The sequence below is a fragment of the Musca vetustissima genome, unplaced genomic scaffold (assembly GCF_032173495.1).
Source record: "Musca vetustissima isolate MV318-11 ecotype Yass unplaced genomic scaffold, APGP_CSIRO_Mvet_v1 utg7685, whole genome shotgun sequence".
Taxonomy (NCBI): domain Eukaryota; kingdom Metazoa; phylum Arthropoda; class Insecta; order Diptera; family Muscidae; genus Musca; species Musca vetustissima.
In genome coordinates this window covers 832,788-904,876 of record NW_026887687.1, presented here as the reverse complement: position 1 = coordinate 904,876, position 72,089 = coordinate 832,788, and the positions used below count along the sequence as shown (strand labels likewise).

Here is a 72,089-nt window from a genome sequence, read left to right as displayed (position 1 = left end):
TATTCATTTTTTTTTTAAAAAATTAATTTAAAAAAATTTCCAAAATGGATTTTTATGAATTATGCATTTTCTGAAAGTACACCTAGTGGGCTTTCAAATGCCGGGTTCCATATAGCGGTAACATTTTTAGATTTCGCACAATGGGCATCGATGATAACTTTTCAAATGTTAGTAATATCTATTTTTATTCAATAAAACCATGATTCATTTTTTCAGTTATAGCGGTTTTAAATAGCTTTTGGAATTGCCTTTCCGGGAGTACCAATATTTTGCCTGTTTTATTTATATTTATTGCTCAATTGGTCACTGAATTGTTATAAAAACGATTTTAACATCTGTTATACTGAACTGAAATCTGTTATACGTGTCTTTGCTAAATTTGGTGGATTGAGTCTTTGCTAGTTAAAATCGATTTTATCTTCACGCACATCTGGAAAAGACCCACGAAAAACACATCGACACTACCACCTATTTGTCGACTATAAAGCCGCATTCGACAGCCCTATCCGTTCAGAGGTGTTTAAAGCCATGTCTGCGTTCGGCATTCCTGCAAAATTAATACGGCTATGCAGGATAACTTTAAGTGGCACAAGCCCTTCAATACCGAAGATTCAGACAAGGTGACAGTTTGTCGTGTGATCTTTTTAACATCCTACTGGAAAAGGTCATACGAGACGCAAAGGTGAACAGAAATGGCACTCTGTACACCAAACAACATCAGTTACTCGCCTACGCCGATGACATCGATATAATGGGTCGAACATTGCGAGCGGTAACAGCCACCTGTGAACAAATTGAAAAGGAGTCTACCAATGTGGGTCTGGCAGTAAACGGCGAGAAGACCAAGCTGATGGTATCAACGCGCAAGACGTCCAGTAGACTCGGACCAACTGTGGAACATGAGAACTACAGCTTCGAGGTAGTCAAAGATTTTATATACCTTGGTACCGCCATAAATAAAACGAATAATATCAGTTTTGAAATTCGGAGAAGGATTGTGATGGCCAACAGATGCTACTATGGTCTAAGTAAGCAGTTTAGAAACAAGGCCACCTCTCGCCAGACCAAACTCACACTTTACAGGACGCTGATACTACCCGTGCTATTATATGGATCAGAAGCATGGGTACTTGCGCAAGCAGATGAGGCAGCGCTTGGGGTGTTTGAGAGAAAAATTCTCCGAAAGATCTACGGGCCGATCTGCGTCGACGGTGAATATCGGCGTCGAATGAACCACGAGCTCTACAATTTATACGCGGACATCGACATAGCCAGTCGTATTGAGCTGCAGCGACTACGGTGGCTAGGCCATGTTGTGCGGATGAATGAAGATGCCCCAGCTCAAAAGGCATATAAAAATGAGCCTACTGATGGTTCCCGTAGAAGGGGAAGGCCACGAATTAGATGGAAAGACCAAGTAGAAAACAACATCTTGGAACGTGGTCTTCCAAATTGGTGGACTTGCGCACAAGACCGACGCTCTTGGAAATCTTTTTTAAGCTCGGCTTATGGAACAACCATTCTGTAACAAGCCAGCTAAGTAAGTAAGTAAACACTCGAGGTTTGAATCATATTAGCAATCAAGTAGTGTTAGTATTCAATATTATTAACATTCATAGGTTAAAGAAGCCATTGACTTAATGACGGATACGAACGAATGATGCATGATGTCCCTTTGGTCTTTCCAGCATATCTATTAAATCATTGTGTGGGTACCAAAAGTAAGCAGTAATAATGATTATAAACAAATAACTAAATGCCAATGAAGATTATGTACTAATTAATGGGTATCGTCTTCGCCATCGTCATGTTCATTGATGACTCTTCATTGGTTTCTCATGCAATGTGTACCTTGTAAAAAATCCCCAAGAGATGTTTTAAGCGGTCCATCCGCTTGGACAATACAAAAAACGAAAAAAACCCACGATAATAATAAACTCCTCACCTTTTCTAAGTAAGTGTTGCCGTCATTAGTTGTCTTACCAATATTGATTTTTTTCGTTGTTCGCAAAATATCCAACTTTTGTTGGTCCATTCACTCACTGGCTGACTTTTTGGTTGACTTGACTGACTGTCGGTTGGCCCACCAGCCACCAGTAATAGAAACTTGTCTGGTGCATCATGCAACAATGTGCAAATGTTTGGCTGTATGAATGATGGCAGCGCCACCACCATCACCACCTATAGTCTTTTTGACAAAGTCCAGAAACAGAAAATGCTACACTTCATTTCGTTTCATTTCATTTTGGAATCCCAGCAATTGGTGGACTCTGTGACGTGATTGGTTTTATGTGTGAGTGTGTTTTGGGCCATTGTTAGTTTTGGTAAGATGGGTTAGCTGTTATTGCAATTTCAAATTTTATTGTTGTTGGGTTTTGTTATTAGCAATGTTTGCCAAAGGCGAAAATTATGCCACCAGCAACGTGGACTTTTGCAATAGGTAATAGTTAGCTTTTACTTGCAACGGATGCCTTGAAACACCAAAAAACAAAGCGAAATAAAGAAGACAATCTTGTTGGCCACAAGAAATGGCTTGGCAAGACTTACAAGGAGTTTTCTTTTGTCGAAAAAAAAAAACAAAACGTTTCTTTTCCTATATGGAAACAAAACCAAACTTGTGGTTACTTGGCCGTCGGTGTAACTGGTTGGTAGTGCGTTACTGCTACCCGATTTTGACATTTCCCAGTGACACAATGCCTAAAGGAGTCGAATGGCAACAAACATTGTATGTGTGCCAGGTTGTAACCTGGCATGGCATGGTCAAATGTATGAAAACATATCATTTCTTCTTTTTTTGTTTTGTAATTTTTTGGTTTTTTTGGGTAAGAGTCCGAATATATGAGAAGGATTGCGATGTCAGGAGGATAACGGGGAAAATGATTCCTTAATTGTGTATAATGTCGAAAAAGAGATATGTGTAATATTATTTACGATTATTTTCTATTAGTTGTGAAATAAATATACCATTATGTGTTGGGATTAGCCGCTTAACCCATTGCTGCCAGAAGTTTTGGATATATTCTAAAGAGAGATTTACAAAAATGTATACTGTAAGAATATAGAATTTTTTTTCTGATACAGTAACTTATGATGCACGAATCACTGATTCCCTTCCTCTTTAATTAGCTTTAGTTATTAGTGTATTGATAAACTCTCATTTTAAACATTAAATTGTAAGACATTAAAAAACTCACACTTTACTATTAATCGAGTTTTCAACTGCACCTTCCGTATGGAGCTATCGTTATAAGAAAGGTGGCGTATACGTGACGTCAACATTTATACGCAACCGTGCACAATAGAAAAATTATTTTCCATTTATAACATTCCAAAAAGTCATTTACATTTTTTTCTCATAATTTACAAATTTGTTCGGAAATATATTCTATTAGAATTTTTGAAATAGCATTGAAGCCCGCCGTATTTTCTCGATTCTCAAATAATTTACTGAAAACTGTTCAAAATTTGTTAATGTTAACATACAGAAATAAAATCTTCTAATAACATAAAAAGGCTAAATCGGCAAATTCCGTTGATTCAAAAAATATTCGTGTTCAACTTCAGACAGAAGAATAATTCGACAATTAAAAAATGGAATTGGCATTTAAATTTTAATATTTTTTTGTACTTATCTTGTGTGTCCTCCATTCTCTGCCCACAATGGTTTAATTTAACAAATTCTCATTTTCATTTTCAAAACAAATACACATAAAATCTACTTATTTTTTAAATCTTACATTACGGCGATGTGACACAAATTGCCACAACCACATATGGGTTAAAAAATGTTACGACTTTGGTAACAAATATTCAATGTTTGTCACTAAAAACGGTAATACCACCTCAGGATATTTATAGTTTTTAGGCACTTCATAAAACTCTCTTCGGTCGATTTTTTGTTTGTTTGTTTTTTCTTCGAACAAAAATTGTGTCATTTTAATGCTAAAATAAGAAATAAACATTTCGTATCTCTTAACTACTAACATACAATATGACATGAGGTTTTAGTGCCTACGAACTGATATTGTCACCATTGTAATTAACAAACAAATGGAATTTATACATCTGACAGGTTTTGCCATTTTTGGGGAGTTTTTACAAAATTAGTGGCAAATTGTGTTGTAATATAAGGAAATGCGATTTTTTTTAATTTTTTAGGGAAAAATATTAAACTGTCTAACGTTAATGTTGTAGAAATCTAAAAAAATATGAAGCAGCGATGCTGACCTTGTTAATTATATTTAGGTTTATTGACATTCCCTTATATCCCATTTGTAGCCTTGTTAGACATTTAGTTTTTTCGTGTCTAATTGAGTGAATACCAGGAACTGGACCTCATTGCTTAATCCAAAAATTTTTTCTGATTTTAAGTAACCCAAAACGGTCAATTAACCACATATAAGTCAGTCAACACAATCGAGACTACGGAAATTGTAACATAAATTCATGAGCTAAAGGAGTTATGCTCTCGAACTACAATTTCAGTCTAACAAGGTAAGTATGTCTGACAACTAGGCAATAACGCGGTCGCGATCTCAACAAATAAACCTCAAAATATGCAAACAAATATAACCAATCACGTTTTAAATGTTGAACGATGCAAATTAAGCGGCAGCGGCGTCTACTGCAACAAACAATAGCCGAAAAAAAGGCCAACATAAAAATCTCATTCACCCCTCTCCCTCTACAATAACAAAAGTCAGCGAACAAAACGCTAGGAAAAACAAACGAAAGCTCAACAAAAAAATGAAAAACTAGGAAAAATTAACATTAACTTTTGTCTTGAAACTGTTCGTAACCATTGACTTTGGTTCGAGTACTACAAGTAAATCAATGAGCGAGTTGCGCCTCAGTATGGATGGAGTGTTGCATTCAAAGCCACCAACCAATGTTGCAAAATTCAAGTGGCAAGTGTAAGAAATGTTAATGGCCCGAAAGATAAGACCGTGTTTTCAATAGATATTTTTTTGTGAGAACTAAATTATAGAAGTTCAAGAGAAAATATTTAGATAACGGCGGGACGAATTCTTCATATACACACTGGAGGCAGTCTTTGTAGTAGGAGTATTTTATATACGAATTGGATAGGGTCTTTATAAACTAGGGGAAGGGAGTTTTATGGACGAGCAGGAGGGAGTGTTATAAGCACGCAGATGAAGTCTTTATTGACATACTGGAATGAGTCTTTGTAGATAAGCAGCAGGGATCACGAGGGAGTTGCATAGACGTGCTCAAGGGAGTCTTTATAGACGAGCTGAAGGGAGTCTTTATAGACGAGCTGAAGGGAGTCTTTATAGACGAGCTGAAGGGAGTCTTTATAGACGAGCTGAAGGGAGTCTTTATAGACGAGCTGAAGGGAGTCTTTATAGACGAGCTGAAGGGAGTCTTTATAGACGAGCTGAAGGGAGTCTTTATAGACGAGCTGAAGGGAGTCTTTATAGACGAGCTGAAGGGAGTCTTTATAGACGAGCTCTTTATAGACGAGCTGAAGGGAGTCTTTATAGACGAGCTGAAGGGTGTCTTTATAGACGAGCTTAAGGGAGTCATTATAGACGAGCTGAAGGGAGTCTTTATAGACGAGCTGAAGGGAGTCTTTATAGACGAGCTGAAGGGAGTCTTTATAGACGAGCTGAAGGGAGTCTTTATAGACGAGCTGAAGGGAGTCTTTATAGACGAGCTGAAGGGAGTCTTTATAGACGAGCTGAAGGGAGTCTTTATAGACGAGCTGAAGGGAGTCTTTATAGACGAGCTGAAGGGAGTCATTATAGACGAGCTGAAGGGAGTCTTTATAGACGAGCTGAAGGGAGTCTTTATAGACGAGCTGAAGGGAGTCTTTATAGACGAGCTGAAGGGAGTCTTTATAGACGAGCTGAAGGGAGCATTTATATACGAGCTGTGGGAATTCTTAGAAGACGAACCGAAAGAAACCATTATAGAAGAACTGAAGATGTCTACATAGATTAGCTGAAGGGAGCCTTTATATACGAGCTTAATAGGAGAAAGAGTTTATAAAAAAGGCAGGAATATTTTTTTTATAAACGAGTAGGAGGTCTTGTTAATAGAGAGTATCTGTATACACTCTGTAAAGCAGAGAGGCCCGATGCACAATCTTAAGGGAGTCTCTACGGACTACATCGACTATTTATTTCCCCATAGAGTTTTCAGAACGGAAGACTTGCTTTGAAATTATTTGTGCTATAAAATATTACAGGCACACTGTGCATTTCAATTAAAAAATAAATCAACGATTTTTTATGGTAAAGCATGAAACCAGATACTACTCAAGTTTAACTAAAGTTCAGGGCGTTGTGGCGCAATAATAGCTATTGACTCTGAAAAGCACTGGGAAGCACTAACACCACCACAAAAAATCACAAGTAAAGAAAGGCGATCATATATATGGGAATACAAAAAAGGAAGTACTAGACAAATAATGGAAAGGGATTTCTTTCAGCTGGCAAAAAGGTAAAAGTTCAATATTGTCAAAGTTATGAAAATGATTAATAGCTACAAAGCCCCAACTATGAATTGAAGCCAATAAAAAACAGACAATTGCTATTTGTTAACATTCTAAAAATCTATGAACTTACCCTCTTTATTTTGATTTCCACAATGTGAATTACGAAACAGTAACTAGTGTTTAGTGTTTTACTTTCGATTTGAAACGTTATAGTTCAGCGAAGCGGTTCAATTGATGTTTTACACAACTGGCGCCGCAAACAAATACTTTGTATGAATTTACAAATTCTTAGAAAACACAAATTTGCATATGTGATGCGTTTGTTTATTTGTATGTGTGCGTGTGTGTGTGTTTGTTCCACAACAATAGTGAATTATTACCATTCGAGGCTATTATTTGTGTTCATCTACCGGTTTTGGGGTTTGCTACCCAAAGACGCGTTCTCGTAACTTACCACCACTCGCAAGTCGCTCATGAATTCAAGCAATGCAATATATTTTCATTGATCTCTCATTGATGCAATTGCCAAATTTATTTGGTATCTCAACAATTCTTGCCACAGAAATACTGAACTCGTGAAAACAAGCTGCACATATGTTTTTATTCTTTTTTTCTTTCAATTTCAATTTCAGATACTTGTGTTGATTGTTTTTCAAATTGTTTGTGTTTCGCGTGTTTGTGTGTGTTTCTATGATATTTTGTTCGGTTACACTTGGAAGAGGAACCTGTGAAGGAGAAACAAAAAACAAAAACCGCAAAAGGCTGTCGATTTGTCGATACTTGTTGTTTGTTGCACCGCACTTAAGACGCGCACTTTATTAAATGTTGCGTTACTTTTGCCCGCCAATGATGTTATGTTAACGTATGCCAAACTTAAAATGTTTCCAGTGAACGTTGAAATTTATGTGTAATACTCCAACAGTCGACCGAAATCTAACTTTGAAACTATTTTTTTTCTAAGATTTTTTCTGGTTGTTATTGTTTTTTTTTGGTGTGCTGCACAGTTCAGTTCTGTTTCCATTTTTTGTTTGTTTGCCACACAGAGAGCAGTGCCAAAAAACAGCAACAAAAAAGATCTAACAAACCTTTAAGAAGACACACAATGATTTTGATTCGGATGTTTTTTTGTGAGTTTCTCTACATTTGCTTCAATTTCAATAACAAAACAACGAACGAGCAATAGAACTTCTTTGAACAAATACATGCATAAATATTCATATCGTTTGTTGGAGGATTTTTTTTTGTAGTGCACTTTAGGGATGTCGATTTGAAGAAAAAACTACAAGGAATTACCAGAACAGAGAGCTAGGTTTCCTTTTAAAGAATTGAGAAGGAAAATTTACAGATGACCAGAAAATTTGAAGAAGTTTTTATAAACGAGTTGAAGGGAGTCTTTATAAACCAGAGAGAGAGGATATTCATAGACAAAGTGGAGAGAGATGAAATGAAGAGGCTCTTCATAGGAGGACATTTTATAGACGAGTTGAAAGGAGTATTTCTCAGAGTAGCTTATGGGAGTTTTTATAAACGAGTTGATGGGAGTCTATAAACCAGAGAGAAAGGGTATTCACAGACAAAGGAGGACATAAATGAGCTGGAGAGGCTCTTCATTGAGGATGAGGGCGTTTTTATAGACGAGCTGAAGGGAGTCGTTCTAATAGGAGCTGATGAGTGTCTTTATGGACGAACTAAAGTAAGTTCTTATAGACCACATGAAAAAAGTTCTATAGGCGAGGTAAAGTGAGTCTCTATAAGGGCGAACTGATGGGAGTCTTTATAAACGAGCAGTGGGACGGAGTTTCTTTTGACACACTGGTGGTAGTCTATATAGACAGTGGAAAGTACTTTTTAACATGCAGGATTGTGTTTTTGCAGGAGGCTTATCTGTGTCTTTATAGACGATTTGAAGGGGAGTTGAAGAAAGGTTTTATAGACGAGCTAAAGGGAGACTCTATAGGTGAGAGAGGTATTCATATAGAAAGAGTAGGGTGTTTCATTTTCTCTCAGAAAAGTGGTGGGAGTCTTTATAAACGACGAGCTGAATGGAGTATTTCTGAGACGAGTTGAAAGTAGTCATTCTCAATGAAGCTGATTTGTGTCTTTATCAATGAGTTGAAATGAGTCTTTATGGACGAATTGAAGAAAGGTTTTATAGACGAGCTAAAGGGAGTCTCTATAGGGGAGAGAGGTATTTATATAGAAGGAGTAGGATGTTTCATTTTCTCTCAGAAAAGTGATGGGAGTCTTTATAAAGAGTCTTTAAAGACATTCAAGAAGGAGAGAATTTTATAGTTTTTTTTTTTGATCTCTATAAACCAGCAGGAGGAAGTATTTATTATCGAACCGGAGGAAGTATTTATTATCGAATCTAATAAAGTCTTTATGGAAATATATATACGAGTATGAGGCAAAAATTAAAGAAGGACTAACTATGTATCTAAAAACGAAATGAAAAAGAAGGTAGTTTTGCCTTCCTATTGACAAATGGGGAGAAAATTGTATTTTAAAATCATACGTTTACAAAGAGTTTTTAAGAAGTTTATATTGTGTGGGAAAAATTTTTATTGTTAGAAGAGGCCCCTTCAGATCGTCTATATAATTTCCTTTCAACTCTTCTAGGGATGCCCTTATATATTTAGCTCGTCTATAGATATTCATTGCGGATTGTCTTTGGGATATTTTGCTCATATTCCTCCAAAGATAGAAGGGGCCATCCATTAGTAGGGAAGGTTTTCAATTCTTAGACAAGTTGTTTTTAATGTTGATCCGATCTTTTGCATAGCATATCTTTTGCATTATGGATAGAAGTAGTGGATGTTATTATTAATTGTTTTCTTTTTATAAAATGCACCTACAAGTTATACCACAATGACATCTCTTATGCTGCAAACAACAACATAATGGGATGTGACAATTGCAGCTATATCAACATCAAAGAAACAACAAAAACGACGACAACAACAACATACAAAAGCAGTGCAGCATAACATCTGCACCGTTTTTTATAATTTGAAGGTAATTCGTGCAATTTGTAACGTTCGGGTTCATTTAGTTTTTTTATATTCCTCATCTTTTGTGCGCGCAAACGCTGAACTCTGAATACCAAACAGACCAAAAATTAGAAGGGCTTTAACATTTTCAAAGTTTCAGACATATATGAGTGAGCTGGAAAATGGCTATATATGAAGTAAATTAATATTTATTTGTATTTGTTAAGCAGTTGTACGAATGCAAATGGTTGTGTGTGTTCTGCAGTTGTGGAATCGTGTAATGCTCATGTGTGATGCTATATATTTTAATGAAAATGTTCAAATAAAATTTGACTTTATTTTCTGTTTGTTGGTTTACAAAGAAAAAAATAAATGACAATATTCTTGACAAGCATGTGTGATGAAACGGATCTGTTGCAACTCGGCTAAAGTGTAACTCAAAAGCGAAACTCTTTTGGCGCGACAACACAACATGTTCACACCTTAAAAATTTACATTCGAAGTGGGTACTTCTCTTCTTAATAGATAGGCCACATTTATTCTTGTTCATCGTTTCAAATTAGTTCTGCATTTGTGATATTTGGATCATTTTAATTGAATGTTTGTTGGTTTACAAATATTCTGAAAATAAAAGTTTATGGTGGTCATAAACGAATTTGAAATTTGTTTAGCTAATTACCGGTTATATAAAATAAGATAAACTGTATAGGTTTTCAGAGATTCGCATAGACACGTTAAGGTTCCTTAATATGACATTTGATATTCTGAATGTAAACCTGAGACATATTAGAATATCTCCTTTTTCCTGTTTTTCATTTGATATCTAACACGAAGACATTTTGGTGTTTTACACAAAAATCCATATATGTTCTACACGAAGACCTTCCTGTTTCCTATAAGGACTATAAGGCGTCTTTAAATACATTCTGGTCTTATATACAAATTTTTTCAATTCTTCTATACAATTTCTTTAAGAAAATATTTTTTTTTAAATTCAATTGGTCTTGCGTAGGAAGACACTGTGATCGATTATAAGAAGACATTTTTGTCTTTTATAGGAAGACCCTTTTTCTTCCCTATTGCTCTTCTATAAGGTGGCTTTACATTATTCAGGTTTTCTGAAAGAGAAAATCCAGGTCTTCTATAAGAAACTCATCTGATTTTTTTCGATCTTTCCCACGCCACTCATTCCCGCCCCAGCCGACCGAGAGAGGACCTCCTCATAACGAGAGGAGCACGTACACCCTATACTCCGGACTATGGAGGGATGTGATATGTAGGAAAATTACCGGCTACAATTATTTTCAGCCGATCATGCATGTATTTAATACGAACAAGGCCAATACAACAAACAAATACATACGAAGGATTGCCTTTTTTATTGCATCTACAGAGTCGTAAAATGGTATACAATTATAAAGCTTATTATAAACCTCACATAGCACGAATCTTTAATCTTAGATAGCTCCGATTTTTTTCTAATAGAGGGCCTAGATTTCATTTTTGGATTTGAGAGACGTTTTGATTTTTATATAGGAACATATTCTGGTCTGGAAATCCTTGTGGCTTCTACTCCAAGTAGATTGTAATATAATCTATCGAATGATAGCACGGTGTGTATTATTATTTGGTTGATAATAATTTTTGTTCGATTGATCTGTTAAATATACATTAGGTCTTCTTTCATTTACCCTCCCCTTTGAACATAACCCTCCAAAAACCCATTACACTTTTCCAATTAACATCATTGTGGCTTCTTTTCATGTACAATTCTGGCTTTGTTACATTTCAGTTTCGTTGTAAACTTTTGAAATGTTGTTCGTGGTGGTGATGGTTGTGGTGTTAGGTTGTTAATGCTGTTGTTGTTGTTGCTCTAAAATAATTGAGTCTAAAGATATATATCTTTGCAACGTTTAGAAATTGAAACCCCAGCACAAACTAAAACATCACTACTTTACTATTGCTTTTCACAATAACATGACGATGCCGTCATGGCGACTACGACGATGACGTCGTCTGCGGCGAAGATGAAGATGGAAAACCCATAGAAAATAACACCCACAGTTTGGTAAGCATTGTTGTGGTTAAGAAGCTTAACAGCTTAACGGCGGAGGTGAGTAGAGAATTGTTTACAGCCAATCACCGTTGCATTGGCTTGCGTATAGTTCGCATACCGCCACAGGCAGTCCCACCATGGCAGAATTTATGATGTTGCACTGACAGAATGATAAGTGGCAGGTTGTAAACAAATCAAACAAACCATCAGCAAGATTTGTTTCTTGTTCACTTCGACGAGATTACACAGCGAAATAAATCGTGTGTAGCTCAAAATCCGTAAAAGCTAAATTGCATTCTCGTATTAATTAAAAACAACTACAAAAAAATCCGCATTAAAACTTGGCGTTGCTGGGTAGCCGACCACCCTTCCCCCTACACAGTATTAACAATTGTTTTCCTAACATATTTCAAAGATGATTCCATGTCAGAGTATAGAAGTCTAGTCCATGTAACATTTCTGACATTTCTAAACCAAAGAAGACAGATGCAGCGATAGGCATCTCTTGAATGAATTATGACAATTTTGAAAATTGTAACTAATTTTCAGGTCGCACGTGATTGAGTGGCTCCATTTAATAATCTGTGATAGACATCAATTGTGATCATGCTCACAAAGTAACTATATAGCCAAGATTATCCAAACATATGCGGAGTTAGATGTGGGTGTACAATGTCGTCAATTCGCTCACATTGAAAACAACGTCTAAAATAATTCTATAAGTTGCAAAAAACAAAAAAAAAGTAGGAAAATCTGAAAACATTGTTGGCACATTGCAGTCATTGTTGTGACTGCTTGGGAATTTAATCTTTTAAGACGGCTGTAAATATTAAACGACATATGTGATATGAAAAATCATATCTGTTATTTTTTTATTTATAAAATATTTTAAATTTATTTAAATCGATAAGCAATTGTAAATGTGAACAACATTAACAGGATGTTAAGTGACTGAGAAATAGTGATGGAGGTTGGAGAGAAAGAAATTGAAACAAAGGTGATCGAGTGAGAATGTTTCCACAGCACCGTGGTATCATAAACAATTTTAATCAACCGAATATTTTGAAATATAGAATTACATTGGTCTCAATTTTTAAATATTAAGTTTTTTTGTATATTTTTATAAGTGTTACGAGGGTTGCTGCATATATTTCTGGTCTAGTAATGATGTGAATATTATTCATGATTTATAGGCTTGTATATGCGCTCCAACCAATTACACAGTGGAACACAAAATATAATTACCCGAAAATTCCAACGGAGTATAAAAGAGGGGCTATACTATCAAACAACACTCAAACTGACATTAAAGTATTGAAAAAATCTGGGAATTAGCGGTATATAAGCTGGTCGAATCGAAAAATGTGAACAAATTCGAAAATAGGAACTACGCCGACATTAATTAGTTCACATTATCGAGAGTTCACTGTATTGCATGTTCACATTATCGAGAGTTCACTGTATATGGATTTTATGTATATAGTGTTTTTAGCTATATCTATACCAGAAAAGAGTAGAGTGATTGACTGACTACATCAAAGCCCCGACGAAACGGCTGAAGCTAGAATTTAAAAATTTTGGGTGAGAGTCACTCTTGGTCCAAAGGTGTATGTCTTGGTTTTTGGTAGGTAGAATAGATGTAGCAAAGGCTTTTTTTTGACATTGAAACTATAAGTATTTGTAAAATACTAAAATGTACTAAATTTAGTACAATTTTGTAGCATGTGATTGGATAGAGCTAAATCGGGGAATGCGAATTAAGGTTGAGAAATATGTTCGATTTAGGTTTTTGGTTTTGAAAGCGTCTACTTACGTATACGAAAAATACTAAACAGTACTAAATTTGGTACAATTTGAATATGAGGTTTTAGATGAATGGATGTATGGAATCCTGAAATGTTAATTATTATTATTATTACCGCAGGAGTGTTCGATTGTGTTCGGTAGGTAGTTTTGGAAATTTGTACTCATGTGTATGAAAAGTACTAAATGGTATTTGAAAAGTACTAAATTATATTTGGTACAATTTGGATTTGGATGGAACATTGAAATTTGGCAATAACATTACTGTTGGATGTAGGATTGAGGTATGTAGGTAGTTTTGGAAATTCGTATTTATGTGTACTAAATGGTAATAAATTTGGTACAATTTGAATTTTGAGTGAACCTATAGAGTTGAAATTTGGAGTTAGAATCATTGTTGGTGTGTATGAATTTTTTGTTATTCGTACTAATTTTGGTTTGCTGGAATCCTGGAATTGAGCTGGAATCCTGGAATTTGAAGTTAGGATCACTGTTGGGATGTAGGATTGGGCTATGTAGGAAATTTTGGAAATGCATACGGCTGTGTTCCAAACTGTGCTGAGTTTGATACAATTATATTTGTGTTTGATACAATTATATATCGGGATGGAATCCTAAAATTGGGAAATATGATTTCTATTGGATTTATAATAATGTGTACTAAATGGAACTAAATTTAACAAAATTATGATATGGACGAACCTCTTGAGCACGAATCATGAAATTTGGAATTAGTTTTGGAAATAAGCACTACAAGAGTACGAAAGGTAATAAATGGAATCAAAATTAGAATAGAGCTAGATTTGTGTTGCTGTCAAAATTGTTGAGATATGTAGGTAGTTTTGGAAATACGTACTATAAGAGAGGAGGGAAACTAAATGGTACTAAATTTTAATTATCAAATTTAATAAAAATCTTATAAATATTAAAACTTAGTTTAGGGTTAATACTGCATTTATTTCGGTGACTTTTTCCTCCTCCCAAATTTGAAGAATTCGACGAAAGGAAAAACACTTTCCTTAAGGAGGTAAAATTAAATTAAACTGGAGTTATATCAAAAAGCACGTTCAGGAACTTTTCGAAGATGGAAAACAAACTCCGGCATACATAATAATCTGAGGGGGACTTTAGAAGGGTTATTATTGATTGATAAATAAACGGTACATTTTTCGATCAGACCTCGTATAATAATTTGCAGTGAACTTGAGTACAAAAAGTACCTCAGAATGTAAATCTATAAATGGTTGATGTCTTACATATATATATATATTTTTTTGCTTTAGATTTTTGTTAATATTCAATAACAGAAACGCCCGTCAGTCCATTTGTGATATGGCATCATAGTTCTAAAATTCCCACCACCCACATTTCTAAAAGCAATTCATCGCATTTTGTTATTTTAAAATATAAAAATGTATTAATTAACATTATCAAAAAATAATGTGCAACAACCAGCATAATGCAAACATTGTGACAGGTGACATTAACATTATTAAATAAATTAAATACAAAAAATAAGCACTACAACAAAAAATAACATTATTTTCTAATTAGATTAATGAATAACATTAACCTTAACAATTAACCCCATTAATTGGTAACAAAATATTGAATTAATAAGGAATTTTTCTAATTAAAAAAAAAACAAACACTTTATTTAAAATTGATATATTAAAATTGATATAAGCTGCACTTATCAGAATTCTTCCAATGAAACATTTGTTTATTGTTTTATAATCTAACGATGCTTGAGTTAATATTTAAATGTTTTTCTGGGGGCATAACCATAACAATTGGACACTGCATTTATTCCGACCATAGTAATTGTGTGTGTGTGTTGGGGTCTGTTTTAATACCTTGTGTGTGTTATTATTAATTTATTATATCACTTGTACAATTTTAATTGCATTTTAAGAAAATTGTTGATTGTTGTAGTATATAACCACCTCGTTTGTGTGTTACATGTTGTTGTAATTGTTTTTATTTTTCTTTTCATTCGTTATTAATTGTTAACATTAAAAATGTGGTTATTGTTAAATGAGCATTGATTCGTTTCAGATGATTGAAAAAGGGTATTTTGCCATTATTGGTTTAATGAAATGTGCAATCAAAGCAAAGTTATAATTTAATTAAATCAAATCAAATGAAATGTTGTTACAACAACATGAAACAAGTCACGCTTCTCAAACATTATTGAAAATTATAATTTAAAAATTAATCAATGATTTCTAGTCCATAAATTAAAATGTCCAACGAATTGGAGATTACCTATAATCCTGTGCGTGTAGATGGTCTTTCTCCTAATGGCTGTCCTGGCAACTTTCAATTTCATGCATCTTTGATTACATACAACATTTGCAAATTAAATCTTGCACAAATCATTAAAAATATGTAATTTTTTCCATTAGTTTGTCTACCGATCGTCTTGTGAAATTTGTTTACCAACAAACGTTACTCAGACACACTTGTTCCATATTTAGGTCAGCGTGTTAAAACTCCTTTAACTTTCGTTTGCGAAAATTCAAAAACTAGAAACATCTCTTATATAATATCGTCTGTATGAGATTTGGCAAGAATACTGGAAAACGTTTTCGTTGTTTTTTTCTAGGCGATACGCATAAAATTCAAACCGAACAGATACACAGATATGCAAATGTTAACATAATCGCCCCACATGCAGCATAACAGTTGCAGACACCTAGTTCTTCTCCAGCGTTTTTCTTTACACCATCTACATATATTTTCTTCAATGAAATGAAAAACTTGATTGAAAAAAGCGCCAGCCTAAAATAAAAATTTATTGCATTTACACAAATTAGAGCAAAGAAATTAAAATCGTCTGTGCGTGTGTGTCTGGGGAGGGGAAAATTTTGGTGTGAAATTCCCAAACAGGTTGATGGGATTGGAAATTTGGCAAGATTGTGTTGTGATTAAGGTAAAAGCAAAAAATAGCTAATTTTGAAATGATCATATCCAATCGGGCTATTTCAAGTGACCACAGATAGGCTACCACGCATATCTCCTCGGTATGTGGCTGGCACACTTATGACACAAAGCAAACGTATTACCCGAAAAAAATTATTTTGTATGCTTTTAAGTAAACAACAACTGAACTATGTAAATGGACAGGAATTTTTGGTCAACTGTCAATTTTTGAAATCATCGTCGTCGATGTTATGTTGATTGGGAAAATAAAAACTATTTCAATTGCTAAATCGAATAAATTGCCACACATTTATGTTGAGCAGCAATTTACCACAGCAATTGAAGCAACAACATAATTTGTCAATGTTACTCAATGCATATTAAGATGAGATTAATGGTAACATAAAATGAATATTATTATGTATTATAATTATAATATTATATGTAATGATAACTAACTGATAAAGAAAGTACAGAAACTATTAGCGTGATAAATATTTTTTTTATTATTCAATTCAAAGTGTATTGTGCACAAATAACATTGAGTTCTGAAATTTGCTAGCGAGTTCTGAAAATTGTTTTGTGTTGGGAGTTTCGAAGGCTTCTTGGAAATTCTTACTGGATCGTTTGTTGTGTTTACTGTACTAACTTGTACTATATTCTAACTGATGTAGCAATGGAATGCAATTAGTATTGAGTGAACAAACAGATCTTTACAGCTTCAATGTTAGTCAGATAGTTGGGAATGCGTTTTTTATGTGTGATAGATTTGGAATTTTCCACTGTAAGGTACGAACATTTGTAAATGACAATACATCTGTTTAGATGTTTAGAATTGAGACTATATGGTTCTAAATTTAGTTCTGTACATTTGGGATTGATATGTGGTCTGCGGAAAAGGCCTGGATGTCAAGTCAGGCCTTTTCCGCAGATAATGCATAAATCCCACGTTTTGAGCCGATGTATAGCGGTTCCGAGTATTTACAAATAAACATGACCCCATTCTTGCATTAAAAGCTTTCGTTGAATTTGTCTCGTCTTCGAAGACCAACGCGGCCAATTACTGTTTTGTTTCGGGCATGGATACGTGATTCGTCCCTTGTGTTTTGAAGCTCAGAAGATCGCATTTTTTCACAAGGATCCCTCACGGCATGCTACATGACAATCTTGTCGTTTTTGGACGTCTCTCATGCTTTTCGTCTATGAGAGATCATCGACCAGAATTGAATTTATTAAACTGGTGCTTAATTGTCATAAACAAATTGTATGGATGAATTTCAATGTTTGTATGTCGTAGGATAACTACAAAAGTAGTGAAAAATATTCGCATGAAAATATATTCATTAATTAATTTATTTTTTTGTTAAATTTTCAAGTCACTGCCAACAATACAACATGTGGTCGTACGTCAAACCGTACTGAGTACCTTTATGCTAAATTATGTCAAATTTTCCAATGGAAATTACAGATGGCACCAGATGGGAGAAGATGAGGATATTTTTTACTCAACATTGCGGGGTAATTTGTAGATATTTTTTTTACTTCTTTACAGTACCACTTTCTGATTTGTTTACTTGTGATCGGTTAAATGAAGATTTGGGTTTTATCTCTGATTGAAGAGAGCCTTTGTCTTGTCCTCACGTGTGTTGTAATCACGATAGCGTCAAATTGAATTGAGATAAATTGAATTGAGATATATACAGTCAAGTGCGCTTATAACGAACACCGGTTATAACGAACTCCATTTGTAGCGAACACTTTTCCTGGTCCCAAAGTTTTGAGTCATATTTTACATACAAATATTTACTCTTATAGCGAACTACTGATACATATACCTTTTTTTATAAGGAACTATTTATAAGGAACTTGTTACACATATATGTAATTCTAACGTGGCAATCTCCACAAAATCTAGTTCTTACTCTAACACTGGCAACCTTTAAAAATGTCAACTGTAATGTCAGGATCATCAATGAGAAGCACCTTAATAATTATCAAAAAGGAAACAAAACCTACCAGTTTCTAACGGAATATATATGTTTCTGCTGAGCCTATGGTTTGCCTTACTTTGGATATAACAAACTTCTTCTATAACGATAATTTGCTTAGTCCCTACTAGTTCGCTATAACCGTACTTGACTGTAGTTGTGGTTTGTCAGCAGACAGATCAAGTTAGATAATGGGTTATATCGGTACATTTTTAGGAATAGCTCCCACTTAACGGTATCCACTACCAAAAAAATGTTCAATATTGGTAGAAGTCTTCGTGTAGTACATGACCAAGTCTTCGACAAGTCTTTTCGTGTAGGTCCCATATAACGGTTCCCCCTGATTTGGGCACGTTTTTCAACCGAAAGACCTGTAATTTTGCTACTTTTTCGCGTAGTCCCCATATAACCGTATTCCTCAATTTTCGATATTTTGGAGCATTTAAACAAGTTTTCCTATCAAATCTTCCCGCCCAAAATTATTGGTATTTGTCTGAATTTCTGGGTAGCTCCCATATAACAATACCCCCCACATTGTAATATCTTGAGGATTTTGAACACGTTTTATAACCAATTGAAGTAACCAATTTTGAGGGATATGTTCCATTTTATATCAACATAGTTAATTGATTTGGTTCGCATATTGGGCTTGTCCCCATTTAACCGAAGGCAGTGTATCTCGTTTTGCCCTGAGGACACCATTTGATAGCTAAAATTGTGATGTTGATACTGTTAATTTCAAGCTGAAATGAAAACAATCATTTTAGGAATTGTGAGCCTAGGGCTAAACGAAGCATCAGGTCCATGCCTACAAATATGATGACTTTATAACCACACGTTAACCACAAAAAAGCAATTTGTACAGCCTCTAATTTATCTCAACAATATCTCTATAAGTTTACAATTACAATTTGTTTGAGCTACATTACTTTCACAGAAAGTCCATCACGACGGCTTTTGTAATTTTCGAATTACTTATTATTTTGGCAATGTAAGCCAAGATTACTTTCTATAATCCCTTAATTGGCATGTATGAATTGTAGGCGTATGAAACAACAGTGTCCAACTGGTGGGTATCATAATAATTTCATTTATTTTTTTTAATTTTAATTTTTGAGTAATTGTCCATTAAATAAATTACCTTGATGGCGGCTGTCGTTGGTAGGCTTGTTATCTTATTCACATTTTGACAGCAAAGAAATTGGATATCACATCACATGTTATGTAAGGGAATTTTTTCAAATGGTGTTTTGGGTAAACATTTCAAAGTATTTCAAAAGTAAACACATTTATGAAACCTATTAATAAAACACATTATATATGTTGTAATGTTATAACTTAAGTGTAAATATGACTTATTCTAATGTCATGATCAATGACAGGAAAATTAAACAGGCTTTATTTCAAAACATACTTTGTATTCACTCCACATAAATTGTCTTATTGCTTTATTTGAAATCCATTTGAAATTTGTTCCCCCTGGGGCCCAACGGAAATATTTAACGTCTGACTTGACTCAAATTAATTCTTTGCAGACATTATCTAGATTTCCATGTCGTTGCGGTTCGATTTCAATCCTTGTGTCTCAAGTGTACACATTTGAGCAATTGTTGTTGCAACTGGAATTTAGTTTTTTTACTGTTGTTGTTCTTGTTTTGTACATGTTTATATGTTAATTAACATTACCTTTGTTTTAGTGTTTCGCTTTTTTGTTTGTTTCTTATGGCTAATGTGAATGAATTAAACAAGTTTGCAAGAATTTTAATTTCGATAAATCATTGTGTTTGGTGAATAATTGCAAGTTTTAGACATAATTATTGATTTTTCTTCCGCAGGGAGACCCTTATTTTATATCAGGTTTAGATTATTGTAGAGTGTGGTAAAGATTGAAGATATAAAATTAATTTAGCGATTAGTTGCTTTGCAATCATAATAATTAATATTTTAATTGAAAATTATTTTTCTATTTCAGGAGGGGGCTGCAAAAAATCCATAAAATTATAGTTTTAAGGTAAGTTTTAAAGCCAGATTATTGATCATTAATTTAACTTGAATTATTTCGTTTAATAAATTATTAAATATTTTATTTAATGTTATCTAAAAAAATCAATTACTAATTAAACAAATATATCAAACACTGAGTCTGCCACAATCTCACAACAAAAGATGACCGATGAGATTTTTTTGCCGCTCAAAGTGATACAACTAAAAGTGGTATCATTAAAATGCTGCCACCACGACACTCGGAAATGCGATAAATGTCAGTCAGTCAGTTACATGCCAATGACTGGAATGAGTCGTTTTATGGCGTTTGGTTTGATCGGTTATCGCAGTGTTTGGCACTCTGCTTATTTATGATGCTGCTAACCTTGAAAACCATTTAAGAATCTTGTCAGCTCTCAGGTAGCGTCTAACAGCTGATTGCTGGCCGCTGTTCACAACGAAATCAATTATAAAATTACAAACTTAAGCCAAAGTAATTACAAGAGGTTAACAGATCGGCATATCAGCATCAGAGATAAGTAGAAGATAATAAATATGTTTGCAACGCTGTTGTTACACTTGGCAGCTTCTATCAAAATCAAAATATTAATAAAACTATAAGATAATAACTGATTTTTATCACCTGCAGGGATTCTATCGGCTAAACACCATGCCAGCTATCTGGACTACCATTTTTAACACAACGTATCACGCATATAACAAGTCACAGATAGCCAGTCAGCCAGACAGTCAGCGACTTACATTGTTGTAAGTGCTGGTCATTAAATTATTTAGCCTTAATATATTTTGTGGTCAAGCCAGTGCAACAAATAAAGTGGTCAATTTTGTCAGCAAATATCGATGGCTGCAAGGCATATTTTCCATATATTTCATTTTAATTTAATGCTTTATTCTACAATAAATTATAAAATAGGGAAATTTACATAAATACGCTTTTAAGAAATTTCAATTGTAATTCCATTCCATGCAAATGTAAGAGGAGGGGGTGACAGTGTTAGGTGTAATTTAAAGTTATTATCCGATTTCATGAAGGTATCATTTAAATAATTGAAATGTATAATATTATATCATTGATAAAATAAAATGGATTTAGATAACCTATATTATATTGCAACACGATTATGCCCTCACGATTATGACACGGCTATGAACCATTTGATTCGATAGAAATATGTCTATGTTTTTAGGATACAAGCGTCTTTGGAAAAATTCTCCTCAGACAACTTGCAGACGACATAACTTTCGAAGGAAGTTAAAGGTTTTTCCAAACATAAATTAAGTTCGGAAATATTAAATATTATTCCCTTCCTCCTAGTACCTACTCCACAATATAGTCAACATTTTGCTGGGACGAAGTATGCAATTTTACCCAAATGTGGACAATATGTTTACCAAATTTATATCTTACCTATAAATGCCTCCATAAATGATTACCATTTTGAACATTTGTAAATCCACAGAGTAATATTTTTATATCTACCAAGCCTAGATCAAGTCCGAAGATAGAAGTTCTTAATTTTATTTCAAGCGAAGTCATTGAATGTACACCGTAATAAATCCGCATGCAATAAATCCAAATGTGGACAATATGTTTACCAAATTTATATCATACCTATAGATACCCCATAAAGGATTAGAATTTTGAAAATGTGTAAATCCACAGAGTAATTTTATATTTACCAAGCCTAGATTAAGTCCGAAGATAGAACTATGGGCCTACTCCTTTTGGGCCTACTCCGATTACCACATATTTACAGGTGCCTACTTCATAAATATCAATATTATCATAAATACGAAATGATTTTAACTTAAAGCAGACCCCCAATAGAATCCTCAGCCCTGATGAAAATATGATACAAAACTCAGTATAAATTTATTGACAGTATGGCAATAACCTATGATTTTATAAATAATTAGCTTCCACTCATTTCTCAACTCTACTATTTGCTGTTGTACTGTGTAAAATACTGAATCCGATACACGTTCTTTATGTTTCCCAACGCTGGCATTATTCATAGTATACTCTACTCTAAATCCGCTATTTCCGCATTAATCCATAAATTGTTATAACCTAATTTCGCATGGCTCTGTTAAGCCCTAATAGAGCAGATAACTAACTAACGATTGTAATATGCAAATAAGCAAAATATGACTTGGGGATTACCACATAAAATAATTACTAATCACAGCCGTACAATTTGTGATAACAAATATATTATATATTGTAGCCATTACTGACAGTAGCTCTGTTAATAAGCGGATCTTGGTAGATCATAATTCACAACAAAATATATGTTTACAATTAAGAAGCGGACAACGTCAGAGATGGTTCAGAAAAATTAACCAATCAGCGACTAGATTACGATGCTAACAACAATTATTGTAAACGCGCAGTCGTCTTAAATCAATTGTAAAGTTCGTTGCTTAAGTCTTTTGTTTAGAATATCTTAATATACAAGATCGCCTGAAGGTATTCTTTAAATTTTTGTTTTGGATAAAAGTTTTAGTTAAACCTGGATTTAAACCAAAACAGGTTTAACAGAAATATAATTCAATGTATATAAAATACAAGCTTTAAGCTTTTTAACACATTGTACTTGAAAGTTCATTAAAAGCTTCGCAAAATAAATGTTAACAGTGTACAGTTACAGTGTATTTTATTAACATCTTACATATCTACTGTCTTATCGTACCTAATTTTCTTTTAAAATGTTGTTTAGCTAAGTAAAAAGTTGCGTGAAAATAAGCAAACCGGCAAAAACACTTTTGGTAACAACAGACCATGAAAATGTAACAATGGCATAAATTTGCAACAATTAAAAGGAAGTTAGCCGCTTACTTTGTGGAAAAAGTCTTTTCTATGCAAATATTTGAGAGCAACGCAATAAAAATTAAATAAAGCAAATCGGTGTGTTCCGATGATATATATTTTGTTGTTCGTTATTTTGTTTTTATTTTTCGTTTTATTAGCTCTCTACATCTCATTTAACATTTAGCTCATTCAAATTTTCCTAATAGAGAAATAACTTGTAAATGATGTTATTATGCAACCCACATTCAGTGTGTTAATAAAAAATAGTGATGTGTTGTTAGAAAATTAAACTCATCTGAAGATAGCCATATGCTAAAACGATCAATATGCCTACAGTGTATTGCAAATTATGGCATCGATACAATATTTGCATTATTTTATAGATGTGCTGTAATTGGATTTTATTTTAATTTTTCTGCCACAATATTGTAACACATTTTATAGTTTGGATGCAAAAAATATATTTCTTTGTTGCTATAGACAACCTTGAATATGGGTTTGTTTACGAAATTCCGTATGAATAAGCAAATAATTTGTTACATTTTAAATCATAAATAATCAATTATTATTACATCGACGGTGCCTTTTTCTTTTTGAACTTGAGAAAATATTTCAATACACTCCACCAGAACATAAAATTGTCATTCCATTCTTAACATCTCGGAATTGAGCTATACGATAGAACATCTAAATTATCGGTGGTATTTAACGCAGAGACCGCAACGGTTATAAATAATATCAAAAAAATAAAAACTACATAAAAACATCCATTTTAATTATTTTTTTAAAGGAAAAATTAAACGTTGAATTTTTACTGTTAAAAATGATTTTTATTTTTTCCGTTAAAAATATAACTCATGTGAGTAGTTTCATTTTTTTGCGTAAATAAACACATGAAGTTTGGTACAAATTATATAACTTTTGACCTAATAGTCAGGAGGATGATTCACATGAAGTTTGGTACAAGTTATATAACTTTTGAACTAATAGTCAGGAGGATGATTCTTTAACTAATAACCTGGATTTCATACACTAAACTAAACTGTAACTTTTGTATATTAATTTTGAAAATTTTTACATACGTTACTACTACTCCTAGAACGTATTATTATGAGTTCTCATTGAGTAGCACATTTTCCTACCAAAAGTGATCAAAAATCAAAAATTACCTATTTCGGTTCACTTTTTTGGGAAGCCCTTATATGACGATACCCTCCAAATTACAGAATTATGGGCAACCCAATTGATAATTTGTTATTTAGAGTTCTTCTACCCAAATATGCAAATCGGTAGTCCCCGCATAAATGTACCATAATTATTCGATGTTTTGGGGATTTTGTTATTTCAACCAAATTGGCATTAATTAAATATTTTGAATTCTCATTCGTTAGCTAATCAACCTAAAATTATATTTTATTTAAATTTTAAGATTTTTAGGCAGTTTTGGCTAATTTTTCAACGAATTCCATATACTTAGTATTTTGAATTATCCTTGGGTAGCATATCTTCCGACCAAAATGTAAATATTGGTCTATTGACGTAGCCCCCACAGAACGGTACTCCTATTTGTTAGTATTTGTGACATGTTTTTCTACCGCCCAGTCATTTTCGGTATGTTTTCGAACCTGAGACTGTGATTTGGTGTTTCGTATTCTCCTGGCAGCAATTAACCATAGTATAACCCTTTGGTTGCCGTCCTGGCTGGATTGTCCAGTGTATTCAGCTAGTTTCACGTTAAAATGTAATTTACTTCGATTGCGTCAAATTTCGCTATAATTGCATTCTCTTGTATCGTAATTGTAATATTAAAACAATTATAAATATGTAGTCCCCTTTACATATCCCATACCGAAATCTCGCTTCAATAAAATTAATATCAGATTAAATGTCGTCCATCCCACCGACTACTTTTCTTGGTTCTTTTGGCCCGCTAAATATTGACCGATCATCACAAAATAAATCATATGATCTGGTCTCATTTACCCTGTAAAATATCTTGAGGTTCAGGTTATAGAGGTACCAGAAAAGTATAAATTTGTGGTCAATTAGATGTCCTTCGACAGAAAGGACATGAAAAATTTCACAGACAGACATACGAACATACATGGCTGGAACGATTTAGATCAAGTTGTGGTTAACGGTATACTTTAAAAATGGCTTAGGACCAATATTTCATACCGTTTATTAATTACAGAAATCTTGCTATTCCTTATGGGGATGAAAACACAGAAGGGCAATATTTCAACAGGTCGATTTTTTGTGTTATTACGTGACCATGAAAAAAACCTTTACATATTTGTTTGTGTCTTGCAGGTATAAAAAACATATCCTCTTTCTATTTCGAGTCCTTTTGGGGGTTTTGTCCTTCTAAATACCACCATAAAATATATTTCCAAAGGCCTGAAATGGAAATTAGTATGGAAATGAAAACTGTTACCCGATCCCTACTGTTACTGTTACCCTAAAATTGTTACGATCCAAATACTAACTTTATAACACCAATAAATTTCGTATAAATTATAGAACAGAGCCATTTTTGTAATATTTTCCATAATGAAATATAAAGTTATATACAGTTCGAAGTTGTTGTGACGCTTAGATATTGTTAATGTTCGGCAAATTTGCATATAATGTAGGTTATGCTTTTCAGAGTAAGAGAAAAGTATGGTCTTGTTACCCACGAAGTGAGGTACCAGCGAGATTTTCATGAAGTTTATATCTTTGCTTAATTAAATATAAACGGGTTTTGTAAAGAAGCTGTAAATAGCTTCTGGGGAGAATATCCCCAACAAAAAAGTAAGAGAACTGAAAGGGATCAGTGACGAAATCCGATCTATGGAAAATGTCATACTTTTTCCACTAATAAATATTTGTTTTTTATAAAACAACAAACTGGGATCACTCCTGATTATTTTGATATCCCAAATAACCCGCCAACACTACTGAATAAATATATTAGGCATACAACCTGAGCCTAGACGGAAGGCTCAGGTTCCCAATGATTAGAAAATCATATAAAAACGCTATATTGTATTCCCAAGGCCACTTATTTTATGTGCTATGAACCAATAGTCATTATCATTATCGTAATTCTGACCATTTCCACGAAAAATGCAAAAATACTGAATTAAATTATTACATTTTTTTCAAATAAAGGTTTACATCTGCAGTGTATATCCTTTATTTTCTCAATTTAAAAAGCTTATGTTTTTTCTGTGCCCTTCCCTACTATAAGTAAAACAGCTTGGCTTCCAATAAATGTAAATCGTATAAACAATTTCGTTTTATTTTATTTTTTAATTTGGTTTTCTTTGCAAAACTTAACAACTAAATTCGTTATATAATATAAAAGAAGTAAGAAGATTACAATGCAACTTAAATATTAATTCGAAAAAAATTTTTAAGAGAAAGTAGAAAGTGAAAATAAGTAAACTACATTTAATTATAAATTGTCGAATAATAATTTTTTTTATAATAAAATAAAATGTGAATACATAAAGGTTGAAGAAAGAAGAGCACTTGTACTAGTCATGGTTTAAAATGCCAGTGGGATGAGTAGGCGAATTAATAGTGGCCGGCATAATGCTGATGTTGATGTCCATAAGATCCATAATGGGGCACATATTCATATTGACCATTGCTGTAGTAGCCATCATCGTAGTCGTAGTGTATGGGTGCGGGAGCAACATATGATTTATGAACTGTAAATGGAAAACAAGCAAAAAGACAGAGATAAAGTGAATGGGGGAGGAATATTCAATTAGCTAATTGAGTTGTATTACAAATGTTTAACAAGGTTTTGAAAATATGACATGGTGGGAATTTTACTTACAGAACTCCCATGCCATGAAATCAAGCGTGGAGAACTATGACGGCTGTTGGTTGTGGTAGCATCAGCACCAACAACAACAGCAGATTTCATTGTTGTGTTTTTTTATTCGTTTGTGCTACCAAATGTGGAACTCTGCACTGTGACAAAATCTTTGCCACAGAAGTTATGATTATCATCCAAATTGGGGAGATACAAGTCAAATGTACCCGTACATGGGAGTATTGAAACATATAATTAAAACATTGAAATATGAAGGAGTCTCTGACAAATGAATCTCAATGTAATTGTTTGTAATTAAATTCAAAACGAAACGTCAACACTTGAGGCAGAGAACTGAGTCAGTTGTTTCTTGGTGTAGTGAATTATATTGTCCGCCGCTTCTTTGCAAAGTGAGGCATATTGTTTTTTGATTATATCTTCATGCATTGAATGCCAGCTTGCTCTGTGGGGTTTTTTGTGCCACACTTGCAGACACTATGACTAATCATTAGCGCATAATGAACTGAACATTGCTCCAGATTTTTCGGTTGCACAAATTGTGTTTTTTTGTTTTGTAGAAATATCTCACATGGTAATTATGTCACAATGTGTGTTGTTTTTTTACAGAAGCGTATCATCTTCAATGTTGTTTTACAGAATACCAGGGTTTTTTCTGGTATCATTGTTGTTTGGATTTTCTTTTTTTCTGTTTCCATTGATTTGCATAATTTAATGTCTAGCTTTGCAGTAAGAAGTATAATACGTAATACCTGCCAGCGTCATTAGGTGGTGGCATGTACACTTTTTTGTTTATTACTTTCAATTGAACGAATAGTAGCGAATAGCTACGGCACAATACAGCAGTGGGAATAAATTTTTCCCCACTTTATTATTTTAGAATTTAATTAACCTAGTTTTTAAAATATGGGAAAAATTATATACATAAGTTGATTGTGATTATATAAAAACAAAATAATAATAAAATGTAATTAAATGTCTGTTAATGCCTGTTTGAACAAATATTAAAATTGGCCAGTGGCCACTAAAATTAATTTATTAAGAAATTTATGAAAATATAAATTTTCATATAAACAGGACAAGGCTTTATAGCTTAAAATGCCAGTGGAACTGAACATTACCACCAAATAATTTGGACCGAAGATAGATCTGTGATAGATGATAAAAATTATAAAAACAGTTAAACAAAACTACTAGAAATTATTCTGGAAATTATAGCTAACTATTATGGGAGATGAGGGTAAAAAGGTGGAAACAACTGAAGAAAAAAAGTTCAGAACAACCAAAAATGCATGATTCAATATTACCAGGCGTCTTTCCAGCTTCATTATAAAATGAGTGGACTTTTTATCACCATACTTCATTTTACATATTATCAAATGCGTAATGCTTGCATATACTTCGAAAGCCTGCAAAAAGACGAGGCTGCCTTTATTCTCACGCTCTGCAAGGCAGATAAAATAGCACCTCGGACTTATTGGTCAATGACGCTCAGTAACACTGTGATAAAAAATGATATTCCTTATTATAAGCTGGAACACGAAATCAGTGAAAACGGCTCTACATCATGTAGGACTCCACATTGAAACATTTTCCGAAAGCAAATTGTACACAATAGTGCTTTGAATCGACATCGATGTGCTTTTAAACATTGTTTCAATGACATCGAAAAACTTTTCTAATCTAAGACGTTTTTCGAGTCAACCAGGAACCCAAGGACACCCAGCATATGGCTATGAAATATAAGGTTAAGCTGCAACCTACACTACATAACCATCAGGGGCAAAGTAGAACATAGCAAACCTTAAGGAGGGGTTTGTTATGCTAATGGTATAATAATACATATGGGGAATCTAAATCGGATTCGAATATCGCATATAACTAGACGAGGTCGAGGGACATTAACAGTATAATGTGTGATTATTTCCAATCAAAGTGCTCGCCATATAAACTAAAGTTAAATAGCTCGAAGTCATCCTCGACTGAAAACTTAAACGAAAATACGCCATCCAACCACTTATGTGCTGATAAGAAAACAGCTGACCTCAATCACAACCGAACACTGCTAAAATTCCCTCTGTAGTCACAATTATGGATCTCGTCTAGCATGAAGTATATGTACAACTATTAAACATGGGGGTGATTAACCTCTCCTCTTTTTGACTTAACATGTGCTACACTACGAAGCGATGCAGTATAGTCTACGGAGCAATATCCCGACTCTGGCAATATTCCGCGATATTTTTATCCTCGGGATCCTTTTGCAAATTTTAATATATCACTCACATCCTTTTTATCAGTACATCCTTAAGATCAGCAGAATTCATATCAGATTTAAGGTCAACATCTCTTTTGTACTCCCAATGTTTGTACATCGTGTCTTCCTAAAGAGAAAATATTCGCCATATTTGACCCGCTGTAAAATTTCGTGACCCTTATAAAATTTTGTGACTAAAAAAACTTACAAAAATTAATGATCCATTTGATATCAGAAATATCAATGTATCATTACCAACGTCGTCTTGGGGTAGACCAGAATCTACAATCAAATTCCTGGCGATCGATCCATAAATAATGAATCATAAAACAAACACCAGCATCACCATGTCCGATGAACACCATCACAGACGACCGAATTTGTAATGATTCTTATAATTTGATATTTTTGTAGAACACCTTTGAAAATTCTTTTATCCGCTTGTCATTGCGAATTTTTGGGATTGCAATGAGGCGATAAATCTTTAGAGTATGTATACAAAATTTTAGTTGATATTTTAATGTCTGGAAAGACAGCAGGTCATGCTAAAATAGAAATCTCTAATTTCAAACATTTTCCTAAAATTTATGATATTAGTGACTGAAAAGCACACTTCCTCCTAGTTTGCAAATATACAACAATCACTTTCCATTGTTTAATCGAACCTTAGGCCAATAAATTTATTCTACTTTTCATTTCCTTTAAAAACAATTAACATCGATTTATTCTACAAAAAACAACAAGAGACAACGCCAAATACAAAAACAGAAAATTGATTCGTAACAAAATTCTATTTTCAATAATCCAGATAATCTTCCGAATAATCATCATATTCTTCGTGGCGATCTTCCTCGGGTCGTAATTTCAGGCTCTGGCCATTAAAGTAGTTGGCATGGCGACGGAATAACTTCAACATACGATATGTGTCAATGCCTGCATCTGGGAAATGTTGTTGCGATGCATGTGAGTGTGTCAATGCAGTTCGTTTGTTTGTTCGGTTGGGTGTTGTGTGTGAAAATCGACGTTTGTCGGATATGGAAAAAAGAAGAGAGAAGAGAACAATACAAAACAATTATTTAATTGTTTGTTTGTTTGTTGTGTTATTTAGGAATATTTAACACACAATTTATTGTGTGTATGTTTTGCAAAAAACAAAGCCACTAAGGTGTTGTATAATATTTATTTGACGTGGGGGAGAGTGGCAGAGCGTGGTGGTTCTATGGTGGGGGTAGGGCAGACAATTTGTGTTAAGAGGGAAAAGGCAAAGTGACACCGCTGTTGTTGATTCTACAGCCAACTACTGTTTTTGTCAGCAACTAACTACAAACGTTGATAGATTATTATTGTTGTTTCTGTTTTCATTTTCTTAGAAGGTGCTTAAGGGTGCAGGCGGGAAGAATTGTTTTCTTTGTTAACTCAAACAAGGGACAATTTTTCTAGCTTAATTTATTGATAATTATTTCCAAGCTACAACTTACCATATGGTGCAGATGATGCCACATACACTGGCGCTTGTGCCACATGTTTGTAGGCAGGTTGATATGCCACCACTGGCTTGGGAGCTACAGCCACAGGGGCAACATGTGCCACGGGTGCAACAGCAGCCACTGGTTTAGCCACAACAGCTTGAGCATGTACGGTGGGTCCTGATTTGGTTACAACGGCATTGAAACCATTAATGGAATCGGCAGTATAATCGACGGTACGTATTGAGCCGTCAGGTTCTACCAGTGAATATTGTCCTGAAAAGTAGAAATTTTTGTTAGAAAATGTTATGGAAAATAAGACATAGGGGAAGGGAGGGATGTATTTGTTACCTTTTACTACATCACCATCACGTGTTTCGTGCTGTGATTTGACATCGCCAGTTGTGTGATCAGCAACGCCATAGTTAAAGGCATATTTGGGATGATCCTGAAAAAGAATATTTTTTCGTAAAAATTCGTAATAATGTAATGTAATAAAATAAATACTATAACTAACATAGAACGAAAGGTTATAATAGCCTAAGTTGATCCTTATTAAAACGTGGACTATTTAAGCTATTTGTGGTCTTGTGGTACCAATCATTTGGAGCCCAATATGCTAAGTTAGGAATATATTGCTCAGAATATATAACTAGTCCTCAATTATGAAGGATCTCTCCACTTAAAATAATTGTAAAAAATGCGTCAAATCTATTTGTCAAGCTCCCGGGTCATAACCTCCCGGGTTACTATTTGGAAATTTACATTTACGACTGTTGTATACCATTTGGGAAAGATTTCTTTCAGTTCTGAAGAATTTGTGTATAAAGTCTGAGGATTTAAATATTAAAGAATTGTGAAACATATTTTCTAAAATCACAGGTGTTTAGTTTTCCATATTCGAAGCTGCTTATTATTATTTTCTATTTTAATTAGAACATAAAATTAATTAATAATTTTTGAAATTGAAACCTTTAACTATTCAAGATTATACCATAAAAATTTTAAAAACTCAAAGCCATTAAACCAATTGGTTATCCTTATTTTAATTTTTTTGCTTCAAATAAAAAAATACCTGCTGGAAGTTCATTTTTAACCAAAAAAAAAAAAAAAAAAAAAAAAAAAAAAAAAAAATACAACCCGGATATTAAGATAAATGTGGCTTCAATCCTGTTAGGAAAAATCTTAAAAAATAATTTGACATTCTATCTAATTATTATTGATGTTAAAAAATATGTACTTAAAAAAATATGTTTTACTTCAATTTATATTGATTTTATTTTTTTGGAATTGTTTCTGCGTTAGCTTTCTGCTTCAGAACACTCTTTAGCATTTTTTATTATTTTTTATGATAGTTGACCCCGTAGAGTATTTGTATAGTATATTAACAATAGATAAAAAAGGACAAATATGGAAGTTCAATGTGAATTTCCATAATTCATAAAATAACACATTTTATATAGTAAATTTCTTTAATCAGGATTTCATTATTCCAATTGTATGTCCATTATTGTTTCATAATTACATATTCTCTCACTCACATAATAATCGACCGCATAACCTGGTCGTGCATTAACCACTGAAGCACTTAGCACCACACAAAGGATAACAATTTTGCTGATGGGAGACATTTTCTTCTTTTGTTATTGGATTAAATGTATTCGTTGAGTTGACACAAAATGTGATGATTCGTTTTCTGAAACACAAACACAATTATTAAATTGTTATATTTTATCAACACATATTTTTAATTTTCACAACTTAACAAACAAATCTTATAATAAAGTGTAAATTACTTCAAGTATTTCGTTGGCACCGTTTTGAACACTTTGAATTTGCCCGGAATACTGTAACAATTCTAAGATCAAGTTTGCATTTTATACCCCCAAAACGAAAAATCCCAACAGCATAAAACCTAAGCATATCCCACACACACAGAGACAAATAACATACTCTCTAGATTTCCATTTCAAGACAATACATTTGGAAATGTGTATGTGTGTTTGTTCGTCAGAAAAAATGAGTAAATAATGCCAGAAGCTAACTGCCGGCTTCTGTTTTAGCCACTGGCAACAAATCAGAAAACCGTGACGCAGAGATCATTGTTAAAGTCAGCACTACAGTTTTTTTTCTGTATTTTCAATGAGGGTTGAAAGCCCAACAACACACACATACAACTCAAATGAACATTGTCAGGTGAAACAGCAGTGAAGAGTAAAGTTATATTTTCTCTCTTATTTTTTACAATGAAAGATATGTTGTGGTTATGGCTAAGAGAATGTTTTATTTAGTTATTAGGCGGCAAAGAGTCTGGTGGCAAAGTAAATTATATATTAATTAGATTTTAAATAATTCATTTTTATTCTTGTAAATCCGTTTTATAAAAAAAGATTTTCGATATGCATATATTTCTATATTATTTTGAATTTTATTTAAATGCGATGTACAAACATCCTTGTGGAAAAGGACATTTGATTTTGTCAATAAAAAACTGTCAGCAGAAAATGAATATTGCATTTGGCATAGTAGGAAGCGTACTTATTATTTCTAATTGTCCTTCTTTACTATCCATGTTTGTGGAAATATTATAATTTCTACTAAATAATCGACATTTGATAACATATCTTTAAAAATAACAAACAAAAAAAAAAAAAATAAATAAATAAATTTGACATTACCTCACTTTATTTCAGTGGAACTAATACAGGATGTTTATGTCTTAAGTCTTTTGTTTTTAACCAGAAAAAAAACAATTAATTTATTCAATATATTTTCTATATTTAAAGATTAAAGGTCACTAAAATGTGGTTTACTAATATAGGCAAGCGACAATAAAAATGTGTTTATTATTACTTCATCTGTTGAAAATACTTTTACTGAATGTTTTGTTATGAAAGTTCAGGCCCACAATAAATATGAAACAAGATCAAGGTAAAATACTTTCATTCTCAATGCATTTAAACTGACATTCCGTGTTTATTACTCATTCAATTACGTATTTTCAATAAGCAAAAGTAATGGGTAATTTTGCAGTGATACATTTTGATTGAAAATAGAAATGGAATGAATACGTCACTAAACTAAATAAACCATTGGAGTATTTAGATAAAAATCAATTTGGCAAAATTGCTGTAACCTCTTTGTTAGTCAAATTAGAAGTAAATAAAAGCCAGCCTTATGCTCGATGTCTGCAATTTTGAACATGTTTTTTTATTAATTGAAGGACAAGAGGAAATTAAATATAATTTCTTCGACTATTTTTACTTGAATTATGGTAATATGAAATGAATATGAATAAAATCATCTATAATGGATGATTTCCAAAAGCAAGTAAAAAGTCAAAATGTTGACCTTTTGTGGAGGATTTAACAGAAGGAGTGCATCAATAGGTCCAGTCTTCAGATGTACCTCAAGGAGTGGTGCTATAGGTCTCATTTTGGCACTTTATCTAGGCTTGGTAGAAATAATAGGTTGTGCATAGCTTGTCTCAAATTTCGTTCACCTAATATTGGATTTATGAATGTTGAAAATTTGGACCATTTTTGTGGGTTGTACCAGAAGGAGTGAACCAATGGGGCCCATCTTCAGAGTAAGGTAAAGATAATAGGTTGTGCAAGGTTTGCCTCAAATCAAACATCTTATTCGCCTGAAATTGGATTTATAAGTATTGACAATTTTGTCATTTTATGGGAGAGGTATCAGAAGGAGTGCACCAATGAATTCCATCTTCCTACTTGAACTAGGGTTGGTAGAGATAATACGTTGTGTAATGTTTGGTCAAATCGAATATTCCATTCGCCTGAAATTTTCGTAATTTAACTAAGTTTGGAAGAAATATTAAGATGTGCAGAGTTTGGATGAAATCGATTATTCCCTGCACCACCCGGCCAGACAGACGGACGGACGGACATTTGCAAATAGACTCCAAATTTCCTGAAACGGATTTAGTCTAACATGGGGTCTAAACTCAGTATTCCGAAAAGGCACATGTTCATCGTATCGAAGTGTATATACCCTTATGGCTATTCTGAGGGCATAAATATAGTAGTAAAATACCATACACAACTACCACTGAACTTCTCTCGGTCCTCCTCATTGGATAAACATAAAGATCGAGATTTCTTTCACCTATTAAGAAATATCACCTTTTAATATTTCGAGGTATTCAGGTCATAGAGCGACTAAAAAAGTCTATCGGCATTATAAAACGTGTTTCTATGTCCAATATTTTGTAGTGTCACAAACTCAGACAAGCAAACTTTTAATAACTTCACAACAATGGAAACAGATTAGAGCAACAAACAAATTAGTTGTGTTGACGGTGATAGAGCGATAGAATATGGATATCTACCCTTTTGAGAATATGGGAATACAAACCCACTGACGTAATCTAATTTAAAAAAATGTCTATAAACCTAGACATATATTTCGTCGTTTTAGACACAGAACTATCCGGTGTAAATAACCTATAAATTATAGGGAAAATAATAATGTGCGTAAACCGACCGCTCCACTCTTCAGATTAGACCTGTAGACCTATTCTGCAACTTTTAACAACATTCGACATTAATTAATTTTCTTTTGTTATTGTAAAAACAATAAAACAAACAAATGAAATTGTTGTAAAGTAAACAATATCGAATATTGTTAAAAAGTTACAGAATAGGCCTACTGGTAAAAATATTAGACCGAGGTGGAATGTTTAAATCAATTCGGTGGCTTAATTTATTCAGATCTATTCTTTCAAAATGCTCACCCTTTGTGGATGAGGACATGGATTGGTTCATATGTTCTAATATAGTCTTAGTTAGGGTACATGCTTCTTATCAAAATATTATTATATCAAAATATTGTATTGGGTTTTCTTTAAATTTGATACCAATTTTTTTTTATATTTTCAATGTTGATATATGTTTAAAATGAATCATATGATTCAGATTATTACTTTTTATTTGTGGCAAAATATCCTTTTTAAATGTTATATATATTTTTTTGTCCCACTATTTTCATCTCCATCCCTTAGAATCTTAGAACAATTTTCTACCCCACTGAAGAAAAACTAAATCATATCGATTACACAAACACAAATTCATTATCTCCAATGATCATACCCTTCAATTGCCATCGATCTCAAACAAATTGCCCACAATTTTCGCAAAGACCTAAACATTTGTCAATGAAACCTTATAATGGATCTCAAAACATTTGGTGTGACTTTGAATTATGGTAAGAACATTTGTTGCTGTTGTTGGCAAACATCAGATGCCTGCCTCAAACAAATGGTTGGCTATCAAATGGCTGAGAATAATCTTAGAATTTGTTTTGTTTTGGTTTTTAATATTAATATAGTTTCCATCTCCCATCATCAATTTCATATTCAATGATTTCGAACTTAAACTGCAATGAACTGCCGCCGATGACGACACAAACGAGTTCAATTAGATGAAATAATAAATCGTGTGAATTTTCTAAAATAAATAATAAAAAGAAAATTTAAATAATTATTCTAAAGAGGTAATAAAAAAAACTAGCACTCTGTTTTGGAATAAAACAAATTGTTGTGGCGGCATGGAAATCAGTTCTGTTGTTGTTGCCAGCTATTATGCGTTTAAGTCTGACCGAGTTTCCTTTGCAAAATAACTATGAAGTTTAATTCAAATACTTACCAAGGTTGCACGTAATTCTAAGGCAATAACAATTTCTAGGAGAGAGAACAACAACTATTAATTAGAGACAACAATGATCGCAACAGCGACAAACGAAAATCAGATCAAACGCCATTAAACGGTGAGAACTTTTTTCTATAATAGAGCATAAAGAGCAATTTTGTGTTTCTTCTTGTTTTTATGGCTCCAATTGGTAGAGTGTTTTTTTATTGTAATAATCATTTGAACGATTTAAAATGTCATAAATATATGTGATTAGAAGCGATTATAAATAATTAAAACACTTAAATAGTTTCAGATTTATTGATGTAAAAAATCAGGGATTGAGACACTGCAATCAAAGGTGCTTTTGTTTGTCTACATATGAAAAACAAAAGACTTAGACAACAAACCTGTCGTAGTTTACAAGGCATATATTTTTCATTAAAGGAAATGAAATGTATTATTATTGTTGGTTTTACTGTTTCTCATATAGATTTTCGGTTTGAATAAATTTTTTTTAGGTTTTTTTGTTTGTTTCTTTTTTCTCTCATACAAAATTGATTAACTCTTTTTGGGCGGCTTCTCTTGTTGTAGTGTCGAATGTTACTCTGCTCTGGTTAACCACATTTAGGTGAAACCATAATTATTGAACTTTAGCAAATGCACAAAAATATTTGCGTAGAAAATACTTGTTCTGTAGTGGGATGGCCTTTTCAAATATTTTGTCATCACGGGTGTCATGTTCTTTGCCATATCACTCACTCACTTGCTATGGTTACCACACAATTGATGTGCCATTGAATAGTACATTTTCAATGACATTTGACATCTTCAATTTCTTTTGTGCTATGGAAGAACAATGTGAAGTTTTCGAAGCTGTATTTTTTCAATACAATTTCAAGGTAGTACATAAAACGTTACCTTGATATGTGGAATATAGAGAAATAAATCGATTCTGTCTACGAATATTTTCTGAAATTTTGAATATGAATTAAAAAAAATTGGTTATTATATTTGAAAAAAAATGCATTTAAATTAACATCAATGAGTATTTTTGGATATTAATTGGATATGTGTGTTTTCAAAAGGTATTCTACACATTTAAATTGGTTTAAATTAAAACAGTTTAAAGGGTCTAAATGAAGAAACTTCATGGAGTCATTAGTATAGAGATGTGTATGATGATGAATCATGGATCAATGTCAAATCTAACAAAAAAATAGTTAAACGGCGAAACACTTCTTCGGCTATATTGTACAGAAGATCGGACGGACAGAGAGATATATATAAGAGAAGACAAATTTTGGTGCACCATGACAATGCGAAACCAGTGACTTTTTGAGCTGCCCAAATTTAATTTGCCGTGCAGCAAACTTGGCATCCAATTAAAAGATAAAATAAAAATGTGTTATTTTTTCAGAATAATTTTACGTTTTTTTTCAGAAGAAGTTTCTGTTGAAACATTCAATAACCATGTGTATAGGAATATTATATATTTTCCCTATAATGTACATATTTCTCGACTAACGTTACTATGTTTTCTTTTAATTTTCGTAGCTGGAAACCAATATTTTATAGACAAATCATATTTCGCAGATCTCTCAGAATAACGGGTCTTCTATACGAATCATAGAACAATGTGAGCGGAGCAGTATAGTCGGACTGGGCCGACCATATGATACCCTACAACACTACTACGAAAAATCAAACTTTCTGTGGATCTATATTATAAGCCTGGGCAATATTTCACGATATTTGCAACCTCTTGACCGATTAAAGTTCAACAGCTCCATAATTTAAAAATCTTGTTTTATCGAGGGGAATATTAACGTCATAAAATAAGGTTAATTTGACCCTTGGAATATTGGCCGATCATCATAATTATTTGGTCAGATCCCCTTCACCGTGTAAAATATTTGATAATCTGCATATAATAATGACTTCTAGAGCGAATAGAAAATCGGACAAAAATAAAATCGGTTCATTGATAATTTTATCTTCATTCTATATATTGACCGATCTATATATTGACCGATCTTCATGCTTATTCTTTGGTTAGATTACCATCATGTTGAGAAAATTTGTACCTATATTTTACTTTATTTTCATTGTGAATATCCCTAAAACCGGATCTAGTGCATGTTCTCAAGAACGTATATGCCCATGCAAAGAATTACCAAAAAATATTTATTTTTATTCCATTACATACACACACTCTGACATTTGTTGTTGAAACTAGTTTTAGCCATAAATACTATAAATGGGTATAAATTACATTATTTTTAACCGTCATTATATTTTTACCACAATTTTAATGGAGGAAAAAAGTAAAAAAAAGACCTCAAGGCACTAGAATTTCCCACAATTAAACGCATTCTTAAACTATTTTAGCACAAAGCCAACAAAAAAAAAAATAATAATAAAAATGAAAAAGCCAAGTACAGCCTATTCATATGCAAATTGTTATGTTTGGAGTTAAATTTTGGAAACGTCAACTAAACGACCTTCAAAGTGAATTAAAACCACAATTGTCTTAACGGTGGCTAATAACATGTTGCATGCTCTAACATTTGGTTGGAACATTTTTCGGACATTTTTCCACGAAAAGAAAATGAAATTCCGTGTCATTTCAAATTCAATGGAAACAATGATGGAAATGTGATATGTATGCTTAAGGATTCCCCCCTGCCCCACCAAGTCAAGGTTGTTGTTGTTCACTAAATATGATTATAAACATAACTTTGACGAATTAATTTAAGTATGGCTAGTTGAACTACAAAGACTAGTAGCTACCGCTGACATTACCAAGAAGTTAAACCCCCCTAAAGCACTAACTAACTAATTAGTAGCTCTTGTTAAATTTATAATTAGTCTATGGGTCAGAGGTATAGCAAGTGACAATGTGATATTCATTTTGGGTTTAATTGAAATGTAGATGTAACCCCCTCCATCGTCATTTCTTGGTGATGGTCACTGGTGTCTTGTATTTAAATTTGTGTTTCCCTGTTCATCTTAAGGTTAACGGTTTAATGGGAAGGTTTTTTATTTTTTATTTACAATATGCTGTCGTTTCGTTGCACTTGACATAGCAAATTAGTGTCATAATCAAATTGTAGTGTTGAAAAGGCCACTAGCATATCTCCCCTTTTGACGGGATGAGTTCGTTAATAAAAATGTAACATGGTGTTTCATTCCCAAAAAAGCAATAAAATAATTTCGAGGCACAAGCTTTACAGTAGCAACAGGTGAACGAGGGTAGTGTATTAAGTACAATGTATAGTTGTACTACCCTGAAAAACACTTTCCGATGATTGTAGAGATCTGAACTAAAGAGTTTTGAATAAGAATTTGATTAGCTAACCAAATAAATTGATTCTCAAAGAAAGTTTATACCAATCAAGCCTGATCGTCATTCATAGAATATTTGAAACGTCTACTTGGCTCTCCAATTGTTTTGGTATTCCTTCTTTCACCTCTCATCCTCCACTTTTTATACTACCTTTTTCGGTTAAAAGAAGAAATTTCCATAAAACTCAACGAGATGTTTTTCAGTGGAACGGCTGCTGATGTTGTCTGAGGTGATAAGTTCACTTTCTAGCCGAGCGTTTAGTTTATTTATGACCCTGTCATTTCATTTTTATTATTATTTTACATAATTATAAGTTCAACATTTTCTTTTGTTCGTTATTTCAGTTAATAAGAAAACAAAACAACAACAAAAACACATCAATAGAAGTGTTGGCGTTATATCACCCCAACAATGCTTATCTGAGCTATTTGCGGTTGTAAATTTTCTTTAATTAATTTTATCGATATTCTGTGAAGAGAGAACTCAAATAATGAACAAAATGCATGTTATGTGGGATGTGCACATAACACAAAAAGTTCCTCATGCGAATTAACATAACAAATTCACCTCAACAGAAAATATTTCGAATTAATACATCAAAACATTAGCAAGAATCCTAGATGTCCATTGGCATCAGATACCAGAGATGATGGAACTATAAATAATATATATTTGCACTAAATCTATGGTTAGCATAAATATTAATTTCTGCCAGGTTCAGGCCACACCGAACTTACTATTCCCTTAGCTTATGCATATGTTTTTACAAAAGAGACCTCTGTGGAAATATTACGATGTGCAATCAATGGATAAACATAAGAAGTTAAAAAGTGTCATTCGGAGGTCTTGATCTAGGCTCTGCAAGGATAGTGGAGTATGCAAAGCTTGTTTCAAATTATTCATTTCATTTGTCAAATATTGTATTTATAAAATTGACCATTTTTGGGCGATGTTCAAGAAGGAGTGGCCAATGGGCCTCATCTTCATCTAGGTTTTGTAAAGATAACAGGTTGTACAAGGTTGTTTGGTTCAAATCGAATAGTCCGTTCGCATAATATTTTAAAATTAATTTTTTGCACAATTTTGACCATTTTGTGCGGGAGGTAGCAAAAGGAGTGGACCGATTATGGGAAGTATAGGGAATACTCGAACTTGACCTAAATTGGAAGAAATGTTACGATATTCAATGTTTAGATGATTCGTTTACCCCCTTCGAGTGTTATCGTACGGACCAGCAGGCCAGACCGACGGATGGACATTTGTAAATCGACTCCAAATTGTCTGAAACGGATTTAGTCAATGAAATATGGGGTCTAAAACCAATCATTAGCAAATAAGGCTGAGGGTATAAAAATATTGATCATTTTGTGGGAAAGATACCAGAAGGAGTGGACCAAGGTTACCGCACACACCAGTCGGCAAGATAGGCAAACGGAGAGACTTTTGTAAATCGACTTAAAATATTATGAAATTGATTTAGTCTAAAAACACTTGGTCTACAAGAATAATATTTTGACGATAATCAGTTCTCAATTTCAATGTGTTACTGTATACAAAAATATACGTACCTTTGGTATGAACTAGGATAAATAAAATAGAAGAGATTTCCTTTTTTAACAAATTCTGGGGATCGACATTTTGGTCAGTAGGAGATTTAAGTGTGAACTTAAAACTCACAGTTTTTACCTGGATGTTTTTGTTTAAATTAAACTTTTAATATCATCTACCATGAGTAGGGTATTCAAAATACCCCGTTGATCGGCTCTTGTGCGTCAGGTTGCCTCTTAAAAAAGTAAATACCAAATTGAAGGTATTTGATTTGACCTTGAACATAGCGAAAATGGGGCGGGATATTTTTATGAGTGTTATATCAAATTAGGGGTCCCTTATTAATATTTTCTAGGAAGTCTTTGTTTACCCATCAATGCCTTAGAATGCCAAATAAGAGCCACATAGGTTAAGATAATGAGACTAGCACCTTATAAAAACAGCAAACCTATTAAATGAGTTAAACATAGTGCATATGTTAAGCAACCTGAAAATGTTCTGCATCCTGAAAACAATTGTAAGCTAATTTTACCAAAAATATTAATACTTATTTCTACTTATTTTATACATGTTCTGCATCCTGAAAACAATTGTAAGCAAATTTTACCAAAAATATTAATACTTATTTTTAGAACCGAACATTTCAAGGCATATAATTTTTTCATTTTTTATAGTTTAATGGAAGTATTTTTATGCATATTTTTTATTACGATGATCTAATAGTAGCAGCCTATAAAATTTAAATTGGATCTCCTCTCGATAAATTTTATGTTTGTACTAAAAATTGATATGTTATGTTTTGCTTGAGTTTTAAATTCCAAAATTAATCATTGCGGTTTATTGAAATGTTTAGAACAAAATACCACAATAATCCGATGAATTACAATCTGCAGTAAATGATTGGTTGTGAAAAATCAAAACAACAATAAAAAACCAGATTAAACATCATAGTTTAAAGAATTTTTTGTTGCTGTTAGTTGGCTATAAATAATGAAGATCACTTGTTGAACAGGTGATATGAGTGCAGGTTGCATAGGTACATTTATAAAAATTATAGCAAAAAGTTTTTTTTTACAAAAATAAACAAATACTTTCCGGGGGATGGAACTTGCCTAAATGGGATTTTATTCTAAAATGTAATAATCGCAATGCAAATGAGACTATTATTTGAAAAATACACCTGAACCATGAAAATGTCGAAAATGGGGGTGATTATATTGAACATTTTCTAAGAAGAAATGTTTTACCAACGAAGTGCCCGGTAGACCCCCTTACGCATTTTCGTTTGGAAAATACACCTAGAACCGTCAATATATTCTGACGGTTCTAAGTGAATGAACAAATTTACAAGAACTCCGTAGGTAAATCGTTATTCCAGTAGACAGACAGGCTACATGTGCATAGAATCTTATTCTGGTATACTTTATGGGGCTTCCGACGAACATTTCGTATAATTCAATTTTTTATAAATTTTATACAATTAATTTCTTTATCTGTAAATCAATGATGCACATACCTATGTATGTGACACTTTATGGTTGTCTCACTTGTTGTCTCGTAATACATATATACGCAATTGTAGCAAAGATTCCTCAACATGTTCAGCGACAAGTTGAATGTCACCGTATAACTAAATCACTACTAAATATTCCAATGTTCAAAGCTAAGCAAAAAACAAAAACATAATCTGGAAAGCTCAGACAATGACGTTGTCCAAGTGTCATTTATTGATTATTGAATGTTTTTGTAACGCTTGTGTCTATTGATCGACTCGAATATGAAGAAGATTTAATACCCTATGGAAGCCATGCCATTTAAGAAATACTAAAAATAAAAATATTTCATATATGCAAGTTTTTATTGACTCTTTACAAAAACTGTAAAAGGTTAATAGAGCATTTTGTTTTAAAGTGACGATATAATTGAATTCATTTATTGTAGCAAATTATTTATTATTTTTTTATTGTTGTTGTTGTTTGCTGCATACAACTAGTACAAATTCTATGTAATATAACCTTGTTCACTTTTGTTTTCATTTGCGTTTAAAAGTAATTTTTCATTAATTCATTATTCTGTGCGAATTTTTGTGCGGTTTTTGTTTTTGTTCGTCATCTCAAAACTGAATTGTTTCAGTCAGGTAGGTACTTGCCGACTTTAAAATTAATTAGTTTCAATTTTCAAGTTAGTTTCATGTTGAGGGTTTGTTTTTGTATTGTATTTATGCCTCCCCTCACCCTCACTACAACTCCTACAACACAGCTTGACTTTTGAACGTCAGGTTAAATAGTTTGATTAAAGAGTTTTAAATGCTTCAGTGAACTTGTAATACATTTTAATTAATTATGGAATTTTTGTATACCAGACTTTTGGTGATTTGTTCTTATGGTAGGAAGGAACACACACACACACACAGAACACCATTGTTGAAAAATATGTTTAAAGAAATGTTTCCATTCAAATTGATATATTTATTACAGACGCAATTTAGCGTAAGCAAAGTTAGTTCCTCTTCCACGCTGTGACGGCATGAGGAAGAGTTTTTAGTTTGCTAAAATGTTTTCTTTAAGAAAAAAATAATTTTTTTGTGTGTATAGAAATTTGCATAAGTCATTGTACTTTAAATGAAATGTGTATGCCTACTTGCTCACATTATTGTAAACCAGGAAATATTACAAATTATGTTTTTTAATATAATCTACATAACAATGAATGTTGGAATTATGTCCATTTTGTTTTCCATAATGTAAATATCTGGAAATTTTGCATGGGATATAGTTGCTACTGTATTTAAATTAATTCTTAAAAAATGTGTGTAGACTCACTAAATATTTCCCATTAGCCAAATATTATATTCTTTCTCGTAATTAACAACTCGTCAAACATGAAAACAAAATGGAAAGAATATTTAACTCAAGATTAAACAAGTGTCCGTCGAATTGGCTGACATATATATGGTCTTCCATGTTAAAATCCCACAGAATTTACTATTCCTTTTATGAACTCCCCATCAAAGCGTGGTCCCATGGATCCAATTTTGATGTTTGATCTATGTTTAATAAAAGTACCGATGAGATAAATGGACCGATAAGTTCTACCCTCCAAAATTATGCAGTTGAAATATTAGGCTGTGCAAAGTTTGGTTCAAATCAGATATTTTAAAATTTATTTTCGACAAAATTCTGACTATTTTGTGGAGGTTGTACTAGAAGGTGTGGACCGATATTCTTCATATTCTAAGGTGATTTATCTATGAAAGAAATATTACGATGTGCACTGTTTTCATCAAGTCGGGCATTCCATTCGCTTCATATTGCAATAAAAAAAATTAAAAATTTTGAAACAGGTACCAGCAGAAATGTACCGATGCGTCCTATATTCGGATTTCATTAAATGTTGGTAAAATTACGACGATGTGAAGAGTTTGGGTCAAATCGCAAATTCTAGTCCAACATTATACAGGGATGGTTGTATTATTTGACAGTGTAAAGGTTGGTTCTTTACAAAATGAATTCTTAGCAAAATTTTAATTACTATAGGAGTAGGTACTAGAAAGAGTGGACCGATATTTCTTATTTTCGAACTTGATTTAAGTTTGGAAGTAATATTACGATGTATAAAGTTTTCATGACATCGGTTATTCCATCGTGCGCCCTAGCTTGCCAAATAGACACACAGAAAAATTGACTCCAAAAGGTCTGCAATGAATTTGATCCAAAAAACATGGGGTCTAAAACCAATATTTCGATCGGCCATAGCCAAGTGTAACTACCCACATTACCTTTCAGTATAACAATATTTTTTAAGGATCAATCTGTGGCTCTTATAATAGTTATTTATTTAATGATATTAAGCTATATTTGCTATGTTTGTACCAATCCCAACATTTAAAGGTATGGGCGAAATAACGAAATATTCAATAATTTCAATTAATTCCGAAACTTATATTATTAAATACATTGAATAATCTCTTATTATTTTATTTACTGCTCTTCTTTCAAATAATGAACACATGATCATTGAACTCCAAACGTTATGTGTCATAAAATATCAAAACATTCATTTTTTACAACGCACAGACCGTACAATATCCTATCTCTCATAACTTGAAATACACTAAATAAAGAGTCATACGATCTAGTTGAATACAAATAAATTAATTGCAATGCTATTATTTATTGATGTAAACTGTTGTTTGCTTTACAAATCAAGAAATCATATTAATCTTAACTTTATGCTTATAGTATCTGACGAGGCAGGAAATGACTCAGATTGCAATTAAAGTAAATAAAAACAAGAATTTTACACAAAAAAATTAAATACTACTATTGTGGGAAATTTAGTGGCACTGGATTTTAAGGACTCCTTAAGATGTGCTTTAAAATGTTTAACATTTAACGATAAAAAAGTCGGAATAAATTAAAGTATATGTTTGTGCGCACACTGATGGCATTTATTCACAATAGAGTGGAAACTGTTATAAATACAAAAAACTTAAGACACGAACTCTACGTTTTTATTCATAAAGTAGAGTATAGAATAATCAGATTGTTATACAGTATATAATAACAATGTTGTTTCGATAATTGATGAAGTTATTTTAAAGTAAGTAGAAAATAGAATAAACAAATAACAAATAAACATAATTACGACGATGGGCTAATATATGGATGTCTCAGTGAACACGCCGATTAACTCCCTAAAAAAAAGAAAGCGACGAGGAAGTGTATGTTGTTTTTATAATTCATTTTCATATAAATTCTTCTTTATAATATAGAATACACGATGGCGATAATCTTGATCATCCAGGAAAGATTTTTTTTCGGCGGACAATGCCATACATTCCCCACTAATAAATAGTTGTTTTTTTATAAAAACAACAAACTGGGATTAAGCATGACTATTTTGCAAAAACAAAAAGATTTTTTTTTAATATAAAAAGATATGACTATAACAAGGCTCTTGAAATTAAATTTACCATTTAACATATTTCCCAACCTTACACACCAATACTTAAGGACTTAAGGAAACCTCCTCGTTCTCGGTTCCAAAAATGTATTATTTAATTCGAACCTACATTAACTCAAGAATATCAATTTGAAAATTCAAATGAAAATCTCAAAAAAAAAACTAAAGACATGGCCGATTATTGTGTCAATATACAGCCATGTCAAAATAGCCGATTTCCAAAAAAAAAAAAAATAAATAAAATTCAATTCATTTTCATCAAATACTTATACGCAAAGTTACAAATTTTCACAATTATTTTCCAGCTGGTTAAAAATCGTCGATATTTGGGATCGAGAATGGTGGGAGTCCTTTAATGTTGAAACGATAATTACACTGTGCGACAAATTTGAATTTTTTTGATAATTACCGGAAAATTCCAACAGATTATGAAAGAGGGTCTAAAAAAAGAAGACACGTGTATCGGCGTTTTGAATGTTTACGTCGGGATGTAACTTAAAAAGGCGGGGCATTATTCTCCCTTTTCAAGAATTTTGATAATTTTCAAATTATGATTTCTTGAAATCCTTACATTTTAGGTATATAGTGTCTCCGGCAATATTACTGACAAATTATCGAGGAATAATTTGGTATGCAACTTTAACCCTCAACCGACTTATTAAAGGGGTCTTTTCGGTCCCTTTTTCCAGGAGTGATTGAAAACTCATTCAAAACGGGGTTAAAGCTGCTCAGAATATTCTACAGAAATGTTCGCCATAAAGTTTTATTATAAGTCTCAGAATAGACTAAAACTCAAAAATCAGCCTAAACGTCAAAAATCTTAAAAAACAAAAACTCATTTTAGGGTTAATATTGTACTTATTACTAGTTTTTACCCATTTTTCCCACAAGGTGTCGTTTTAGAAGGATAGTATAAGGGACAAAAATAGTCTCCATCAATTTTTAGCATAAGTCACTGAACAAGAGAAATCTGTATATATAATGTATATACCGAATATATAGTCATACATTTTGAACCAAATATTCAAAATGTTTTTGTATTTTTTTTTTTTTTTTTTTTGTCAAAGACATTTCCTAGTATTTTTTCGACTAAGTGGATTAAATTAACATGAAACTTGATTTTAGGTATATAATGTCAAAGAATAAAATATTCTACGTCAAAATCCACTTCAAGCTTCAGAACAAGCTATATATATATATTCAATAGTTTTTAAGAATAAAGGTCAGACAATATTTAGCGGGTCACATGCACAATCACATTTGTGTGAAAAAAGACAAAATTTGTATTCTATGGCGTATATTTTTAATCCTGAAGGACATAGACCGGAGAAGTAGACAGTGTTTCCAAGCCGTTTATATTTACATTGATACCAAATCTATTGCGGTATGTACTCGGACGTGGGAGTGATACGTCAATATTTATAGGTATTTATGTATTCTGATATTTTTTACTATTACCATTACCCCACTAGAGGGCGGAAACGGCGCGGCTATGGTCAAAGACAACGCCAATAGTTTTCGGTGGTGATCAGATTATATTGAGGGATAAAATGAATGGAAAACTTTATTTATTTCTGGTTTACAAGTCGTTCTAGATGCCACAATTATAAGCCAAACATCAAAAATTTCTCATGAAGAGGACGATCAGATCAGAATGGCTGTCTAAATATTTAACAGCTTAAAATAAACCAAAAAATTTGATTCGCAAAAGATTTCACAGAGGGGCTTTTGATCTCCAATCGATCAAGAGAGTGCAAATATCGCGAAATATTTCCCAGACTAAAAATATAGATGAAGAAACATAGAGCTCAGTGGTATTTATGAATGTTAACATTTAGACGCCCCGTTCGACTATAGAGCTTCGCTCACTGGTTATTTATTAATTATAATTTCGGTCTCGAGTTTTTAGAAGGTACGTATGTGAAAGGAATTGTCGTTTTAAGTTCATATCAGCCATGAATATAAGACTCCATTCATTACTTCATAACAATTCTTAACTTTTTTGTAATGGTTATTAATTTAATATGTATATATTAAATTAAAACTGGCATTTAACTCCGAATAATTATTCTTATCTCATTAGAAAATATCAATTATCCAGTTCTCATTTCATTTTTTCAAATTCACTACATTTTCCTTTATTTAGTTCATAGCATTAACGCATTCGATTAATAATAAAAAATAGATATAAAAAACATAAAACTTATAAATTAACAATATTGTTTGTTTGTTGTTTTGTTTCGTTCTTATGCAGAGTGTATGTGAGTGTATTATACAAAACGTACATAATTAAATACTCGCTTTAATAGTTTACAAATGTATTTTGTTTGTTATGTGGATTGGAAATTCCAGCACTAGAGGCAATACAAAAAAAAAATAAAAAACAAATCATAGAGACAGAAAGTCAGTTTGACATTTCGATACGAACGAAAATGAAAACGAAAATGAAATCACGCATTGTGGTGGCAACACAGCGATATATGAGAGAGAGACAGTGTTGATGACATTTGTAGAGATGAAGATGAGATGAGGAACATGGTCATGGATGGATGTAACTATTCAGAGAGAGAGCATAACTGACTAATGAGTTAAATGGTAGAAGTTAGAAAAGGTGAGAAGTCAGGTTTTTTCATTGGAAATGGAGATCTTAGAGGGGGGAAAACTATGTACATTAGTTGTAAAGTTAAGAGTATTTCTTGGTTTGCTTAATTCCGTTCTACCTTTTCTTGTTCACCGAAACTTTGCCATTTCACTGCTTGCAAGTACTTTTAACTTGTATTTGTTTATACTTCTTCCTTTTTCCTCTACTTCTTCGATTTTTTGTTTCATTCATTTTCTTTATCATATCGTTTAGCCGTTAATAAGTCGTGGGGTCGTCATCGAGGATTGGCAGTGACATTTAGTTATAGGGTGGTTTGTTGTTTTAGTTACTTACTACACTAAATAATTTACAATTTATAAAACAGTGATTGTTAGAAAATGGCTTCTTAATAATGGCCATGAGCACCGTGTCCATAACCGGCATAACCATGACCAACAGCAATAGCGGCGGGGGCATGATGCGCTACGGAAGCGTATGGTACAGCTGGGGCGGCAGCAACATGATGGGCAACAGCGGGAGCGGCATGAGCATACACAGCTGGACCGGCATGATAGGCAGGTGCGGCAGGAGCAGCATGTACCACAGCTGGGGCAGCATGAGCGGCAACAGCATGTACAGTGGGGGCAGTTTTGTGGACAACAGCATTGAAACCATTGTGATCGTCAGCGGTATATTCGACAGTGCGCACTGAACCGTCAGGTTCAACCAAGGAGTAGGAGCCCTTGACAACATCACCATCACGTACTTCGTGTTGGGATTTCACATCACCGGTATGTGAGTCAGCAACACCGTAGTTGTAGTGATACTTGGGGTAGGCCTATAATGGAAGAATGGGGGTGGAGAGAAGATTATTAACATGAAGGATGAAAGTATTTATCATTAAGTGGAGCTAATTTCAAAAGTTTTTTTATTGGGATAGAATATTAGTTATCACACTAATTTAAATTTATAAAAATTAACTCTCATTTAAAAATATGGAGGTGTTATTTTAATTTTTAAATATGATCTGAAAAAATATTTAATCTAATACCACCTCAATGACCATCATCATCGACCACAAAAGTAAAATAAAATAAAAAAAATGCCCTGGTTTCTATGGCAACCACACATAAGTCAAAATTTGTTAACACATCAAACAATTGGTTCAAAACCATTACTGACGACAATGGTTCTTCACAGAGCTCAGGCATTGAAGACCGTATTCGACACGCAAAATCAAATTTCTTGAAGCTAATCTGTAACCGTCATTGTACGATATCATACCTCCCCTATAGGCATCCATTCATCCATCGATGCCTCACATCGCCATCATCATCACCACCACATTCAGTGATGTCCCACATTTGATAAAGTACAATGTGCCACTTTACATGAATTTGCAATTGATGATGGCATGAATGAATAAAAGATTATAACACAATAACAAAGCAAAAATAAAAAACCAAGTGTAATGAAGATGTTGATAAAAAACTGCAACATTGCAATAAAAAATATAGGTGAATTACATACACATAGGCTTTAGCAATGAAAATAATGAAAAACTACAACAACAATCGGATTTTGTAACATCAGATACAATTGCAAATTTGCACAAGACCACAAAATGAAAATAAAACTTTTAGATTATCTCTTTCAAGATGTGTGAACATGGCTTGTGGATATATAGAAAATTTGTGTTAAACAAAAACTGTGTGTGCTATTGAATGTGAAAATCAAAAGACTTAGGAAACAAACTTGAAATATGAAAGTGAAACAGAGAACAGAGAGAATAACATGTTGAAAATAATAGTAATGGCTATTTTTTAATGGTAATAAAAAGTAAAGTAATTGGAAAACTAAAATTTCGCTTCGATCAAAACGTTGTAAAAATATCCATACAATCAATTTATTTAATACATTTATCTCAATTGCATTTACTTTAATTTTTCCCACATTCCTTTGTAAGATGCTCCTTCTTACAAATTTCCATAAACCCAAAATCTGTCTGAGCAATGCATGTATGAATGAAATGAATTACATTATTGATGTCATCGCAATTCATATGAAGAATTAATTCGTTTTTGTTTTTTTTTTTTTTTTTTGCTGAAAATCAAAACGCAAGCCACAAAACATTTGCAAATTGTGTTGTTGTGTTTTTGTCGTATTTCTGCCATATTCTTCTTCGTTTTCTTTATCTCGAATTGGTTTGTCTTGGCAACGAAATATGATTACTGGTTGTCAGTCTCTGTAGACTGTGGGAATTGGAATATCTTTGAAATGTGAACATTTAATATGAAAACACCTAACCAAAGCTAACAAACAAAAAAATTGTGGGAGCTAAAACCACAATTTATGTAAAGCCATGTCTGGTGGCTGTTTGATGTAATGCAGTGTAACCGGAGCTGCATTTTTATTACATCAATTTTTGGTGAGCAGTTTTTTTTTTTTTGCTTAATTGCAAATTCGATTTGACAAATTTCAATGCACTTGTCTGGTTTTAATATGAAGCATATATAAATTAAGTGTGGCACAAATTTAGTACATTGTAAGTAACATTTTGGGGAATTAAATTGTATGATAAACAAATTAATATAAATAAATGAGATCGCTACAAAGTTGAAACTAGTTGTAGCAAACTTCCTCATAGGAAATTTTGATTGATACAGGTAGAGCAGGAACACACATTATTTTAAATATTTACATCCTTGATAAATTTGGGAGTACAGCTGGTATGTGCTGTATTATAATAATGGCGAAATTTATTTCCTTTGTCACGTTTAGCATGATGGAGACAAATTTAGAACACTAACGAGTGTGTGTGTGTTTCTTAAGTCTTTTGTTTTTATACTTTTTGCAATAGCAAGGATAGGAATGGGCATTTATTTTTCTTTTTTCGATGTCTGATTTTTGTCTGATGTATGATTTTTTAGTGGTCAGAACATTTACACCCTTCGTACTGGACAATTTCTGGGTAGCACATAAAGGACAAATTATACTTCATTTTACAAATTATTCTCTTGTTTGTAATTTTCACAATGGGAAGGGATGGACCATAATTTCAGTTTCCGTGAAGGTATACCAAGTACGTATAAAATTTGTGGTTCCAATTTTCCTAAACGTGCATTTATTGATGCTTTACAGTGTAAACTCAATTTAGGCTTTAGAAGGGTTTCAATTTGGTTTGGATTTTTGTTTCTCAAGTTTTTTAACTATAAATTTCACTTTAAGTTTAATAGAGTTGCATTGAAGATGTTGAAATATAAATTGACAAGTGAAACCAAATTTGAGAAAACGTATTTTTGGTTACTTTCAAATCAGTTTATGTAAATTTACATTTTTTTTTATGTAGCTACCTTTTGTCTTCGGAATATTCTCGATTCTAATATTTTAATCAATAAAAAAACATTTCTGTCCATAATACAATATTTTGTTACAATCAAAAATTTGATTAAAATATTAGATTTGAGCTGAATATTGAAATATACTAATCATTTGTTTATTTTTATTTTGGTGCATCTAATATATAAATTTCTAGCAGAAATTGGTCATGTAAAGTCCAATTATTTTCTTTACATTACATTTATCTAAAGATGTACATATTTAATAGATTTTTCCTAAAACTAGAGAAACATTTAATACATTTTACATTAAATTTTCCATTCTTATTTTAAATTTTTCTCTTTTTATGTGCTCAGAACACTTTCAATTGCTAACACCAGGGCTTTCAATGTCATACCTAACATTTCGTTTCACTTGGCTACTTTTTTTCACAAATACTCACATGATAATCTAAACCTTCATCGGGGTGGCCATGGCCATGACCAGCATAGACAGCTGGAGCACCAGCATACAGACCAGGACCACCATGAGCACCATGTAAAACACCAGCTGTGGCTACGCCAACGACAGCCAAACAGATCAAGGACTTTATATGAAATGAAACAAATTAGAAAAAAACAGCAACTTTATAATGTGTACTATTTACAAATATTCAACAAATAGCACTTTATACTTTTTAATAACTCTTTTATATTTTGTATATATATATATATTTTTTTTTTAACATTATAGAACTCACTTTAAAGAAAGCCATTTCTAGGTTTAGGGTTTTGTTTTAATTTTTTTGTAAATTATTTAGTTGTAAACGTCTTAACGACTTGCTGTATTGCAGGCAACTGATAACTAGAACCAAGAAGGAAATCGTATTTATATACAAAAACCACCAAAAAATGCGCCAACAGCAGAAAAAAGCGACAGACACAAACAAACACACACACACTCGCTCACCAACAATAGCACTCAGTTATGCACAAGAAACATACTTATGGCTGCTACTCGAACAGACTCCACCCGTGATAAAACGCAAACTTTAAAATAATAACAACAACAAAAAAACTGAACAGCAACAAAAAACAAATTCATTCGTACAATTCAACATTAGGAGGGTTAAAATATTAAACATTAAATTGACTACAAGTCGACATATTCAGCAACGATGCCGACAACAATCAACATTCAGCATACAGAGGAGAGTAGAGCGTCGAGCTGTTTTCTGTGTGTGTCGCTCTCTGTCAAAGTTGGCAGAATTAGATTAAATAATAATAAATCGGAAAAAATAACAAAATTACAAACTGAGTAAGAGCCGAGCTCAAACGACACAAAAAATTCGTAATGCATGACGTTGACGATAGCATGCTACGTCACTTGAAAGGTTCGTATGGAAAGTTTGGGGTGAATGTGTAAAACAATTTCAAAGATTTTGTAAGGTTAAAAAGTTAATATAAGAAGAATAAGGGACAATAGAATTAATACGTATGAGTACTGAAAGAGGTGAAATCCGTATTTTTAGTTTAATGTGGCTTAAATTTCTATAATATATATATAAGTTATATAATTGGCCTGATGTAACTTTTTTTTTTTTGTTCAAACTTATCAAGTCGTAATATTTTAGATCAAATAGGCAGATATGCAGAAAAATACAACATTTTTATTTTTTTATGGAAATTACAGAATATATGTTTTGATTGAAACATTACACATAGTTATATATCAAGTCTAAAGCTTTAGTTTTGGTCTAAATAACACCACTCCTTCCGGCACCTCCCCACAAAAATTTCAATAAACTATATAACTATAACTTTCTACAGAGGGGCACTAGCTCATGGTCTGGTGTTGGAAAACTGCTTTTGGCGATGAAAGCTCTTGACGGGTATATTAAGTACCCAGAATCAGTCATATGAAAAATTGTTATGTTATGTCGTGATGCATTTGTTGTGGTGACCCTATTGCTCATAAATAAAAAGTTGTATATCATTGCTGCAGGTCATTTTAAGATGACATGTCTTCAGTCATATCGAATACGGAATTTATTATATCGCGACTTCTTTTGCATCATTATTGCCACAAGACAACATTTTTTGCATCCAAATAGGATCATGAGCAAAAAAATAACCACGCTATAACTCTAAAACTAGATCTGTGGCGCATTTTCGCTTCTGTGTTCTTAATATACTCACCAATCGATAAAAGTTCCAAAGAAATTTTTCAACCTCCCAGTTTAAGTTACAACCCACAGGCAGTTTCGAATGACCTGGGATTCTATTTATACCTATAAAATAAGAAAATTTTATTGAGATCCTTTGTCCTGCTCATTTAAGCAGTATTTTACATGAAATGTTAATGTAATTATGAATTTCAGACTCTGAACAGATACAATACAAGATGTTGTCAATATACGTAGTGGTAATATGGGAACAATGTTCGAACCATTAATTAACTAGTTTAATACAGATAATTTCTTAATCCTCATGCTGTTAGATCCGAAATAATTAAAAACCAATATAATAGGTTGGGCAAAAATAAATCCCCCATATGAACAATGGGATTTTATTTAGCATCGGAATGTCCGATTTGGTCCAAATATGCACCGTTTTTTTATATGATTTGTTGCCGATTTTCACAATCATCCCTAAATACAATTTTTTTAAAAACTTCCCATCCAAGCTCCCGAAGTTTCTGTCGAGTCGCTGTAGATGTGTATGGCCTAGCATTGTCCTGGTGGATTTTCGCCTTTGTCAAAGAAAAGTTGTAAAATGTACCGAATTGTCTCTTTGTTCACTTCAATTTTGAACACCCTGTAACTCACAACTGAATGCATAAAAAAAAAAATTACTGCGAAATGTCACCTTTCCAACGAGCATAAATCTAAAATTGTTTGATCGATACTTTACGAGAAATCTATCAGCACAGCCATCTGCCGAAAAAATAATGGATTTATTTTTCCCCAAAACTAATATTTTCGCCAGAATATTCTGCAATAAATATTTCTTAATCTAACGTACTATGAAAAATAGTTCTCCGAAATGTCTATCTGTTTACGTTTTCAATGTTAATCCATTTTGCTTTCGTACTTGCTTGTTTTTATAAATTCACATCCACTTCTATATTCTCCCAACCAAAGTACACCGCCCTCATACGAACTGGTCATTTTCATTGAACATACATTTAGTTAAGCAAACATTTTGTTTCAGCTGCTCAGGTTACAACTGTCTGAGCAGCGTTACTTATTTCGTTGAGAACAGCAGCGACTTGTTTGTGTGGTACAGCTCTATGCTCTAGCAAATCGATACTCTATTGAAAGCAAGAGTCAAATATAGAAATCAGTCTACGATTAGTGTTTGATTTGTTAAGTAATTGGTTTTCGAAAACATAGGGAAAATCATGGATCAATGGATTCTGACTCAAACATGTATGCTGGTTATTTTTACAAAAAACGAATCGCAGGAAACGAAGGTCTTATTTTAGTGGAGTTTCAAAAATTGTTACTTTTTTTTACAAAGTTCTTGCATTGAAACTACAGACTCTACTATTACACTACTCATACTCATACATGTTGTATCATTAATAATAACTTAAATTCACACCTTGGTTTGCAACTGTCATTAGATCAATTTGTGTATGGTTCAATTAAGCAAACGTCATGAATGGCAACCCGGCATTTGAAGAGAATGGAAGCATTGCATGCCCAAAGATGTGATAATTTAAAATGCAATTCAAATTCATTATATACTGTTTATGCGAATGTATTCATATGTGAATGTAATTTGAAATTAATAATATAAAATGTAACTTTAAAAATTAGTATATTCCTTAAATTTTAATGTTCCTCATAAAATTTATGAAAATTAATCTTTTGGTTGAAACTGTATTATTTCCCACGATAATGTCTTTTTTCTTTTACATCACATAATATGAAATTTTATTAACCATGAACTTGGGTTAATTAATCCATTTAATGTGCTATAATTATGAATTAAATTCGCAAAGGCGCTTAATGTAGTTTTCATGGCTATGAGTTAACCAAACCCAGCTGTAATTACATTTTTTTGGTACATTGGTTCGCTTATAGCATGGTTATTTGAGATATTGTTATACTTTAGTTGGCGATTTAATGTAGTTTGATCTAATTTGGTGGTATGTCCACTTGGTATTTAATAGAAAAAAATAACTTTTAGTCTAACAGAAAGAGTACTTATTGGCCTACAAGATAAAGAACGTTGGGTTGAATTTGAAAGTATGAGTTGGTCCCCTATATAAAAATACCTTTGGTCTTGGGTCATGCTGATTAGATCAACAGGACTAGTTTACAATTAGAGTTCCTATAAAAAATGCAATAAATCTGTAAGTAATCATCTGTAGATGACCTGTTCTGTTAAAAAATTTTATGATATTCTATAAGAGAACCTTATGGTGTTCTATACGCAGACCTTTTAGTATTCCGTAATAAGACAGTAAATACCATACGGTCTTCCTAAATATCTTCTATAAGGAGACTTATTGATCTTCTTTATGAAGACCTTATTGTCTTCTATAATAAGACCTTATGGTCTTCTATAAGAAGACATTATGTAATCGTGTATTGTCTGCTAAAGGAGAACTTTTTGGTCTTCTATAGGAAGATCTTATGCCCATTTATTAGACCAGTTGGCCGTGCCGGTCAACTTCGATCATTTCTCCGATTTTGTCGACATTTTCGACGAACGGGGTGCAACATTAACATCAAAAATTCCTAAACGGAATCTACGAAACCAAAATTGGACATAATTGGCTGTTAAAGTATCGGAACCTGTTGAACTATCGGCTCTGATTTTCGCCTTTGTCAAAGAAAAACTGTAAAATGTACCGAATTTTTTCTTTCTTCTCTTCCATTTGATCGATACTTCATGCAATCTATAAGTACAACCATCTGCCGAAAAATAATGAATTTCTTTTTCCCCAAACTGATATAAATTATAATAAAACTTGCGGTCTCCTAGAAGAGAAACTTTTGGTCTTCAACATGAAGATCTCTTGATCTTCTACAGTTAGTCCTTCTGGTCTTCTACAAGTGTTTTTTTGGTGTTCTACAATAAGACATTTGGTCATCAAAAAGAATATTTTGCGGTATCGAGTGCGGTATTCTTCTGATCGTCTATAAGAAGGCATCATTCGGGTATTCCATAGGGAGAACGTTTTTTACAAGGCCTTCCTTTGTATGAAGGGAAGGGCTCATTGAATTTTGAAACAGATGAGGTTATACTTCTATAATACCAGAGGTTTTAAAATACCTTTGTGTTTTCCTTTAGCGCAACGAACCTACTTATGAAAAACGTTTTATTCTCTGTAAATGAGACCTGCATTTCTACAGATTTTCTAGATAGATATATTCTAATTATTTGCATATATTTTACGCTCATCCAAAAAGTGCAATGAACTTATGAGGAATTCCAAAAATGTTTGCCTACGCAACATTGTGGCTAGACTCAGATTTTGCATTTTCATGAAATTCGATCATAAAACCAATATTTTTATTAGTCAATAATTTCAGTTGACTTTAAACACAAAACCGTTAATTGATACGAATTAGTTGCTCAATTAATTTGGTTCGCATAATTTGCACTGCAGAAGAATACAAGCATAAATATGTTTGTATGTCTCCTATGGTGGGAGTCGAATTTGAGACCACAAAACCGTAGAGATTTCTGTCGGTGCAAAAAAATAAAACACAACAACAACATATTAAGTCATAGCTCATTTAATGTTACTAATGTTCAAACTCAGACAAGAAGAAAACTAACTGCAAAAAAGAGTTACAACAAAATTATATGTCACAGCCACAAAATGGTATTTTGTATCATTTTTGTTGTTATTGTTTTTTTCTTTTTAATTTTAATTTTAGTTTTTTTTTTGTTATTGTATTTCCTTTGTGCAATAATCATTTTGTAACAATTTTTCATTGTTTTTAAAGAGAATTATAATTATATTCATGTAATCGTATCAAGGTTAGCACGACATGTAACGGATCAATAAGTGGCTCTTTGCTCAGACAAAAAAAAACAGTTAACAAATCATAAACAATTGGCCATTTGTAAATTTCAAAAAGACACCGAAAATATGGGGGAAAATTTTAATGGACAAAGCTCAAAATCCCAACCGCAGATGTCAAGTAACCGTTACAAATTTCAGGCATGATTTAACATAATTGTAGCGATTTGGCATATAGAGAATACCTTTCGTCTCTGAACCATTCCCCCTCTCAATTCCATGTAATATTTCATCGCTAAAAATAACAATCGAACAAAATTCACGTACCAAGATCACATTGTGATTTAGTTGTGGGGAATTTCATGTTTTTTGTCTTTGTTTTATTGAACTTCTTTTAAACATCCAGCCAGCTAAATAAAGATCTTGTCACTGTACACATTTGTACTTCTGTGTGTTATTTGCATAAGTCAATTTAGCCATTGTTGCTAAAATGCATTTACCATTTTAATACGAAAAATCGTTCATGATTTATGATATGAAAATCCAATCCGGCTGTTTAATAGCCTCACAACAATTATTGGAATTGAAATTATTTTAAGTGCTGCAAAATTGGCAAAACCTTTTCAGTATCCTTTGAAAGCAATTTTATCCAATTAGCAATTTTATTAGCTTTTCAAAATGCATGCGAATTGGTATATTTATTGAGTGCAGTGACAAATTATAGCGGCTTATTTGGTTACGTGCATAAACCAAGGCTGAAATTATTATTTTGGTTTTTTGGGAATGGGGGTGGAATAAATATGCACATAACTTTTTATTAAAAACCTACCAATCTAATTTAGTTTGATTTTCGATAATTGAGAATAGCTTTGTGCATATTTTTTAAAATTTGAATTTCTAAGAATCAACGTTCGAATTTTGGATATTTCAATCAGAACGGTTATAGAAAGTTGTTTCTGATCTTTAGTATACCCTCACAATAGTGTGTTAAAGGGTATAACAAACATAACTAAATATTAAACAAGTGAAAAAAGCGTTAAGTACGGCTAGGAGGAATTATGGATACCATCCACCATAGGTATAATGACAGTTACTTGAAATTAAAGTTCCAACCACCAACACGAAATACAAATTTCAGCAAATTGTAATGAGATTTTTCCTAAAATCTCAAAACCCCAAATCGAGGTCCGATATTGATAACGTATGGTATTAAATCGGTAAGTATTTTTATTTTCCATTCTCAAACCTGTCATCTGTTTTTTTTATCTCGATATTCTCCAAAGGTAGAATGGGTCAATTGACTGAATCGTCTCAGAATTCCACACTTTCTAAGGTATAAACAGACAATTTCGAGTACAGAATATCCCCCATACTATGCTGGAATACGGTTATATGGAGAAAACACAAAAACGTGGAGCAAATCAATTCACTATTTTAATATAAAAAGGGGTTATATGGGCACTACCCACAAAACGGGCAAATATAAATCGGAAATGATTTCTGGGAAGGAGATTTGTTACCGAAAATGACTACAAAATACCAAATTACAGCGAATTCGGCTGAAAACGCGCTCAAAACCCTAAAAATACTGAAAATTTGGGAGTACCGTTATATGGGGGCTACCGGAAAAAAATAATTTTAGTAGAGAAATTTGGTATCCAATAAGAACCCATTGTAACAAATTTCACTGAATTCGGTTGAACCCGAAAATATCGAAAATTGGGGATGACCCTTCTATGATGGATATGCCTAATCGAGGTCCGATATAGCTCATGTTCGAACTTGGCCTGCCTGCTGACAAAAGACATTTCAATGCAAAATTTTGGCGATCTATCTGAATTCGTTTAGAGGCTAAAGTGGTTACAACGGACAGATGTAGAGTCGTACAGGTCGTCATAGAAGTTTACGCTCAAGAATAAATATTTTATAGGGTCGGAGATGATTATTACAAATGGAAAAACAAACTTCATATACCCTCCATACTATGGCGAAGGATATAAAAAAGATAAGTACAATTTGGATTTGATATTTTCACTTTGTTAGGAATTTTTTAAATTCCGTCTTTAATGTTCCCAGAGCATATGTCCTTTATTCTCCAGGCATATTCGGTAACTTAGTGCTATACTGCCCGGTTATTATTGTTAATGTTCAAATTTAATCTTCATATGTTCCTTATAGCAAACTTTGTAAAGGTATACATTAGGGTATTACTTTTTTACAACCTATAATATCCCTTATCATATTTATATGACGCTCCATGGTATATGCTCTCAATTTGCACAACCATTGGCCTTTTAGTGAGGTGATGTCAAACCTTCATTAAAAATGTTTGCTAGTTTGCCTCAATGGTTTGGTCCGATATGCGGAAAGTTTATCATTGTACACCACAGACCTTTAGACTGTATAGCAATCAGATCGATCTTTACTGTCCTTCTCTTGACAGTTGGCTGAAGAAATTTGAAGCATTCAATGAAGTGGACATTGCCTAGGTTTCCTTGTTCTTCTCCTTAGAAACCCTTCTAATGAATGTCATGTTATAATTTACTTTTTTTACTTCACTTTCACTATTCACTTTTAAGAATAAAATTTGTCGATGTTTTTGGGCTATAGAGCAAACACGTTTGTGGTACTAATGACAGCGGTCATTGTTGGTGGCGATATATACAAAGGAAGCCAAACTTACATAAAAATTGAACTTTTAATACCATAACAGAATCTAAAGGGGAAAGACATACCCTAAAATATTTTATTCAAATGATTCAAAATCCTAATGAATCATCCCAATTTGAAAGACTCAACTCAGCAAACGAAGTTCCATGTTATTTTCATTTCTATGTTGTCACCATTTACAGTTTTTCTCTTAATATTTTTTACAGTTCTAATCAATTTTTCTTGCAACAACGACAATATTTTAAACAATTTTACACTATTAAGTAATTCCGAAAACTTGTTGAAACAAATAACATTTAATTAAATAATTTTGCAAAAATAAACCACACCGACAAATGCAACAACAACAGCAGCAATGACATAAAAAAAACTGTGAACAGAAAATAATTAATATTTTGGCTGGAGCAATTTCAACAACAACTACAGCAACAACAACAAAAATTAGTTGTACAAAGTATGCAAGCGAAATGGTTTTATGCCTCCATGTGGCCAAAATCCAAGAGTAGCCACGTCAGCTGTCATAAAAATGTCAGTGGCGAAGTGAGTGTGTCCGTATGATTATTTGATAATTTAATTGTTGGTCATTTCTTATGGTAATTTAAACAACAATTGTTTCCTAAGTAGATCAGTGGTGGTCGGCTGGTTAGTTGCTTGCTGGGTTGGTCGGTCGGTTGGTGGCTTCCAGTGTTACCACTAAAATGACATATGTTTGACGAACGGACATTAAGAAACATGCACCCAATCATGTTGTAGAAATCCAAAAAAACTCGTTTCTTTTCTTTTTTAGTACAAATTATTTGATTACATTACATGACTGGGCTTGTGTTTTTTATAAATAATTATTATTTCATTTCTATGTCAATTAACTGAAATTGAGGTACAAATTTCGGCATCGTGTAGAATTATTGTTTTTCTATGATTTATTATCGCTTTAGCAGCGTAAAATTCAATCTAAGGCAATTTTTTTCTCTTTGATGGATTTCGTTTTACTCTGATCGTCAATCAAATCAAAGATCTTTTGGAATTGTAACCATCAGCTATTAGCAAAAAACATGGATTTTGATTAATTATTAAAATTAGATTTTGACCGCAGACTAATCACCAACTATACAGGGCATTGTTTTGCAGTTTGTTTTTATTGATTTATTGTTTTCGTTACTGTTATTTGCTAAAAATACAACTGCTATTGGGAAGGTCGAACTGAGGTTAACTTCTTCACCCTGCACAAAAGTGAGAGTGATTTTTTTTAGTTTGAGGTCAATGGGGTGTGATGATGAGGATGTTTGTTTGCCATCTAAGATGTTTGCACAAAAATGAAGGAATGATTCCTAATTTAAAGTGATTGATTCGCAATGCTATAGAAGGTACAACCCACAAAAGATATGATCATATTGTTGGCTTTGAATATTCGGCTGGGAAATTTAATGTACTAAAAATGGGACGAGATATATATAGGGGTTTAATGTATGAGAATCGATATATTGAATATTTTCTGCGGCTGTAACTTCAATGTGGCCTTTGTCAATACAAGGCCCTCTAGCCTCCACGAACAGTAAAAGGATTGTAAATGTGCAAACTAAAAAATCTACATAGAGTTTTACACTGTTCAAGAATACGTTTTAAATTTTTGATGAATATTTCCTTGTATTGCAAAAATAACGAAGCCACTTTTCGATTTCGGTTAACTGGATATAAGGATTACCGTATTTCTATAGAACCGTTCTTTTCTGAGCAGATTTGGCTGCAGTGTTTATGTCATCAATTACAAGCTGCATAATTTGAGAACCACAAATTCGGGCGGGGTCGATTGCGACTTTTCTTTTTTTCTATCTTTCTAATTAACCCACTTTTTTAAATAAAACAATTAATATATTACAATTGGTTTCTACAGAGACATATATTGAAAATATTCCTCCGCATACTATCCTCAAAATATTTTCAATAATTTGTATTAAAGGGAAATACTACTTACAATTTTCAAACAAATACAATGTTTTCTTTATCATTTCGTATACTTTTTGAATGGGTGTGACCAAGTAATAATTTATTGATTTCGATTTGTGCCAACGAATGGACCAATTCCTATTGTTTTGTCGAATAATTGTTTTTATTTTTCTTTGTGAATTTTCAATTGTATTCAATTCAATACACATTCAAATTGTTGTATGACTATGCTATTCGGTGCAATAATGTTGTGCTACAAATTGATTTTTGTGTATTTTTTTATTTTTCATTTCAGGAATCGAAATGTTCGAGTACATCATGAAATGGAAATGCAAATGCAGATATGGAGAGAATGGTATGCCGGACAGAGCATTTTGCATGGTAAGAAATAATTGTTGTTAACAAGAGTTGTTGGTAGTTTGTTAACAAAAAATACAGTATTGTTTTGGTTAGTGTCGTACTGAAACAATTGAAGTTTATTGCTTAAGTCTTTTGATTTGCAAATGTTGGCATATGTTTTGCATGCAATTTGAACAGAAAACTTGTGAGTTTTAATTAGTAGAAATCATGTATTAATGATGCAACTAATTATAAACACAACAACTCAATTATTTGTCACATGAACAGAAAGGTTAAATTTTACTATTAAGAAAACATATGTAGCATAAAAGTTAGTTCAATTTGTTCTACCATGAAAAGTAAATTCCGCTCATGAAAATAAAATTCCTATTTCATTATTGCGTGTATAGCTAAATTTAAAGATTGCCAAAAAATTTGCAGAAAAAAATTCTTAATTTATTTCCTCATGTCAAAAATTCACACGCAAACTCCACACCCATTCCTATTCCGCTCAAGAACCTTCAAAATATTAATAACACCTCATCATGATCACAATTTAGTTTTAATGAAAATTAAGACATATTAAAAACTCAAACTCATAATTTCACTTCCCTTTTCAGTAGACCCCCAAAATATTTTTTTTTTTTTAGAAATAGAAGAAAAAAGAAATTACACACAACCACTAATCATGAATTATTAGCTAATCACACGATAAATACCACCTATCTACACAACGGTAGCAACGTCTCATGCAAATTATTACCACAACGACAACGGCACAAACTACTCACCAGGCAATCAGGAAGCAAAATTTAACACCAATCTGTTCAAATGTCATATCATTTAATTCGCACAAAAACCTGAGATTAACAGAAAATTTACTTTGTTGTTGATCTGCCATCTTACCATGTTTCTGCATAGACGAAATGCTAGGCCATACCCAAACAACTCTTCTTTAGCAAATTATATGAAAATTTCGGAAGAAGTTAAATTGAATAATTAATAATAATATAATTATTTCTCCGCCCAGTGATGTTTCAATGTGATTAATTAATATTCTATTTTGCCTTCTTAATTTTAAATAATGTTAATAATCGGGCATGTTCTGGCATTCACTTCAACGGCAGAAGTGTATCGAACACACGTCGAGGTGTTCTGTAACACACTTTACACCCATTTGAGGTGTATTCTTTACACTTACATTTTCATAGTGAGAGTCGGGTGTATTCATGTTTTTCTATATAAAATAAAATCTTTTTTGAAATAAAAAAGCGACATGATGATAGAATAATATGTTATTATTGCGTATACTTTGTTTAAAATCACAAAATATACATGAAACGCCATTAAAAACAAATTTGAAATAGATACTAAGGTTTGTCTTGAATTTTTTTTCAACTGAATTTTTTGCTTGACACAAACAGCTGATTTGAAGTAAGGCCGAAGAAGATAGGGTTACCAAATGTTCCCCTTAAGTCAATCAACAAATTAATGATATTACAGAGTTTTTCATACATATATTTTATCTTCCGAATAATGAAATATTAAAAAATAATAATAAAGTTATGGTTAGAATTAACGAATTACTAAAAAAATACAGAAACAATGTTAAAAACGAATACAGTTTATATTGTATGGCAACACTATTTCTGCAAAGTACCTTGTCGACGTTTATTTTTGTCGCAGTTCAAAATTTCAATTCACGTGAGAAGCAGAACAGGAGGTAGCTTCTGAGGTGAAGTGTATGTGTGAAGTGAAAAGAACACACCGTGAGTTCCAGAACATACCCGAATGTTCTTTAAACGCCCCAATTAAAATTGATTTGATTTCTTATTCAAATTAAAGTATTAAGGAAGATACTAATCTATTCCAAAACTTAGTCAACTACAAGTTTCAGAATAGCTTTGTTATAAGAATTTTTTCGACGATTTGTAATAAACCCGTGAAGTAGAACTTTTAACAGCTATGTTCCAAAAACACATCTTAAACTTCTTGCCAATCTTTCGACATCAGACTGCCACCAAAGCTGTTTACGTGAACATTCAATTTAAATTGTGCCCTAGTAGTTCTATCTACAACGATAAGCTGCATGGTCGGCCTTATTTTACGTCTGGAAATATGTCAGTTTTTTACACATTTATATAGTACCAGCATATGCCCGCTACTGCGTTAGCGAATTTGGGAAATATTTAAACATGTATTAACACATTATATTATTTTCATAAAAACGGCATATGTCAGAAAAACTAAGCAATCTACACATTAACATCGACAATAAATTAAATTTGAGTACCATTTAGTACCAAATTTTATGATTAGAGCTCTAAAGGTTCACACAAATCCAAATTTTCTCAAATTTAGTTCCATTTAGCACACATTATTTTCATAAGTACCCACCTCAATCATCCAACAAAACTTCCCGCATACCCCGATTCTACACCCCCACAATGATTCCAAATTCAAATTTCAGTATTCCAACTCAATTGGTTCACCCACAATTCAAATTGTACCAAAATTAGTACACAATAGTACAGTGTACTAAATCAGTGATCCTATATCCAAATTTTAGGATTCCAACTCTATCGGTTCACCCACAATTGAAACTATACCAAATTTAGTACACAGTAGTAAAACATTCCAAAACTTCCTACTTAAGGGGACCCCCCCCATTCTCGGGGTCAAAATTTTTGTTGACATAATTCGAATCTACACTGATTAAAGAATGTCTCTACAAAATTTCAAGTGAAAATCTCAAGAACTCTTGAAGATATAGCCGATTTATTGTGTCAGCATCAAGTGACGGCTGAAGGGCTTCTCCAACTTTAAACGCGTTTTTCTCTAAACATTTTTTTGCGAATGGCGGGCACGATAACTCAAAAACTAATAATCCAATCCAAATTTGCAACGTTTCTATGGGAGTGTATAGCTCTCGTATGAACTAAAATAAAGCCAATCGGTGAAGATCTTCCTTATTTTTTAACTTGGTTTTTGGTAAAAAATAGGCGATTTTCCAAAAATATTTTTTTAAATGTCCACCATTTTGTTCATACGAGAGCCAGACATGTACTCTTTCTAACACCGTTCGAATTTTCGGATTCTGATGTTCCAGTGAGGAGTTATCATGCCCGCCATCAAAAATAAGGACTTTTCTTTAATTACAAAAAACAACAACAAAACAATAACAAAATTTTTTTGTAAATTGTTTTTCTTCTCTTTTAAATTTTCAATTATATATGTGCAAAGTTACAAACCTTAACAAGCATTTGTATTCATTTACCAGCCCATTGAAAATCTTGAAAAATAAAATCGAGAATGGGGGGGGGGGGGGGTTCCCTTAAACCACACCTACTCCCTCACAGTGATCCAAAATCCATGTTTCGGGATTCCAATTCCATCGGTTAACCAACAATTCAAATTGTACCAAATTTAGTACATAGTAGTACCAATTTCCAAAACTTCTTACATATCTCAATCTTACACCCCAACAGTGATACTGACTCCAAATTTCAAATTGTACCAAATTTAGTACCATTTTGTACCTATAAGTATTTATTTCTTAAACTGAATCTTGGCCCCAATCCTACGCTGCTACGGAGATCCTGACTCCAAATTTCATTGTTATCGGTTCACCCAAATCCAAATTTATCCAATTATAGTACGATTTAATACTTTTCGTACACATAAGTAAAAAATTTCCAAAATTACTTACATATCCCAATTTCACGATTTTAGCCCGATTTGTACCTACAAATTAAATTTGTACCAAAAATAGTAACAATGTATTTATAGTATACACGCTTTCAAAACCATCTCCTTAAATATACCCTACATCTCAACCCTAATTTTCATTTCAAATTTCAAGTTTTTAGCTCTATACATTCACATGCTACGAAATTGTACCAAATTTAGTACATTTTTGTACTTTTCGGATACTTATAGTTCTAATGTCCAAAAAATTTCCTTTGCTATATCTGTTCTACACTCCATCAGTGACCCTCATTTAAAATTTAAGAGTTCTAGCTCCACCGTTTCGCCAAATGGTGTCATATTTAGTACTTTTTAGTACTTTTCGTACCATTCTACCTTTGGACCAAGAGTGACACTCACCCAAAATTTCAAAAATGTAGCTTCAGCCGTTTCGTTTGGGCGTTGATGAATCGTTAAGTCAGTCACTTTATTCTTTTATTAGTATAGATATAATATTTCAAAATAATTATTTAAAGGCAATATTTATTAAAGGAATAAAAATAATTCTCCTTTCATCTATAGATACCATTTTTTTCTACCAAGGTCGCTTTAGGTATTTTTTCTACCAATATTTACTTTTTTTTACAATTACCACACATCAGTCATTCTTGTTGGAAATCTAAAACTAGTTTTGTACTCACATGTCTTGTCGCATTATGGATTAATGTGTGTCAAGTTCGAGAAATTCCAAATTATTCGCATTACACAATAAAAAATAGACACTCATAGTACTACGGAAAATGTTGTAATGAAAACAAAAGACTTGGACAACAAACTCGTTTTGTAGTTCAAACCAAGAAAAAAAAACACATTTGTAATATCTATATGTGTGTACGTGTGTAACAAGGCACACGCAATTTAAGAGAACACCAATGGATTTTTATGAATTCATTGACAGTAAAGTTTTTTTTTTTATTTTGCGGAAAACTAGTTCTGCCATACGCACTTTACAGTTATTTTGAGTTTTTTTTTTGTTAGTTATTGACACGTTCAAGTTTTTGCTTTACGCCACAAGGAATAAAACGTGATCTTGTAAAAATGGCAATAAAAACTGCAAATCACCAGCAAACATATGGACAAATATATCAATACCCTCTGACGTAAATGTCATGTGCGTAGTTCATGTTTAACTAGTTGTCAGTTTTCTTTAAAAAAAGAGAAACCTTGTTAAGATAAGGAAACAACATGACTCAGTGTAAGGTAATTCATTTTGAATAACCCAAAAAAGCTCAAACATTGTATATTTTGTGAGATTTTACCAATAGAAATTATTTAATATGCCTTCAATTATCTAACTTAATCGCTAATATCTGGCATCAATTATAATGTTGTAACCATTTGTTTAGTACTCAACCGGCAACAAAATTGATTCGAAATTATGGCGATTATTAGAAAGCCTTAATCTTATTGAAAACACTGCGGGTGAGTTGTGTTCGGTTTAAAGGCCTCGGCTCTCTGCTGTTGGTAATGTACCTATAAAATTGTGTGAGTTTGATTTCCAAGGAGGCAGCTGAAAGGAAAAGCCGATATATTTAAGATATTTTTCATTTGATAACACATTGAGGCGATCGACGAGCTGTAACAATGGACACAGCTGTTTAGCCGTCATATTGTTTTTTTTTTCTCACAGAGCTGTAAATATTTTGTAAATAGTCAATAAAATTTAAAAGAAATTAGAAAAAAATACTAGAGCAAAAACGTGCTTTATGCAAATAAACTGTTTATGAATATACCCTGCGGGGGTTATAATCATAAGCGCCGAGTCAGAGATTCCCAAACATTTTGTGGTGATAAAGAAAATATAAAATTAAGGGATAGTTTTTTATAAAGATAATTGTAAAATAAAAATAATAAAGGTAAACATACATTATAGTTCCTAAAAGAAGGAAATTTATACCGTTGAATAGCCTCAAGGAGTGGAATATAGGAACGAATATGTCATTTATATACTCTTGTCTATATTTAGCATATTTAGTAGTATTATAATCCAAGCCACATTTTCAAACCGGAGCCCTAGCCACATTTCCAATGCCTCCTGGAAGAAGGAAATTTATACCGTTGAATAGCCTCAAGGAGTGGAATATAGGAACGAATATGTCATTTATATACTCTTGTCTATATTTAGCATATTTAGTAGTATTATAATCCAAGCCACATTTTCAAACCGGAGCCCTAGCCACATTTCCAATGCCTCCTGGAAGATTTTCAATGTATGGTACTACTCCACTCTCAATGTATTAAAAGTCCTAGCTTCATTGCTCAACCTTGGTTTCCACATTGTTCAACTCGCCAATATCGATTTTTGTCTTTGATTACTCTACCCTAAACCTCATTATTGATTTTTTTGTAAAATGTTTAAGTCAAAAGTTCAGGAATATAAAAACGAAAATAACGAACAAGGACCCAAGATAGAAAGAGGGTATATTTTACAAAAATATTCCTCATTCGATTTGTCTGAAGACATGTGATCTCAAAAATAACCTACCGTAGCCGAAAAAGATTTAATGCTTTTTCTTCATAATGTTTAGAGTTGTCAGCAAAAAATTAATAACGCTTTTATTCCCATAAGAAATTTTCCTATGGCTTTTAACCCCATAAACAATTTCCTAAGTACACGAAATTCCTCTTAGGACCGCTGTAGAAAATTAAAATATAATAGTGGTTGTGCAAAAAAAAAAACATCGTCCGCTGTTTTATTTACCAATTTTTAAATTTGTTTGTGTAAATTTTTAAAGCCTATATATTTTCAAGTTTAAGAAACTCTGACAGACATTTTAAGTTATTGTTTTATTCGGTTAATATGTCTAAGCGCATAATAAGTCAATAGGTAAGTGTCACAATGGGTTATCGCTGAATTTTAGTCATGTTTTTCAACATCGAACATAAAATGATTTATAATCGAACAGCATACTTGTGGCGACCACAATGCAGCAATAATATTTTAATATAGTTCCAGACAATGGTCGCCAAACTAACAATGATAATAAGAGCACAATTGCAATGATAACTAAGTTTGAGTTATTATTTGGGGAAGTAATCCAAACTCACTAAACATATAGGCACACTGGGTGACTGGCTGTCTGACCGTAACAATCTAATTACTACACACCATTGACACAATGACTAGCCACTACTTTATGTTATTAGCTTGTAAACTAGATGCCACTATATTTTTTTGAAGCTAATAGCTCATCGGGTAATGATGACTTACACACTTCGAAAGACATCCAACAACATACCTCGCCATGTGGAAGATATAAAAAGGCACCTTGTGGCTTTTATTGGGTTGCCTTACATCTCTCACAGTGTTGATGGCAACAAATTATTGCCAATCATTATGGCAAAGGTGTGGTATAAACTATGGGTTATGGCTCTAATCTATTGTCTTGGCGTTTGTTTTTTTTTCTCATTTGTACTTCTTTTGACTCTGCTAGTCGTTATTAGTTTGTTTCAGTTTTTTGGTCTGCTGTGTGGAGACTTTTCTGAATGTGCCGCAATTGCTGCCACACAACCAACAACAAAAAAAATGCAATTGTTTTGCGCCAATTTTTTTGTTCTTTGTCTTTTGATATAGTATTTTTTTCACTCGCTCACGCCACACACACACATTCTGTCTATAGAAACTGTGTAATTTCTGGAAATGTTGATTTTGTTTTTCTTTTTGTGCACATTGATGATGGTGTGCACATATGTAACGACATTGACAAGGCCACTTTGAAACGCTACCACATCTAGTGGATACAACAGAGCGGCGTGTACAAACTTCATGTCGTCTAACAATCAGACAAACAATCTGCTCGCATAATAAGTTTTTTTATTCAGCACCCGTTTTGTGTTGTTGTTTCTTTGCATTAGTTGTGGTTTCGTTCAAACATTATTATTCAAGCTTGGGAATAAATAAAAAACATAGCAAACACACACACACAACTACATTACTTCTACACAATATTATGATTCAGCATAGAATTCAATAAATATGTCAGTTTTTGTTGTACTTACAAGTTATTTAGCACTTTATGGCCGATAATAATTTTAATGTTTTTAAATAAAATAAGAAACACATTTTCGGTGCGATGCGATAATCAAGGCAAACAAAAATAATTGAAAATCTTCATGTTAACAACATTGAACAAATTTTAGTGATTATCTTAGAGTATTGTTTGTTCGGTTGCCATTAATATTGAATATTAATTTGTAAACTGGAAAATGTAATGAGTATTTGATGGTATTATTAATTTTCATAATATGTCATTATTTTTAAAACTTTATATAATTATTGGTGTTTTTTTTTTAACAAAAGACTTAAGACACAAGATGAGCCAAGTGTAGATTTCTTGTAATGATGTAAAAACGTGCCTGGAGTACATTTTCAAAATCGATTGCAATTATTATATGGGTGCTACGCCATGATAGATTACTGCCAAGCGAAAACGAAATATCAAATTACAGACTCTCAGGTGGATAGAGGACTTTTAACATCCCGAACTCCTCAAATTGCCAACTATGGCAGATAGGGGAGGAGGATTTAACATCAAACGAGAACCCATGAAAGCAAATTAGAGACAATTTAGTTCAAGAAATTATCTCCCAAATACAATTATAATTTATACGATGGGATTAGCAATGTTTTTACCTTTCAATAATATGAATATTATTGTCTGAAAATATGGTAAAAAGTGCAAATCTCTGTGAAAAAGGACGATGAAAATATACGAATATAGATTTTCTATCTTTTTGTGGCATATTGGAAGGCAATTATTTGAGCAGATTACGGTTCAAAAATAAAGGATGAAAAAGTCGCACCAAGGAATCGAGATGAAAATCTTATTTCTTGATTTCAAGAATTGTACCAAATCAAAATTTAAATTGTCCAAATTTAGTACACTTTCGAATGCTTTCCCAAAACTACTCTACATTTGGTACCATTTAGTACACATTAGTACGAATTTCCAAATCTTCCTACATAGCCCAATGATTCTAACTCCAAATTTGAGGATTCCAACTCTATCGGTTCACCCAACTCCACATTTGGTACCACTTAGTGCACATTAGTAAAACTTTCCAAACTTCCTACATGTCCAAATTCTACATCTTAGCAGTGACCCTAACTCCAAATGTCAAGATTCCAGCTCTATCGGTTCACCCAAAATTTAAATTGTACCAAATTTAGTACACATTAGTACAAAGTTTTAAAACTTCCTACATATCTTAATCTTACACCCCAACAGTGATTCTGACTATAAATTTCAGGATTCTAACTCTACTAGCAAACCCAAAAATCAAATTATACCAAATTTAGTACCCGTATGTATTAATTTCTTCGCACTCCAAATTTCAAGTCAATATTTGTCATCAAAATCTATATCATAAAGATTATTGTTCAGATCTGGAACTTCAAGCTAAAT

At 32.6% G+C, this 72,089-nt stretch overlaps 2 protein-coding genes across 2 annotated transcripts; both read right to left on the bottom strand.

Annotated features, from left to right (window-relative positions):
* Window positions 1-26,599: 26,599 nt before the first annotated feature.
* Window positions 26,600-32,245, bottom strand: LOC133335374 (larval cuticle protein A2B). The gene is made up of 4 exons (XM_061543652.1): window positions 32,132-32,245; window positions 30,942-31,038; window positions 30,603-30,866; window positions 26,600-26,739 (listed from the first exon to the last, which is right to left on the bottom strand). The coding sequence occupies exons 1-4, from the start codon at window positions 32,219-32,221 to the stop codon at window positions 26,603-26,605; spliced, it is 588 nt and encodes a 195-aa protein (XP_061399636.1). The 5' UTR covers window positions 32,222-32,245; the 3' UTR covers window positions 26,600-26,602.
* Window positions 32,246-49,033: 16,788 nt separating this feature from the next.
* LOC133335373 (cuticle protein 7) lies at window positions 49,034-52,853 on the bottom strand. Its single transcript, XM_061543651.1, has 3 exons — window positions 52,760-52,853; window positions 52,463-52,606; window positions 49,034-49,519 (listed from the first exon to the last, which is right to left on the bottom strand). The coding sequence occupies exons 1-3, from the start codon at window positions 52,772-52,774 to the stop codon at window positions 49,088-49,090; spliced, it is 591 nt and encodes a 196-aa protein (XP_061399635.1). The 5' UTR covers window positions 52,775-52,853; the 3' UTR covers window positions 49,034-49,087.
* Between the last annotated feature and the right edge of the window lie 19,236 nt (window positions 52,854-72,089).

What these genes read in the sequence shown, in the direction of transcription:
- LOC133335374 (XM_061543652.1), bottom strand. Translation starts at nt 32,221, where the DNA reads ATGTCTCCCATCAGCAAAATTGTTATCCTTTGTGTGGTGCTAAGTGCT. An exon ending in GTTATGCGGTCGATTATTAT is followed by an intron (nt 31,039 to 32,131) that starts GTGAGTGAGAGA and finishes ATTCTTTTTCAG; the next exon opens with GATCATCCCAAATATGCCTT. An exon ending in TGATGGTGATGTAGTAAAAG is followed by an intron (nt 30,867 to 30,941) that starts GTAACAAATACA and finishes TCTACTTTTCAG; the next exon opens with GACAATATTCACTGGTAGAA.
- LOC133335373 (XM_061543651.1), bottom strand. An exon ending in ATGAAGGTTTAGATTATCAT is followed by an intron (nt 49,520 to 52,462) that starts GTGAGTATTTGT and finishes CTTCCATTATAG; the next exon opens with GCCTACCCCAAGTATCACTA.